At 41.4% G+C, this 55,377-nt stretch overlaps 1 protein-coding gene across 3 annotated transcripts; it reads right to left on the bottom strand.

Moving 5' to 3' along the window:
- Positions 1–29,990: 29,990 nt before the first annotated feature.
- On the bottom strand, positions 29,991–54,515 carry CPA4 (carboxypeptidase A4). 3 transcript variants are annotated; one of them, XR_011648861.1, is made up of 11 exons: positions 54,399–54,515; positions 50,362–50,443; positions 49,816–49,950; positions 48,624–48,722; positions 42,987–43,088; positions 41,644–41,748; positions 40,830–40,940; positions 38,613–40,211; positions 37,041–37,240; positions 35,967–36,051; positions 29,991–31,317 (listed from the first exon to the last, which is right to left on the bottom strand). XR_011648861.1 is itself a non-coding variant. In XM_004463251.4 (11 exons), the coding sequence occupies exons 1-11, from the start codon at positions 54,464–54,466 to the stop codon at positions 31,130–31,132; spliced, it is 1,266 nt and encodes a 421-aa protein (XP_004463308.2). In that variant the 5' UTR covers positions 54,467–54,494; the 3' UTR covers positions 29,991–31,129. The 3 variants fall into 3 exon arrangements, 2 of the variants coding, with proteins under 2 accessions (XP_004463308.2, XP_023445928.2); XM_004463251.4 differs by having other exon boundaries at positions 38,613–38,703; positions 54,399–54,494; XM_023590160.3 differs by lacking the exon at positions 42,987–43,088 and having other exon boundaries at positions 38,613–38,703; positions 54,399–54,494.
- Positions 54,516–55,377: the final 862 nt, after the last annotated feature.

The following is a 55,377-nucleotide window of genomic DNA, read 5'->3' as shown; positions in this document are numbered from 1 at the left end:
AGAGCCCATCCTACTCTAGCAATGCAAGCTGCCTCAGGTGCTATTCCATGGCTGGAGTTAGAAGCTCCATTTCCTATAAACGGTGGAGGAAGAGACAGTTGTCCACCAACCTCAGCTACTGATTAGTGGACTCAGCTGGCTAAAGTATAACCCTAGAAACAACTAGGGTTTGAGCCTGTATAAGTTGGAAAGAGCCCAGTGGCCACCATTTTTACTTTGCCCCTGGCATGACGGGAAGCCTGGCTGACTGAAAATCCAGTGAAGTTAGTGACAGGCTTCTTTCCACCAAGACTGACCTGCAGCCCTAGCCTAGGCTCCAGCCCCACCTCCAGCAGAGAGGAAGCTGGTGGAACCTGCACCAGGCTCTCCAGGCAACTGCAGTTGCTCTCCACTGGCATAGATTGAATAGTCTGTGGGGCTACATCCCCACACCCCAATAGGATAGGAGAGGAGCTAGGTATCCTTGACCTCTCCCAGCAACAGTAGGCATTTTCAGCCCACACAAACTGGTTTGTTGAGTTCCTTCAAGTCCATCTCTACCTCTGTCTTCCCATAGGAGATGAGGGGGCTTGTGTTCCCTCAGCTTCTCAGGGCACCTGCAGGTGCTTTTGGCCTGCACAAACCCGACCTTTGGGCACCCGTGGTTCCACCTCCATCCCTAACAGGACAAGAGACAGACTATTTGCCGAGCCTCTCTGGGTAACTGCAGGTGCTTTTGGCCCACACAGTCTGGATTGGTGGGTACTTGTGGATCCACCCTCACCCCTAATAGGAAAGGAGGGAGCTCTTGTTTCCACAGCCTTTCTGGGCAACAGCAGACACTTTCAGCCTGCATGAACTGGATTGTTGGATGCATATGAATCGACCCACACCCCCAATAGAATGTCTGGTATCTCCACAACCTCTCCAGACAACAGTGGGTACTTTTGGCCTGCAAGGACTGAACTGTTGGGTGCCTGTGGATCCAACCCCATGCCCTAATAGGATAAGAGAGGGCTGGTGTTTCCCCAGGCAATGGTGGGTACTTTTGGCCTACAGGGACTGAACTGTTGGGCATTGGTGATTCCATTCCCATCCCCTAAAGGGCAGAAGGGACAGAACTCCCTCAGCCTCTCAGGACAAATGTGGACATATTCAGCCCACATGGATTAGATTGTTGGGCAGGGATGGGGTCTGGTGCTACATCAGTTTACCGGGGCAACTGTGGTCCTTTTGGACCCACACTGCATAGACTGCTGCCCACAACTATAGCTCCATCCCCACCCAAGGTAGGAGAGGAAGGGGTGTGAAGCTTCACCAGTCTCTCCAGGCAACTACAGACAGTCTTGTTCTGCCCAACGTGGATTATTATATGGCAGCAGCTCTGTCCCTACTCCTGACAGAGGAGAAAGGTGAATGAAGTTCATCAATTCCTGAGGCAATGTGGGCAACTTCAGCCTCCATAGCTTACAGCACCAACTACATCTTCAACTCCTATTACACAACAAGCAAAGGAGAAAAGACAAGAAAACCCTAAACTAAAGGGAGAAACTGCACCCAGAATAAATACTCTAGCAAGTCAGATGTGAAAACCCAAATAAGAAATTACAATCCATACCAAGAACCAAGAAGATATGGCCCAGTTAAAGGAACAAGATAACCCTGCACATGACATAAAGGAGTTGAGACAACTAACCATGTATGTTCAGACAAATCTTAATAAATTCAATGAGATGGCTAAAGAGATGAAGGATATTAAGAAAACACTGGGGGGGGGGCACAAAGAAGAATTTGAAAGCATAAATAGAAAAATAGCAGGCCTTATGGGAATGAAAGGTGCAATAAATGAAATTAAATATACACTGGAGGCATATAACAGATTTGAGGAAGCAGAAGAAAGGATCAGTGAGCTTGAAGACATGGTCTCTGAAAGCAAACATACAGAAGAACAGGTGAAGAAAAGAATGGAAAAAATTGAACAGGGTCTCAGGGAACTAAATGATAGTAAGAGACATGCAAACATATGTGCATGGGTATCCCAGGAGAAGTGAAGGGAAAAGGGGCAGAAGGAGTATTTGAAGAAATAATGGTGGAAAATTTCCCAAGCCTATTGATAGACATAGATGTCCATGTCCAAGAAGCACAACATACTCTTATTCAAATAAATCCAAATAGGTCAACTCTGAGACACATACTAATCAGAATGTCAAATGTCAACAACAAAGAATTCTGAGAGCAGCAAGAGAAAAGCAATGCATAAAACATATCCAATAAGAGTAAGTGCTGATTTCTCATCAGAAGCTATGGAGGCAAGAAGGCACTGGTATGATATATTTAAGATACTGCAAGAGAAAAACTGCTAACAAAGAATTTTATATCTGGCAAGATTATCTTTCAAAAATGAGGGTGAGATTAGAATATTCACAGATAAACAGAAACTGAGAGAGTTTATAACAAAAAGACTGGCTTTGCAGGAAATACTAAAGGGAGTGTTACAGCCTGAAAAGAAAAGACAGGAGAGAGGGGCTTGGAAGAGAGTCTAGAAATGATGACTGTATCAGTAACAGTAACTAAAAGTGTCAAAAGAGTAGTGAAAATAAAATAAAAGATAAAACCCAAAGATCAAAATAGATTAAATAAGAACTGCCTTTACAGTAATGACTTTGAATGTTAATGGATTAAACTCCCCAATCAAAAGAAACAGACTTGCAGAATGGGTAAGAAAATATGAGCCATCTATAGCTGTCTGCAAGAGACTCACATTTGACATAAGGATACCAACAGATTGAAAGTGAAATTGGAAAAGGATATTCCATGCATGAAGTAACCAAAAAAAAGCTGGGATAGCTATACTTATATCAGAGGATGTAGTCTTTAAATGCAAAACTGTTATTAGAGACACAGAAGGACATTACATATTAATAAAAGGGATGATTCACCAGGAAGAAATAATCTTAAATGTATATGCACCTAACCAGGATGCCCTAAGATACATGGGGCAAATGCTAGCAAAACTGAAGGGAGAAATAGACATCTCTACAATTATAGTTGGAGACTTCATTACACCACTCTCAGCATTGGATAGGACATCTGGGCAGAGGATCAATAAAGAAACAAAGAGCTTGAATAATATGATAAATTGACTAAACTTAATAGACATATGCAAAATATTGCCAATAAGCCTAATAGACATATCCAAAACAGCAGGATATACATTCTTCTCAAGTGCTCATGGTTCTTTCTCCAGGATAGACCATATATTGAGTCACAAAACAGATTTCAATAAATTCAACAAAGTTGAAATTATACAAAGTACTTTCTGTGATCATAATGGAATAAAGTTGGAAATCAACAAGCAGCAGAAAAAGGGAAAATTTGCATATACATGGAGATTAAACAACATACTCAAATAAACTTTGGGTCAAAGAAGAAATCTCAAGAGAAATCAATAAATATCTTGAGATGAATGACAATGAGAATACAACACATCAGAACCTATGGGATGCAGCAAAGGCAGTGTTGAAAGGAAAATGTATAGCCCTCAATGCTTGCATTAAAAAGGAAGAAAGGACTAAAATCAATGACCTAACTACACAACTGGAGGAACTAGAGAAAGAACAGCAAACTAATCCCAAAGCAAGAAGAAGGAATGAAATAACAAAGATCAGAGCATTAATAAATGAAATTGAGAACAAAAAAGCAATAGAGAGAATTAAGAAAACCAAAAGTTGGTTATTCAAGAAGATTAACAAAATTGAAAAACCCCTGGCTAGACTGACTAAAAAAAAGAGAGAAGATGCAAATTAGTGAAAATAAAAAATGAAAATGGGAACATTACTACTGTGCCCTCAGAAATAAGAGAGATCATAAGAGGATACTATGAACAACTTCATGACAAAAAACTAGATAATGAAGATGAAATGGAAAAATTCCTAGGAATGTACAAACAACCTACAATGATTCTAGAAGAAATAGAAGACTTCAACAAACCAATCACAAGTAAAGAGATTGAAACAGTCATCAAACAGCTCCTTAAATGAAAAGCCCAGGACTAGATGGTTTCACAGGTGAGTTTTACCAAGCAGGCAAAGAAGATTTAAAGCCAATCTTACTCAAGCTCTTCCAAAAAATTGAACAAGAATTAATGCTACCAAACTCATTTTATGAAGCCAATGTCACCCTAGTACTAAAGCCAGATAAAGATATTATGAAAAAAGAAACTTATAGACCCATTTCTCCCATGAATACAGATGCAAAAATCCTCAGTAAAATACTTGCTCATCGAATCCAGTAACACATTAAAAGAATGATTCATCATGATCAAGTGGGTTTTATACCAGGCATACAAGGGCAGTTCAAAACAAGAAAATCAATCAGCACAATACACCACATTAAGAAGAAAAATCACATGATCTTATTAATTGATGCAGAAAAGGCATTTGACAAAATACAGAATCCTTTCTTGATAAAAATACTACAAAAGATAGGAATTGAAGGAAACTTTCTCAACATGATAAAGGTCATATATGAAAAACCCACAGCTAACATTGTACTCAATGGTGAAAGACTGAAAGCTTTCCCATTGAGATCAAGGACAAGACAAGGATGCCCATGGTCACCCCTGTTGTTCAATATAGTGCTAGAGGTTCTAGCTAGAGCAATCAAGCAAGAAAAAGAAATGAAAGGCATCCAAATCAGAAAGGAAGAAGTAAAACTTGCACTATTTGCAGATGATATGATCCTATATCTAGAAAGTCTCCAAAAATCTACAACAAAGCTGCTAGAGCTAATAAACTATTTCAGTAGAGTTTCAGGATCCAAGATCAATATGCAAAAATCAGTGGTATTTCTATGCAATTGTAATGTGTAATCTGAGGATGGAGTAAGGAAAAAAAAAATTTCATTTACAATAGCAACTATCAATATTTGGGGGTAAACTTAACCAAGGACATAAAGCACTTGTATCCAGAAAACTATAATGCATTGCTAAAAGAAATTTTAAAAGACCTAAATAATTGAAGGAATATTCCATGTTCATGGGTTGGAAGACTAAATATCATTAAGATGTCAATTCTACCCAAATGGGTATGCAAATTCAGTGCAATCCCAATAAAAATTCTACCAGCACTTTTTAAACAGGTGGAAAACACAATTATCAAATTTATCTGGAAGGATAGGAGTCCCTGATAGTCAGAAACATCTTAAAAAGGAAAAGTGAAGTTGGAGGACGAGCTCTCACTGGTAAAAATGCATGATATTGGTATAAAAATAGACACAAAGACCAACGAAACAAAACTGATGGTTCAGAAACAGACCCTCACATCTATAGTCAGCTGGGACAGAACAGTCTATTCAACAAATGGTGCTGGGAGAACTGGATATCCACAGCCAAAAGAAAGAAAGAAGACCCCTATCTCACACCTTATACAAAAATTAAGTCAAAATGGATCAAAGACCTAAATATAAAAGCAAGTTCTATAAAGCTCCTAGAAGAAAATGTAGGGAAACATCTTCAAGACCTGCTGGTAGGTGGTAGATTCTTAAACCTTACACCGAATGCACAAGCAGCAAAAGAAAACATGGATAAATGGGACCTCCTCAAATTTAAACACTTCTGTGATTCAAAGGACTTCATCAAGAAGGTGAAAAGTTAGCCCACTCAATGGGAGAAAATATTTGGAAATCACATATCTGATAAGGGTTTGATTTCCATTCTATATAAAGAGATCATACACCTCAACAATAAAAGAGCAAGCAATCCAATTTAAAAATGGTCAAAAGACTTAAATGGACATTTCTCCAAAGAGGAAATACAAATGAACAAAAAGCACATGAAAAATGTTCCATATAACTAGCTATTAGGGAAATGAAAATCAAAACAACAATGAGATATCATCTAACACCACAAAGAATGGTCATTATTTTTAAAAAAACAGACAATAAGTGTTGGAGAGGACGTGGAGAAATGGGAACACTCCTTCACTGTTGGTGGGATTGTAAAATGGTGCAGCCTCTGTGGAAGACAGTTTGGCCATTCCTTAGGAAGCTAAATATAGAACTGCCATATGATCCAGCAATTCCTCTACTAGGAATATATCCAGAATAACTAAAAACCATGACAAAAACAGACATCTGCACACCAATGTTCATAGCAGCATTATTCACAATTGCCAAAAGATGGAAACAACCCAAGTGTCCATCAATCAATGAATGGATAAACAAAATGTGGTATATACATACGATGGAATCCTATGCTGCAGTAAGAAGAAATGAAGTTGGGACACATATGATAACATGGATGAATCTTGAAGACATTATGCTAAGCGAAGAAAGCCAGACACAAAAGGACAAATATTGCATAGTCTCATTAATATGAACTAAATATGAAGAATAAACACATGGAGTTAAAATCAAGAGTATAAGTTATTAGGAGAAAAGAGAAGGGTTGAGAAGAACTAATGATGCTTAATGTATGTAGAAGTTTTAATTAACTTGACTGTAAAAGTGTGGAAATGGATGGTAACACATTATAGTGAGTAGCAACTGGGGAAGTAAATGTCAATTGAAAGAAAGCTAAAGAATAATCTAGGGACTGAATAACACAGTGAACCCACAGGTGGATGAGAACTGTGGTTGAGGGTACAAATGCAAGAGCATCCTTCTGTGAGCTAGAGCAGACGTACTTCATTATTGCAGGGTGGTGGGAATGTGGAGAAGCATGGAAAAACTACAACTGAGGTAACCTATAGACTGTAGTTAACAGCAATTCTACAATATTCTTGCATCAATGCCAAAGATGTACTGTATTGATAATGAAGGTGTATGAAAAAGTGTGCCAAATGTATGCTATAAACCATGGTTGGTGGTAATAGTCTGATGATATTATCTCATAATCTGTTACAAATGTTCCACCAAGGTGTGGTATGTTGGTGAAGGGGTGCTGTATGGGAATTCTACACATGTGCATGATTGTTTTGTAAGTTCACAACCTCTGTAATAAAAATATACTTTTCAAAAATAAGGTGGTTTGGAAGGGAAATACACCAAATGTAAGCTAGGGACTATGGTTACTAGTAATATTTTGATGATGCTCTTGCATAGTTTGTAACAAATATTTCACAGCAATGCAAAGTGTTGATGGATGGGTGATGTATGAGTCCCCTGTATGATGTTATGTGTGTTTATTTTGTAAATTAATGATCTTTACTATACAGTATACACTCATTGTTTATGCATGTTAATGTATGAATGATATAATTTAATAAAAAATATACTTTTAGAAAAGGTAATGTTTGGGGAGCAGATGTAGCTCAGTGGTTAAATGCCTGCTTCCCATGTATGAGGTCCTGGGCTCAATTTCCAGTACCTCCTTAAAACAAAACAAAAAGATAATGGTTGAGAAAATTTTTAAATAGTGGAAAGAGAGCAATCCCCAGATACAGGAATCCAAGTAGAATAAACAAAAGAAATCTATACCTAGACGCATTATGGTATACCTGAAAGAGTATACCTGAAGAATACATGATTATAAAACTACAGAATATCAAAGACAAGGAGAATATCTTCAAAGCAACCAGAGATGAAAAGAGATCACCTACTAAAGAACAGTAGGCAGGTTACCTTTTTTAAAAATTTAGACTGGTCACCTTTAACAGCAAAATGGAAGACAGAAGACTGTCTGCTTAGAATTTTATTCCCAGTAAAACTTTCAGGCAAATAGAAACAAAGATCTTCACTAAAGGAAAATTTTAAGATATTTTTAAAATGCAGCAACTAAGAGACTAGGCACAGAGCATATAACTTCCAAATAGGTAGAAAGGTTAAGATGGAATGATGAAAAGGGAAAAATAACAAACCAAAACAATGTGAGAAAGAATGGAGAAAATGGAATTCTTTTTAAGTGAGACAAATAGAAAGGATATAAAAAGAAGAAACTTGCCTAAATTTATTTGCAGTTATACTAAATGTAAATGGATTAAACTCCCCAGTAAAGGAGAAAAATTATTGAAATATATATATTTTTAAATCTAGCTATATGTATTCATAAGAGACACATTTAAAACATAATAAGAGAGAAGTGGACTTGGCCCAGTGGTTAGGGCATCCGTCTACCACATGGGAGGTCCATGGTTGAAACCCCGGGCCTCCTTGACCCATGTGGAGCTGGCCCACGCACAGCGCTGATGCATGCAGGGAGTGCCATGCCACGCGGGGGTGTTCCCCGCATAGGGGAGCCCCATGCACAGGGGGTGCACCCAGTAGGGAGAGCCACCCAGCACGAAAGAAAGTGCAGCCTGCCGGGAATAGCGCCGCACACGCGGAGAGCTGACGCGGCAAGATGACACGACAAAAAGAGACACAGATTCCCGTGCCGTTGACAACAGCAGAAAGCAGACAAAAAAAGAACACGCAGCAAATGGACACAGAGAACAGACAACTGGGGCGGGGGAAGAGAAATAAATAAAATAAAAATCTTTTAAAAAAAAACATAATAAGAGAGGAATAGATGTGTCTCAAGCAGATAAGTATCTGCTTTCCATATGGGAGGTTCTGGGTTCAGTGCCCCATGACTCCTAAAAACAAACAAAAACAACAAGCAAACAAATGAAAAAACCAACTCAGGGAAGCCAATGTGGCTCAGTGGCTGAGTAGCTGAATGTCAAGGTCCTGGGTTCAATCTCCAGTCCCAGTACCTCAAACAAACAAACAAACAAACAAACAAAAATAAGAACAAAGAGAAACTTAAGTCAAGGATGGAAAAAAGATATTCCAGGTAAATTCTAACAACAACAACAAAAAGCATCTGTAGCTTTATTAATAAAAGATAAAATAACATAAATTTTTAATGCATAAAGAGTTATTGGAAATAGAGGGTCACTGCATCATACTGTTTTCAATTTCCCAAGAACACTCAAGACCATACTTGTGAGCACCTAATAAAAGTCTTAATTATATAAATCAAAAGTTAATAGAAAGACAAAAGAATCTGACAGGTTCACTACCAGAATGGCATATTTTTACACACTTTTCTCAGGAGGCATTGATCAAGTAAACAAACAGATCACAAAATTAATTATTTAAAAATATCAATCAAGCTTGATCTAATAGACATTTATAGAACATTATACTCAACAATTAAAGAGCACACACTCTTTAAAAAAACCACATGAAACATTTACAAATGTTTACAAAATTGACAAAGTACTAGATTATAAAATTAGTCTCAACTAATTTTCAAGGTTGACACAGACAACTCTGACTACAATGTAAATTCAATCAGAAATCAATAACAATAATATAACTTTTAAAAATTGTATCTATTTAAAAACTTTTAAAAAATACTTCTAAATAATACATAGGGTGAAAGAAGAAATCATAAGGGAAATATAGAACTTAATAATAAATAAAAACACTGTTTCAAAACTTGGGGTATCAGCTAAAGGATTACATATAGAGAACTGTATACCTGTAGTGCCTAGATTAAAAAAGGAGAAAGGCTCAAAAGTGAGAAGTGAAACACCCAATTAATAAGCTAGAAAAAATTGCAAAAGAAAACCAAATAAAGTAGAATAAATGAAAAAATTATAAAAGCAAAAATGGAAAATAAGATACAAGATTGGAACCAACAAAACTCAAAATTAGTTCTTTAAAAAGACTAATAAAATGAAAACTACAGAAAGTACAAATAACCATAACAGGACTTTAGAAAGGACACCAATACATTGTTAAGCACAGTCCCTTGACTTCCAGCTTCTGGCTGCTCCCTGTGGCTTCTCTCTGACTTTTACTCTGTTTACAAAGGACTCCAGTAATCCAGATTAAAGCCCAACCTGGGTCATTTGGGTCACGCCTTAACTGAAGTAACATCCTGAAGACATCTTATTTTGCATGGGTCCAGAATGCAGACCAAGACCAAGAACATATTCAAATTAGAGTGCACAATTCAATCCACATCAATCACTTTGAGCACTTGGATGAAAAGGTCAGATTCTGAGAAACATATAACCTATTAAAATAGACTCAAGAAGAATAAAGAAGTCTTATAACCATTATAAACTTAAATCAGTAGTCAAAAATTTTCTACAAGGGGAAGCAGGCGTGACTCAACCAGTTGGGTGCCCACCTACCACACGAGAAGTCTTGAGTTCTGGTGCTGTTGTCTCCTAAAAGAAGATGAGCTAGATGCTGCCTCCCGCCACAATGAGCTGATGCCTCAAGCCAGCAAATGCTGTAGCCTGCAGGGAGTGGATATGGCTCAGGCCATTGGGCACTTCCCTCCCACATGAGAGGTCTTGGGTTCGGTTCCTGGAGTCTCCTGAAGAAGTCCAGCAAACTGACAATAGAATCATCAGGCGGGGGACGGGGGGCGGGAGAAAAGGGAAGGGGAATGGAGGGATATATAAAGTAAATAGATAAATCTTTTTAAAAAAACTTCTACAAGGAAAATTCCAGGCTCAGATAGCTTCACTTATGAGTTACCATCTTAAACAAACTCTTCAAGAATAAAGACAGGGAATAATTCCCAACTCAATTTATGAAACTGGCATAAACTTGCTATCAAAACTTGATAGTACAAGAAAGAAAAATTACAGACCAATCTCACTCATGTAGACATATGCAAAATTCTAAAGAAAATGGTTTTTTTTTTGGAGTAATGAAATTGTTCTAAAATTTTTTGTAGTGATGAATGCACAACATTTTGATTATACTAAAAGCCATCAATTATACACTTTGGATAGATCGTATGGTATGTGACTATATCTCAACAAAACTGCTAAATAAATAAATAAATAAATAATTGAGTGTGAGAATAGCCAGAAATAGCAGCTATGTACAGCAAAGGAAGAATAAAGAAATTGAGAGGTGAAGAATTTTCTTGTTTATTTGTTTGGTTTTTGTTGTTATTATTATTGAAATAATGAAAATCTCTAAATAGTGATTGAAGCTATGAATGCACAACCATGTGATTATATGAAATATCATTAATTATACATGTTGGGTGAATTGTATGCTTTATTAATATGTATCAATAAATATATTTGTTTAAAAAAAATGCTAGCAAACAGAGTCATCACAACAAAGTTGGGTTTATCCCAAAAAGGTAAGTTTGGTTTAATATTTTTAAAGCAGTTAATTCAATACAAACCACAAATTAAAAGAGAAAAAAAAATCTCAATAGCTGCAAAAAAATAATTCCCAATTATTTTAAACATTATTCATAATAAAATATCTTCTAAGTTCTGAATAGGAGAGCACTTAATTTATCTGCTAAAGAATAGCTTCTAAAAACCTATAGCAAAAGTCAAACAATACTTAAATATTTGCTTTCAAATTAAACATTCACTTTAAGATCAAAACAAAGATGCCCTCATTACTACTTCTATTCAATATTAGTATGGAACGTCCTAACCAATGCAGTAAAACAAAACCAAGGGAGCAGATGTAGCTCAATGGTTGAACATCTGGTTCCCATGTACAAGGACTTGGGTTCAATCCCCAGAACCTCCTAAAAAAAAAGATTATAAAGAGTAGGAAGGAGAAAAAAGCTGCATTAATGCAGCTGCTATAACTCTGAAGAATACCTCAAACAAGCTACAGATAAACTATTAGAATCTGTAAGAGAGTTTAGCAAGGTTGTCACATGCAAAAGTCAATATGTAAAAGTCAGTACCATTTTTGTTCATCAGCAACATCAATTACAAAAATATAATTTTTAAAAAGATACTACATATTATATAAAATATCTAGGTATTCTAACAAATAATGTGCAATACCTTCTTGGAGATAATTATAAAATTATTGAAAAACACTAAAGCTCTAAACAAATCTAAAGACATACTGTGTTCTTGTATAAAAATACTGAATATCATAAAATTATGCTCCACAAAATAGACCTAGAGATTCAGTGTCATTCCAACCAAAAGCCCAACAATTCCACAAAGCTTCACAAGCCAATAAAATGTAGATGAAAAAATAAGGCCCTTAGTAATAACAAAGATCATCCCAAAGAAGAAGAAGGTGGGAGAACTTTCTATACCAGATTTTAAGACATGTTACAAAGTTATAGTAATTAAGACTGTTCGGTATTGGCACAGACAAATAGAACATCAGAACATCAAAAAGAAACAAACCAAAGCATATTTGCAAACTTCATTTTTTGCAGACTTGGCACTGCAGATCGATGCGGAAAGATAAACTATTCAATAAATGTCCCTGAGACAATTGTAGATCTCTATAAGAAAAAACACCAAATACAAAAATCAATTTTAAGTAGATTAAAATAATTAAATATAGGGAAGTGGACTTGGCCCAATGAATAGGGCATCTGCCTACCACATGGGAGGTCTGCAGTTCAAACCCCGGGCCTCATTGACCCGTGTGGAGCTGGCCCATGCGTAGCGCTGATGCGCGCAAGGAGTGCCGTGCCATGCAGGGGTGTCCCCCACATAGGGGAGCCCCACGCGCAAGGAATGCGCCCCGTAAGGAGAGCCACCCAGAGCAAAAGGAAGTGCAACCTGCCCAAGAATGGCACCGCACACATGGAGAGCTGACACAACAAAAAAAAAGAAACACAGATTCCCGGTGCTGCTGATAAGAATAGAAGTGGTCACAGAAGAACACACAGAAAATGGACACAGAGAGCAGACAACTAGGGATGGGGGGAGAGAAATAAATAAAAAATAAAATCTTTAAAAAAAATACTTAAATATAAAAGACAAAACCATAACACACTTAGAAGACAACATAAAGGATATTTTTGACAATGGGGTAGGGAATTTTTCCATATAAGACACAAAAGGCAAAAAATGAAATAATTAAAGGGAAAGATGGATTATTTCAACTACATTAAAATTAAGAACTCTTGCTGTTTTACTATTATTTTTATTATTATTTACTTAATTTTTTAAATTTATCCTCTACCTCCTGCAGATGGTTCTCTTGTCTGTCTGCTCTTTGTTCCCTCGCCTTCTCCAGGAGGCACCAGGAACCGAACCCAGAATCTCCCACATGAGAAGGCCATGCCCAACAGCCTGAGGCTCATCTGCTCTGTGCAGGCTGCAGCATCTGCTGGATTGTGGCATCAGCTTATTGCAGCAGAATACGTTATCTGCTCCTCTTCTTTTATGAGGCACTGGAACCTGAACCCAGGACCTCCATGTGGTAGGCAAGTATCCAACTGGTTAAGCCACATCCACTTTTCAAGAGCTCCTGTTTTTAAGACCCCTAGCAGAGAGTGGAATGAAGGCCTCAAAACTAAGGGCATATATTTGCTGTATATAACATTGGCAAAGAATTTGTAGATCCTGGATATATAAAGAATATCTCTGAATCAATTTTTTTAAAAGACAAAAACTCAGTTTCAAAAATGGACAAAAAACATGCAAGGCCATTTCACAGAGGAGGACTCAAAATAATCTATTAATATGAAAATTAGCAATTAGCAACATGGAAAATGTAAATTAAAACCACAATGAAATTACCAAATTGGCAAAAGTTAGTCAGTCAATACTAAGTGTTGGCAGGGATATGGAGCAATAAAATCTCTTGTCCACTTCCAGCAGAGCTTTAAATTGGTAAAATCACTTCAGAAAACAGTTGATACCTAGTAACTTTGAAAATTTACTGCACACCCCATGTCCTAATAATTCTACGCTGCTACATGCCTTCAAGAAACTCTTGTATATATGTACTAAAAGACAATAAATGGAGGTGCAGTCATATAATTGAATACAATACAGCAGAGAAAAGGAATCCACTACAGCTGCGTGCGTCCACATGGATAAGCCTCAAAGACATAATGTTGAGTGAAAGAAGCCAATTAAAAACATGCAGTGTATGTTTCCATTTATGTCTTATTACAAAGAGATGAAACTACACAACAATACGTGCGTAAGTATAACTATAATGAAACGGATGGAAATCATTAACATAGATTAGTGGTTTCCTCTGGGAAGGGAAGGAAGGGAATTGAGGGCATAGGCAGGCTTCTAAGGTAGCGTTCTATTCTTCCTAAGCTGAAAGGTGGATAAACAATATTAATTTTATGTTTAACAGGCCATGGAAGTTTTTATACACACTTATATGTATGAGATACTCCACAATAAAGCATATTTTAAAGAAAATATGAGAAAGTTAAATTCTTATTTTTCATAGTGGGAACTAGATAGAAAACACCTAAAACTGAAAAATAAAGAAGTAGCAATTTCAGCTCCTTATCTAGTTTTACACAGGTAAATACCAGCTAAAAGAATTCACCATGGTGTTGCTGGAGAGCAAGATATGGCAAGAAGCAGTGAGGGGCAGGACTCTGCTGCTTTTTAAAAAACCTGTAGAACTATTGTTGACTCTTTATACAAAATACTGTATAACTGATTAAAATAAAAGTTATGTTCAAAACGTGGCATTTGGGAGATTGGATGAGTAGAGATAGATAGAGAGGTAGATAGAGAGATACATACATACATACTTACATACATATATATATACATGCATACATAGATGGGAAAAGTGGCATGTGAGCTGAGGTAGGTAAGATGTGTAGGAGTTAATTAGCCAAAGCAGGGTGGAAGGTTGCAGGAGAGATGATTCTTGCCCTGACTCCCTTCCTCATTAAAGGTAATAATTCCCAGTTCTGGTTAGGGACAACCCTGAGGGTGTTCAAAGAGGGCTGAGGTGCTCCAACATTTGTGAACAATTGTTGTTCAACTCCAAAACTCCCACACTGAGTTATGTTTAATCTCCAACCTACTCAGAAAAAGTAACCTTTGGGTAATTTATGAAAATAAATATATCAAATATAATCTTAAAACACTGAAAAACAAGGAGGTCTTCATTCACATTGCAAAGGATTCTTTGGTTAACAACAGGATTTACCACAGTTTCATAAAATAACCAGCTCCCCCATATACTCAGAATGTGGTTTAATTAACAAAACCAGGCTTATCCCACCTTCCAGAATTATGCCAAACAGCTGCTTTCAGAGGAAACTGAATATTGAAAATCCAAAAAGCAACGATCCACCAAAAGCAGAGTTAATGCTGCTCTGGACTCAAGGTTCTAGACACTTCATCATTCAAAATCCCACACTGGGGCCATCCAGAGGGGTAAGTCGTAGTTGGCTGACCGCTCTCCCAAGATAAGCTGATCACGCCTTGTCCCTCCCTCTAACATCACATACCACGTTAATTCTAATTGTTCACAGGCATTTAACATGCAATAAACTCCTTGCAGGCAGGGGCTGTGCCATATTCTTCTATGTGAAGTCTAGGCCACTGCCCAGAAACTATTTGTTGAACAAACAAATCTCCTAAACAAAACCTCACTTCCCTGGCCTATGCCTGTTCTGCATCCTTCAGCTCCCAAATCTTTGTTCTGTCCTGCTCCCCACTTTGAGTTACTGGACGCCACTCTCCTCTCCCACAAGCCAGAGACCTCAACTGGTGGCCACTTTAAAGAAAGTCTCTCCAACACCAGGGTCTTGCCTTCCCCTTCCCCATGACTGGTGTCCCTCCTGGAACAAGCAGTTAATGACCAGCTCTCAGGCCAAACTCTGCCATATGGTCCCCTCCACCACGGCACCCAACTGGGCTTCCTCCCAGCTGAATTACAGTCAAATCCAATGACCTCCAAAATGAGGCATTTATTCCTATTGGAGATAAAGGAAGAAAATATTGAAACTTCTACTGCATATTTGTTTTAATCACATCCTTTTTTATTGCAATCTTTGAGTTTTACAACATCAAAATATGAATACAATAATAGCATTTGTACAGAACTTAAGAATACAAAATTACATATATTGGATGTGAAATGCTAAGACTATTTTTAAAAAATATATTTTTATATTTATTGAGATCTACTTTTTTTTATTATTATTAACACCCCCCCCCTTGCAGCTTGCTTGCTGTCTGCTCTCTGTCCATTCGCTGCACATTCTTCTGTGTCTGTTTGTCTCCCTTTGTTGGGTCATCTTGATGCATCCGCTCCATGGGCCAGCAGGTCTCCTCAGGTGTGTGGGTGGGCCAGCTTGCCATCAGAAGGAGGCCCTGGGATGTGAACCCAGGGCCTCCCATATGGTAGACAGGAGGCCAATGGATTGAGCCACAGTCACTCCTCTGAAATGCTAAGACTTTTTAAATTATAGGGTGCAGGATAAAAAATTCTGAAGAGTGGTGGTCTACTATTCCAGCAGCAATCTATTAGGAAAAGGTTCACACTGTCATGCCTTTGTTTCTATAAGTAACTCTTCTTTCATATAGTGTTAGGTAGCAAAATTTGATTTTTTTTAATTAAAATTTATCTTAATGTTGATAGCTGCTGGAAAATTTCATGTACTTAAAATTAATGTGGTGGTTTTTTTTGGTAAGACCTTTATTGAGCACCATTATGAGTACAGTTCTGCCTTTGGAACCTGCTGTCTGGCTGGAATTTTTAAACTTTGCTGCACCTTTCTCTTATGGCATGTCCATGGGATAAAGAACTTTAAAACTACTATTGGATCCATGTTGACTTCAGGCTTTCTTGACTTTCATAAATTATATACCTTAGTCAACATTGTCTAAACAGCTGTGTTTGTGCATTTCACCCGTGTTCTATATAAAAAAAAAAAAAAATAGTGGAAGATGGGGGAGCAGACGTGGCTCAAGCAGTTAAGCACCTAATTCCCACATGGAGGTCCCAGGTTTGATCCCCAATGCCTTCTAAAAAACAAATAACAAGCAAACAAACAAAAAACCAACTGGGGGGTGTCCGATGTGGCTCAGTGGTTGGGTGCTGGCTTCCCACATACAAGGTCCCAGGCTTAATTCCAGCCCTGGTACCTCAAAAAAAAAAAAAAAAAAAAAGTGGAAAATGAAAAACTGAAATTATTAATGCCAACAATAGCCCCAATGATGGGACTATTGAAATAAACTTAGTACAACTGAAATAAAGATGAAAATAAACAAGCTGGAAGTAATGTTTCCCTTGAAAAATCATTGGATTAATCCAGGTTTCTAGGAATTCAATTGAGCAGGAAAGGAATAAAACTATAAAAGATTTTGCCGATAACTGGGAAGGATCAAAAATTCTACCCTACTTGTAAGCTAAAAAGTTAACTTGCTACAGTTGCACAGATGTTGACAGAAGACACAAAAACCTGGGTCAGAGACAAAGGACTTTATTACTCACAGCAATATCAGAATGTATGCACATTCCACAAGCCCCAATTTCCATAAGGCAACACAAAGCCAGGTGACACCTGCACAGGCATTGCGGCAAATGAAAGGAGAGAATGCTTAAGCTTCAGGAACCCGAACCTTCTATGATTTCTCTTCTTTGAAATTTGGTAAGATGTGTTTCATGGCCCAGAATGTGGTCTATCTTAGTGAGTGTTTCGTATAAGTTTGAGAAGAGTTTGTATTCTGCTGTTGTTGAGTGGAGTATTCTATGAGTGTCAATTAGATTGAGTTGATTAATAGTGCTGTTTGGGTCAACTCTTCCTGATTTTCTACCCACTCCACCTATCATCTAATGAAAGAGGGGTGTCAATGTCTCCAACTATAATAAGTGGCTTTGTCTATGTCTTCTTGCAGTTCTATCGGTTTTTGCCTCATATATTTTGATGCTTGGATGTTGGTTGCATACATGTTAAAGAGTGTTATATCTTCATGGAACACTGACCTTGGAGCACTATTGTTAGGTGATTGTTCAAGTTTCCACTGACTTCTGACTTCCTGTGGCTTTCTCTGACTGCATCTGAATTTCCACTTTTTTTAAGCCTCCTATAAAATGGAGTAAGGCCCATATACTGATTCAATTTGGTCACAGCTTACCTAATAATAATATCTTCAAGAGATCCTTATTACAAATGGGTTCTCACCCAAAAGAATGCCAATTAAGATTTAAAATATGTCTTTCGTTGGGGAATATGATTCACCATATCACATTTGTTCTTTATTTTTCTCCCTCTTTTTCAGTCATCTCTGGTTTTAATTGAGCATTTTATAGGATTCCATTTTATCTTCTCTCTAGCATATCAATTATATTTCTTTGATAAATATTTTTAGTGGTTGCCCTAGTGTTTGCAATATATATTTTAACTAATCAAAATTCACTTTCAAATAACACTAAACTGCCTCACATGTAGTGCAGGTATCTTCCTCCCATCCTTTATGACATTACTGAAATTTATTTCACTTTTCCATATACTATAATCACCCAATACATGATTACTACTGTTCCTTTAAATACTTATCCATTAGATCAATTAAGAAAAGAAAAATATTTTATTTTGCCTTAATTTATTCCTTCTCCAGTGCTCTTCCTTTCTTACCTATATCATTTTTCTATTCCCTGAAGAACTTTTATCATTTCTTGAAGTATACGTCTGCTGGTGATGAATGCCCTCAGTTCTTGTTTATCTGAGAGAGTTTCTATTTCTACTTCACTCTTAAAGGATAATTTCACTAGATACATAATTCTAGGTTGGTAGTTTTTTCTTTAAACACTTTAAATATTTCACGTTACAACCTTGTTTTTTAAAGATTTATTTATTTATTTATTTCTCTCCCCTCCCCCCCCACCCCGGTTGTCTGTTCTCTGTGTCTATTTGCTGCGTCATCTTCTTTGTCTGCTTCTGTTGTTATCAGCGGCACAGGAATCTATGTCTCTTTTTGTTGCGACATCTTGTTGTGTCAGCTCTCCGTGTGTGCAGCACCATTCTTGGGCAGGCTGCACTTTCGTTTGCCCTGGGCAGCTCTCCTTACAGGGCGCACTCCTTGCATGTGGGGGTCCCCTACATGGGGGACACCCCTGCGTGGCACAGCACTCCTTGTGTGCATCAGCACTGCACATGGGCGAGCTCCACATGTGTCAAGGAGGCCCCGGGGTTTGAACTGCGGACCTCCCATGTGGTAGACGGACGCTCTAACCACTGGGCCAAGTCCGCTTCCATGTGTTACAACTTTTTAAATTGTCCCACAGGTCTTGGATGGTCTGTTGTTTGTTTTCTCCACTCTTTTTTCCCTTTTCATTTCTGTTTGTGATGATTCTATTGATGTATCTTCAAGCTCATTGATTCTCTCCTCAGCTATGTTCAGTCTACTGATGAGCTCTTCAAAGGCATTCTTCATTTCTGTTACAGTGGGTTTTTTTTTATTTTTAGCATTTGCCTTTTATTCTTTCTTAGAGTTTCCATCTCTCTGCTTACATTATCCATCTGTTTTTGCATGTTGTCTACTTTTTCCATTAGCACCCTTAAAGTGTTAATCATTGTTATTTTAAATTCCGTTTGATAATTCTAAAATCTATGTCATATCTATGTCATTCCTTTGTCTCCTCAGGCTGTTTTTTTCTTTTCCTTGTCGTTTAGGATGGCTTATAAATTTTTTGTTGAAAACTAGACATTATGTATTGAGAACTAGGAACTGAGGTCAACAGAACTTTAATGTGGGGTTTTATGCTAATCTGGCTAGAAGTTAGACTGTGTTTAAATGTTTGTTGTACCAGGTGCCAGAAGCTTCAAATTCCTCAAGTGTCCTTGTTTTAGTCTTCCTTGTTGTCCTTGGACCTCCCTATATATTCCTTCTCAGGCAGAGTATGAACCCTGTGTTCTTTCAACTATAATCCACTATTATTATATTAGAGCCCTTGAGTTTCAAGCTCCTCCTGTAAAGTGTGTGTATAGGGAAAGCGGATCTTATGATTAAATCTCAGTTTTTTTTAATGTGCCTATGTCCCCCTGCTGTGGTTCTTAGCTTTTTTATTTTCTTTCTCCCTTAGGTAAGACAGGAAGTTTAGAAAGAACTAAAGCCAGGGACATGCCCTTCCCTCAAATCAGATAAGATTCTGATAAAGTCTTTCCCCCAACAAAGTAGGCCTTATTTATGGAGAATACTTTGGAGGTATTTCAAAATGATTACTTTGCCCCTTCCTCCTCTCAGAAACCTGAGTGTTTTTTCTTTGGCTCTTAACCATGAAAATCTGGAGGGGGGAGGGTGTGGCCTAGAGGTAAAACCCACAAAAGTATGAGGCACCCTCTAAGATTGTAGCCCCCACGAGTTTCTTACTTTCACATACTAGGCCACTAGCATCTAGCAATTCATCAAAATTACCATTTAGGCATTCCTACCGGTTTGTGCCTCCAGCAGCCTCTGCTCCAAGAAGCAGATCTTGGCTGTGACTTTTTGGATTTGCATGAGTCTCCAGATTTTTGGGTGGCAGTTTTCCCTGTGACCTTGATTCTTTGATGAATCCAAGAAAAATTGTTGGTTTTCACCTTGTTCAGCTTTTTTCTTGCTGTAAGGGTAGGAATGACAACTTCCAAACCATATGTCAGAGCTGAAACTGAAAGTTCTCAAATCTTTTATAATGGAGTTAGCCAACCTGCCCCTTGTTTCAGAAGAATTATTTTTATTATACAGTAAACAATCCTCTCTTGATCTCTTGCCCCTCTCCAATTATCACCCCATTCCTCTATTCCTCTGTTTAGTAAAACTCCTGGAAATACCGACCTATACAAACCTGCACTTTGCTCTAGACAGAAACATTTCCTCTGTGTTCAAAGGCGACTTGCTGTACTAAGGCCCTTGAAAAAATAATCTGGAATAAAGAGTAATCAGACCTCTGTTCACTGGATGTGCAGAAACACAAAAGATCCATATAGAATTATCTCCCAACAGGTATGTAAAACCTTGGGAAATGCAACTGGAAATTGGGTTTAAAACAATGATTATCAACCCAGCTGTCAATAGCATTATCTGGACAGACTGAAAAAAGAAAGAAAGAAAGATGTCCAGAAATAGTTTTCTAATTTGTCTGGGGTGGGGCCCAAGCATCAGAAGTTTGCAAAAGCACCCCCAGAAGAGCCTAACGTGTAGCCAGGATGGAGATCAGCTATCTAAAAAAAATGATGAGATAAGGTGTAATTAGTAATATATTTTAGCTTAGTGTTTCTCAAACTTTCACTGAGCATATGAACTACCTGGGATTCTTGTTCAATGTAGATTCTGATTCAGTAGCTCTAAAATGGGCCAGTTGTATCCAAGTGCCAGAGAAATAAAAAGTAAAACTCTGATATTGGTAGAGTAAAAGCTCCAGCAGGTATGAACAACCATTTCAAAATGATGAGACAGGTCAACCTTCCATTCCCAAAGGGTCAGGCCTCTCTGAGTTTTCTAATACAGATTTGCTGGCATTAGAGCAGAAAGCCTTTGCTTACTCTAACCTCTGTGTTTCTCACACCCATCAGAAAAAAGAACAATCCCATGATGCGGTCACCCCTCGGGCTGAAGTGTGGTTTGCTGGCCTGGCGGGGGAGCGGCCGCGGTAGGCCTAATTCCGCTGCCCCCATAATAGGGTGGTTGGTCGGGCCCACCGCCACCCCTGAAGGAAGCTCGGCATGGGCGCAGAGTGCCCTCGGGTCTCCCCTTCTCGGCAGCCATGCTTCCGCGGCCGCCCCTCCTCCCGGATGGCGCCACACGATGCCTGTGGGGCGGTACCCTTCTTCTTCTTTCTCCCTGCGCAGGCGCAGGGCGGAGAAATCCAGTCTGCCCTTTTCCCCTCCCCCGACAGCAGCAACAGCCAGGCGTGGGTGGAAAATTCCAGTCTGCCCTTTTCCCCTCCCCCGACAGCAGCAACAGCCAGGCGTGGCTGGAAAAATCCAGTCTGCCCTTTTCCCTCCCCCTCCCCCCCCCCCCCCCGGACAGCAGCAACAGCCAGGCGTGGGTAGGAAACTCAAGTCTGCCCTCTACCCCAGCAACAGCAGCCACCAATCACTAAACCCTGCCACTTCCCCCAGCAACAGCAACAGCCAATCCCTAATCACCACTCCTCCCCCATCCAGTACCGCCCACTGACCTTTCTCTGGCAACCAATCAGAACAGGACGTGGCTTCGACCAATCAGCCTTCCCCATCCCCTATAAAACTGTTGCCTCTCCCTCAATAAAGGGGACCTGCGTGTTTACCTCGTCTCCGCGGTAGTTCTTCTGCCGTGCGCCCTCCAGTCCTGAGAGCCCCCGACAAGGGCCTGGCCTCCCTTGTCCCCAGTTCGTCGCCTGCTTCTCCGGGCGACCCCGTCAGCCGAACCGCGCAACCCCTGTGAGGCCGACCCCTCGTCCCGAGCGGGACCAACCCCTCATCCGCAGCCAGACCCCACCTCTACCGACCGAGCAAACCGTCGCACCATGACAAGTTACTCAGAGCTGAGGCAGGGAGGCTGCCTCAGACAGTTAGCTAAGTGAAAAAAGACACTGGGCTCCTTTGGATCAGATGTGAATTGACACCACTGCAGGTCTTCATTCAATAAATCTTTGTTGTTGTTTTTTTGTTGTTTTTTTTTTTTAAAGATTTGTTTATTTATTTAATTCCCCCCCTCCCCTGGTTGTCTGTTCTTGGTGTCTATTTGCTGCGTCTTGTTTCTTTGTCCGCTTCTGTTGTCGTCAGCTGCACGGGAAGTGTGGGCAGCGCCATTCCTGGGCAGGCTGCTTTTTCTTTTCACGCTGGGCGGCTTTCCTCACGGGCGCACTCCTTGCGCATGGGGCTCCCCCACGCGGGGGACACCCTTGCGTGGCACAGCACTCCTTGCGCGCATCAGCACTGCGCGTGGCCAGCTCCACACTGGTAACGGAGGCCCGGGGTTTGAACCGCGGACCTCCCATATGGTAGACGGACGCCCTAACCACTGGGCCAAAGTCCGTTTCCCAATAAATCTTTGTATTGTACCATTATTGCTTAGGTGCTAGAGATCCCAAAATAAATAAAACCTGGTCTCTGTTCTTGACAGGCTTATAAGCCCCAAACCTGGGTTAATGGTTTTTTAGGGTTTGGCCAATTTATTTAATTGGCAATAGAAAATATCTATTTGCCTCTTGAGAGAAATGGTCATGTTGTCATCCCAGGTTGAGCAAAGCCTATAATTAAAGATTAGGAAGTAGGTGGTTCTATGGATTATAACCAACCCCATGAAAGAGCATAATGACCCTAAAGGATGGAAATAGCCTATTCCAAATATTTCATAATTATAACATTCCCCCAAATTCTCTCTGAATGACTGTCCTAAGCACAGGCCCATGGTAGCAGTGCCTATAGGAACCACATGATGTCCCTCAATCAGTGGTAGTCTTCAGCCAGCAATGGTGGCCATGAAGGGAGACCTGGCTTCTGTTCCTTACCCAAGGTCCCTCCCTTCACTGTGACGCTGAAAACTCAGTGGCCTTCAGGGGCCAGTAAGTAATGCAGGGGTGTGAGACCAGAGGGACTAGAAGAACGACGTGAATTTTAAAGGCAGTCCAATTTAAATATATATATACTTAAACATTCACTGCCCCCTTTGCTTTCTCAGCAATAATCTGTAGAGCTGGGCTTGAGAGTCTGCTCCACCATTTCCATCTGTATAAGTCTGGGCATGTTTCTTCACTTTTTTAAGCCTTCTATTCCTTTTAATAGGGACGATAATGCCCAGCCTTCATTTATCACCAGATGTTTGTGATAACTTAATTATCTAGTATCTATGAAAGTATTTTTAAACTGTAGATCAATACAAAAATGCAAGCAACTTAACCAATATCATGTCTTCCTTATCTCTGAATGTTTAATTTATGCTCTGTCTCTTTTAGAACTTTGAGATATACATTCCTATCTATTTTCCAAAATCCCATTGATAATTTTTGTTGGAAAGAGTACTTTTCCTGCTGCCCTAACTTGTTGAGTGCATGGCTTCTACGATTGTTAAATTGCCTCCCTACAGCAAATTGAGTCAATAAATATTTACTAGCTGCTGAGCTCAGCCTTGTGAAGATACAAAAAAAAAAAAAAAAAAAAAAACCATAAGATTCACTTTCTGCATTAAAGAAGCAAATTGCCCAGCTGCACCACAGTTCCAATATATTCTACGGAAGGGGGAAACTGCTGGTGTTCCCTGGATGCCCCCAATACACCTGGAGCTTTACTTCAAATACAAGAAGCAGCTGGTCTTCATGATTTAAGGTTCAGTACAAATAGTAGAGAGAATTTATTTTACAAGCTGTCTGGTTTGGCGGAATTCCAGAATTCATCAAACAGAAAGATGAGGATGATGAGAGATTCTACCTACTTGGTATTTACATAGTGACATAAAAGAAGTGCAACACCATAGGGTATTCCAGAGCTGGAGCACTGGAGCACACCCTCAACTTCACCAAAAATAGATTTATATCAGGGCCTACTCAGTATTTGTGAAAAACAGAGGGGAATCCCTTGTGTTTGGCAAGGTTGCTCTTGGTCTCATCTGGACTTGTGAAGGTTTAAGGCAATGGTACTTTGTATTAATCCATCCAGTAAAGAGGCATCATGTCTACTTAACATGGGAAAGCCTCCAGAGAAAGAATCCCAATCTTTCAAAACCCAAATAATACTAAAAATGACTTAACTTCTGGATAGTGCTTTTCTGTGTCATTAAGTCTCATTAAGAGTCTAAAGCAGAAGGGGAGGGAGTAGGGTATATTGTAATTCCCTCTGTTTTTGATGTGACATTTATGTAATCTAAAGCTTCTTTAAAAATAAAAAATTAACTAAAAAAAAACTAAGGGGTAAAAAAAAAACCTAAAGCAAATTAAGGGTCACACTTGGGGAAAATACCAATGACGTGATTCATGAATGAATTTCCACCATTTGGTGAGAATTATAATTCTAGCTAACAGGTATTTGGTGTTTCTATTGCCAGGTAAAGTACTGAGTACTTTAATATATCAGTTTATTTAATTCTCTTGATCAGCCATCGTAGATTCAAATTCTTTTCTCTTTTTTTTTAAAGATTTTTATTTTTATTTATTTATTTTTTTTTAAAAAAGATTTATTTATTTATTTAATTTCCCCCCCTCCCCTGGTTGTCTGTTCTTGGTGTCTATTTGCTGCGTCTTGTTTCTTTGTCCGCTTCTGTTGTCGTCAGCGGCACGGGAAGTGTGGGCGGCGCCATTCCTGGGCAGGCTGCTCTTTCTTTTCACGCTGGGCGGCTTTCCTCAGGGGCGCACTCCTTGCACGTGGGGCTCCCCCACGCGGGGGACACCCTTGCGTGGCACGGCACTCCTTGCGCACATCAGCGCTGCACATGGCCAGCTCCACACGGGTCAAGGAGGCCCGGGGTTTGAACCGCGGACCTCCCATGTGGTAGACGGACGCCCTAACCACTGGGCCAAAGTCCGTTTCCCTTTATTTTTTATTTATTTCTCTCCCCTTCCCTCCCCCCTGCCCCCTGTTGTCTGTTCTCTGTGTCCATTCACTGTGTGGTCTTCTGTGTCCACTTGCATTCTTGTCAGCAGCACCATGAATCTGTGTCTCTTTTTGTAGCATCATCTTGCTGCATCAGCTCTCCATGTGTGCAGTGCCATTACTCGGCAGCCTGTACTTTCTTCGCGTGGGACGGCTCTCCTTGCGGGGTGCTCTCCTTGCACATGGGCCTCCCCTATGTGGGGGACACCCCTGTGCAGCACGACACTCCATCCGCGCATCTGCACTGTCCATGCGCCAGCTCACCACACGGGTCAGGAGGCCTTGGATTTGAACCTGGACCTCCCATATGGTAGGCAGATGCTCTATCAGTTGAGCCAAATCCACTTCCCAAATTTTTTTCTCATTTTAAAGATGAGCTTAAGTCATGGCCCAAGGTCATAGAGCTAAGTGGGGGAGTTGAGCCATTGACTGCTCCCCAACATCTGTGATGCAGAAGACAGAAGTAGGTGTGGTCTGCTCACCAGTCCCCAGGCCTCTAGAGCTCAATGAGTGGCTTCTGGTTGTAAGCAAACTGCATGTGGATGACAACTGATCTTATCTACAGCCCATGGACTGTACCCCTCACCTATCAGCTACTTCAGGAAGGTCTTCCTCTGGTCCCAAACAGGACTGGATGTAAGACCTGGAGATAAGCCAGTGAAGCTCCACTCCAGTACAGGAAAAAAAAAAAAAAAAAAAAGAACTCTAACACTTTTACCCATTTTTGAAGGAGTATTCTTTTTCCATCATCATTGGTGTCCTTATTAGTGGGGATGTTCCATGAAGACTGATGTATGAAAGCCTTCCAAACTTACATGTGTTTCAGAAATTTAAGTCATGCCCATGAATATTTATGGCTTGAATTTTTCTCTTTTTAGGAGAGTTTTCACTTAGTGTGGTAGAACGAATTATGTACCCCAACTAAAGGCAGTTCTTGATCTTAATCCCCATCCCTGTGGCTGGGAACCCATTTGTAAACAGGATCCTTGGAAGACGAATTGTCACTTAAGGTGTGGACTCATTTGTGAACAGAATCTTCTAAGATCTATGTAGGTATGGCCCAAATGAATCACGATATGGGCCTTAATCTGTGCTCCCGGAGGCTTTATAAAGAGAAAGCTACAGGATGAAAGAACAATTACAAAAGGAGACCAAGGGCACTGCTATGTAACAGGAGGCAGATCTACAAGCCCAGGAATCCCAAGGATTGAGGCAAGCCAATAGCAGAACACTCCAGACTTTGGGGAGAAAGCACAGCCTTGCTAGCTGTGGATTTTGGATTTCTAGCCTCTGAATTCATAAGCTAATTAAATGCTTGATATTTAGGCCAACCCATTGTGTGTTATTTCCATAACAGAGAACAGAACATATGAAATTATTTGTGTTGGGTAAGAACTATACTGCCCTTGAGGTTTTCCTTCCATAAAATGTGGATAATAATATCTAACTCACATTTTGCATGTGTTTCTGAGGGAGTATACAAAGATTACAAAGAAAAAAGTTGAGAATAATGTATAATGCAAGTCCAAATGCCATCCTTTCTACTGTGCCGAATTGAAAAGTCCCACTGCCACCATCATCTCCTTACATTGGCCTATTTTATTTCCTTTATAACAGTTCTTATCACCTAAATTAACGTGGTTGTTGTGTTTTTTTAATTTAATTGTTTACTTGACTATTTTCTGTCCTCCAACTACAATGACATCCTATGCAGAAAGACTTTGTCTTCTAGTTTGCCACTGCATTGCCAGCATCTAAATCTGTGCCTGGCAAATAGTAGACATTCAAAAATGCTTGTTGAATAGTAAACTCTTTGTGTTAAAATTTTTGTCTTTAGAAACATTTTTAAAAATTGGATTTCAGGTGCATAGAAATAGATTAATCGTAATCCTTGGTTAATGACACATCCGTTGTTGATCTATGCATGGCCCTCTTCTAATTATTTAGCTGCTAGATTGTTTTGTAATCATGTAATAAACAACTGATAAAGCAGAATCTAAAACAAAAGCTAGGGTTATCTAACCATAGGGTTCTGTTTCCCATCTCGTCCCCTGCCTCCCCCCATCTGAGGTTACCATCCGTCAGAAATCCAGGTTCTTCATTTAGGTTATCTTAAGTTCATCTCCCTAGAAGTAGAGACTGAAACCGGCAGAACAGGGGAAAAAGCAAAACATGGATATGGCATCAGTTGGAGACTGGCTTCAGCCTGATTCCATGGGAAGCTCTGGAGCATACACTGCATCACAATGTTGGCCCTGCCTTGAGGCAAAGGACTAATTTGTACCCCTGAGTGAATCAGTCATTGGCTGACATTTTGGGAGGCCAGGTGTGTCCTGCCCTGAGTAAAGCAGCCCCCATTTGGCCAGGGGCAATTCTACAGAGGAGTGGAGCTATGAGCTGTTGGAAGGCAACCCTCAAAGCAGCTGGAATCAGTGTACTTGACTTGATCAGGAAAAGGGGTCTGGGCATGTCTACTCTGTCTTGCTTCCTTCTTTATGTCTTGCCATAATTTGTATGTCTTCCTTAAAGGATACGTATATATGTAATATTTTAAATGAATTTATAAAATATATTTAAATATATTTAAAAGTACATATATATATAATTATATACCATGACTAAGTGAGATTTATTCCAGGAATTCAAGGATGGTTCAACATATGAAAATCAACCAATGTAATACACCACATTAATAGAATCAAAGGAAAAAAAACCCTCATGATTGTATCAATTAATGCAGCTATTTGGAACTTTATGGAAAGCATATCACACTAAATATTGTTTGACTGTTGTATATTTCAGTGGGTGAATATACCGTACTTTTTTTTTTAAGATTTATTTATTTCTCTCCCCTTCCCTTCAGCCCCAGTTGTCTGTTCTCTGTGTCTAGTCACTGCGTGTTCTTCTTTGTCTGCTTCTGTTGTTGTCAGCAGCATGAGAATCTGTGTCTCCTTTTGTTGCATCTTGTTGGGTCAGCTCTCCGTGTGTGTGGCACCATTCTTGGGCAGGCTGAACTTTCTTTCGTGCTGGGCGGCTCTCCTTACAGGGCGCACTCCTTGAGCGTGGGGCTCCCCTAAGCGGGGACACCCGTGTGGCACAGCACTCCTTGCACACATCAGCACTGCACACCGGCCAGCTGCACACGAGTCAAGGAGGCCCAGGGTTTGAACTGTGGACCTCCCATGTGGTAGACAGATGCCCTAACCACTGGGCCAAGTCCGCTTCCCTATACCATACTTTATTCAGCCATTCTCCCACTGATGGACTTTTGAGTCATTTTTAGGTTTTTGCTATTATGAGCAGGGCTGCTATGAACATTCTTGTATATGTTTCCTGTGGTACATGTGTAAGAATTTCTTGAGGTGTGTGACTGGGGTGAAATAGCTGGAGCATAAGGTATGACCTTTAGAAGATAATGTCAAATTGTTTTCCAGTGTGGTTTTACTAATTCACACTTCCAAAAGGAATGTATAAGAGATCCTGTCATCTATATTCCCTCCAACTTTTTGATTTTTGTAAATTGAATGAGTATAAAATATTTCATTGCTGTCTTGATATTTATTTCCTAGATCACTAATCATCAATTCGTATGTTTAGCAGATCTACCTATTTCCTCTGATGTAAAATACCTGCTCACATCTTTTGCCTATTTTTCTATAGGAATGTGTTTTTCTTTTCAATTTGTAGGAGTATTTTATACATCTTTTGGCTGTCGTGTGTATTATGGATTTTGTGAATATCTTCTCCAAGTCTGTAGCTTGTTTTACCACTTTCTTTATGGTGTCTTTTAATGTGCAAAAGCTCTCTATATTATTATAGTCACAGGTACTGGTCTTTTCTTTGTATGCTTATGACTTGCTTAAGGAATCTTCTCCTTAAGGAATCTATAGGACAGGGGTTCTTAACAAGGGGTCCATGAGCTTGAACTGAAATTCAAAAAAACATTATTATTGTGGGGATATATTGGTGTGGCTGTGATATATTATTTAAACAATGCACAGTATAGTGTGGACCTAGTAAGGGGTTCATGCTTTTCACCTGGCAAAGGGGTTTGTGCAACAAAAAAGGTTAAGAATCCCTGCTATAGGACCAGCTCAATCTAGGGGTTAGAGAGTGAGGTTCACAAATGGAATCAGCTCCAAGGCAAGTCACAGACGCAGCCACTGCCATGCCCAAAGAGGCACTGTATAGTCTGAGGCAGCCCTGACTGGCCAGCACAAGTGACCAGCTGGCTGACTGCCAGGTGTGTTCTGGTTGTAGAATTGGAAACATCATGCTATTAGTGCTGAATGCCATTAAAATTCTAATCATAGACTGTAATTAACTTTCCTTGCTCTGACGCCCCGCTCACTAAGCAACCTTCTGATTATAATTTGGCTTCCATGTATCTTGCCTACAGGGAAAGAATGTACTGTTCAGCCAACGTGAGGATTCAATCCACTAAACAGTTACTTGCCCTGATGTAAATTAACAAATTCGTATTCAGATTTTATCATCGGCCTTTTCTGAGCTCTGTAAGCGTGAGTCAGCATGCCTGAGTCCAATCAACATGGACACTAAAAATATCAAGCTTCTGAACTGAAAAACTAGAGCTGGACCCAGGACCAGAGTGAAATCACCAAGGTAACACTGCCCTGGAGGCCCCTTGGCCTGACGGAGAAGGCCCTCCTACATGTCATGCGACACAGAAAGGGATTAAAATTGACTTTTGACATTATAAAGAGTTGTATATTCAAAACCATGTCTTGGTTCTGTTCGAGTAAAAGTGAAGAACAGGAGATTATCATGAGGCTTATATTGAATATTTATTGGCTTATGGGCACACACCAGATGCCGCACAAATCCTAGGTAAAGGGATAAGATCTACAGACATGTTAAAAAACAAAAACAAAAACAAAAAGGCAGCCAGTACATGCTAAGCAGAAATGAAACAAAAAGAGTCTGATGAATTCTTGCTCTGCTTAGATGTTCATGGCCCAGGATACAAAATAGATGAAGGAGACTCTAAAGTAAAAACATGAAACAAACAAAAAAGAAAAAAAAAGCAGAAGGAAGCACAGGGTATGCTACAGCACAAACAGGAATGTGCCAAGACGGTGAGTTTATCCAGGCCAGAGGAGTGATTTAGGACCGGGAGGGTGAGGGCAAGCCTTTGAAGTGAGTTCAAAAGGCAATGGAGGTGAGCCTATTGGGCCTGATGGGGGTTATTTAGCAATCCTGCTCTTCAGAGGTTTCTGGGGGTGAGCAGTGCCTATAAGGACAAATATATCCCTTTCTGGAATCCCAGTGTCACTGAATAATGAAAGAACAAAAATGATAAGTATAGTATCTGGAAGTTCTTTACCACTAATGTGAAGTGATCCTCTATCTTGTATTGGACTCCCCCTGGCCAAAAAAAGGTGGGGTGGGGCAGCATGGGAGAAGGCCTATACCAATGACCTTAAAGGATTTGTTGCTCAGAGAAAAATATGTTCAAGAAAGAGTGAAACAAATTAAAAGAAATTCTGTCATCTTTGAGAATGATCTAGAAAGCAAGCACTGTCTCCCACAGCACCTTCCTTGGCTCACTGGTTGAATGAATGTGGACGAGGCTAGACAACCATGTCAGATGTTGTCTCATTCTAAAAATGAGGTAGAGGTGTATCATCCAGGAGGGAATGATCCTAAATGTGGCCTGCTCAACCAGCGGTGTGGAAGGAGAGGCACGCAAAAGGCTCAGCAAAACAGCAGGACCAAAATATAGCAGCATCAGCAGAAGCACTCCTCACAGGTGCACTGCCAGAACACACAAATTCCAGGGAGTGGGGATGGACAGGGGCTGACCTGTGTTCTTAGCAAAGCCAGAGGCCTCTGAATCACACGTGAAGGCCTCAGTGTGTGTGCATAGATGGGAATAATTAAATGCAGAAGAGTGGAGTTGCTTGTCTAGTAGAGGTGGTCCCGCACATGCTCCATGATGGTCCTTAGTCCCAGCCAGGTCTCCTCTGCAGTAGGGATAATCTGGTTGGCTGGCAGGAGGAAGCCATAGTGCCCAGTATCTCTCAACTCAAACGTGAATACATACTTGATGCCATTGTCATATGCCCAGTCGATGCTGCTCCCACTGGCTGGGTCTGTAAGTTAGAAAAGAAAACACTTTTGACACCCAGTTCCCTTCAGGGTTAGGTAGGAAGGGCTCAGGAGCTCTGTCCGCCTGTTGTTTTTTGGGGATCCAGAGTCCTTTCTGCAAGACATCAGACCTATAACACACACACATACCCTGAGATACATGTTTACCGTTGATCCAAGCCAAGTGCCTCAGGCTGTCCTGTACCATGAGGGCCTGCATTTGTCTTAAAACAAGAAATTTTAAATCAGCATTCCCACCTCCTCTCTATCTCACTTTATAGACTTCTGAAGGTCACCCCAAACCAATCTTTACAGAAACAGAGTGTGGCAGGCAGCCTCCAAGATGGGCCCCAAAGGTCCTTGTCTCCTGGAATTCATTTCCTTGTGTCATCCCCTCCCACAGTGAATAGTGCTGACCTGACCTGTGTAACTAACAGGATACTGCAAAAATAAAGGTGTGTGATTTCCAAGCCAGGTCATAAAAGATACCATGGCTTCTGCCTTGCTCTCTTTTAGATCACTTGCTCTGGGGGAAGCCAGCTATCCTGTTGGAAGGACACTCAAAAAGAGGTCTGATGACTCCAGGAATGAGCCTCCCTGGTGCCGAGGGATTACTACCAATCACTAACTGGTGATGCAACTAGAAAGAGACCTTGAATAAAAGGGTCAACTCAGACCAGCAGAATGTCTCAGCCTACATGTAGGATTATGTGTTAAAAACTGCTTTCTGACGTTGAATAGAAGGAGGAAATGGCAAAGACAAATGAGTTTATATGACTAAGAGTCTTCAAAAAAAAGTCGGGAAGTCATCAAAGGGGTTGCGTTTACGCACACCTCAGCAGGACCCAAGAAAAAGCCAAAGTAGATACAACCCTAGGTACTGGTTCTCCTGAAGGCTACAGAGACCGACAGGGTACAAGATCATGGCAGATGAATTTGGAGTTCTGTGCCAGGTCAGAGGGCCCTACTTTGGAATTTATGCTCCTGAGCACGATGAAGCTAGACTCAGATGTGACCTTTCTACACATGCCTTTTCTGTCACTTTTACTGAACCTGTAGTTGGCACTAGGGATGGTTTATACTCAAGGGACTTGGATCTCTGGACTGCCCACATGCCAGCTGGGCCCTGAGCCTCAGCAGAGTTGCAACTCCTACTCTCTGGTTCATTGGACTTACCCAGGTCAGCTAACAGGGAGGTGAAGATGGTCAACCACCACACCAGGGAATTAAGAGTGCCTACAACTGCAAGCAGGAGAATTGCATCCATCATCCATGTGGAATCTAAGTCCCCTCTTGATATAGAGGTGGAATGGACATCACCATCCCAGGGTCCACAGAATGGAGGAATAAAATATGGATTAGAGTGGGGGAAAAAAAAAAAAAAGAGGTCCAGTTGGCAAACTGTGGCCTCCTGCTCATTATCAACCTGAACTACCTGGGCATGTGGGGAGCTACCTTGGAAGCAGCTCCTCCAGCCCAGTCAAGTCTTTGGATGACTGCAGCCCTGAAAGATATCCTGACAGCAACCTCATGAGAGACCCTGAGCCAAAGCTGCCCAGCTATGCCTCTCCTGAATTCCTGGCCCACAGGAACAATGTAAATGTTCAGGTAATTCTTTATATAGCAATAGAGAGATGATGCAGAGGAAGAATGAAGCACAACCTTTTGGAACTCACCTTTGCCAAAGGCTTGGGGAAGGCAAGAACCCTATTTTTCTGCTTCTTCCCAGTCAAACTCTACTAGAGCAGAAATTGGCTAAAAGTGCAAAGTATAATTGATATTGAATAAAATAATGATGGCAATATCAGCTATCATTCATTGGGCGTCTACCATGAGCCAATCATTTTACTAGAAACTTCACATTTATGATCTCATTTAAACTTTACAAAACCAATGAGGCGAGTATTCTTGCCTTGTTTTACAAAGAAAGAGATCCAGGCTCTGAATGGGTAATTTATCTAAGGAAACAGATGGGAAATGACAGAGCCGGAATTTAAACCCAGGTCCATTGGATGATGGCCGATGCTTTCTTCTGCCTCCTTTAGGAACATTTGGTCTAATACATGTTTGTTAACTGAAAATACAGCTCCTTTTGTTTTCCCATTGTTCCCAAGACGTTTCTCATAGCATTTGTGACTTTTCTATAGATCTTGCCTCCACTGAGATTACATATGTGCTCCCTTTAGGTATGGAAAAGGCTATCCTATATGCTCCAAAATGCCTGTGTGACTTTCAGGACCCTGAGAAAATGTTGAAAAAAAACAGATAAAAGCACCAGAAGTTTCTGGAGGTTATTTATATGGCAAGCTCAAGTATTTCAGAACACACCTAAAATTCAGGAAAGACTGAGCAGTTAAAGTGGTCATAAACTTCACTTTATATGGGTCCCTGCTCAAAGCCTACCTACTCTTTTTTAAAAACACACACACAAGTAGGAACGTGCTATAAACACTGTTCTACACACTGTATTTTTTCAATTAATAATTGAAGATTATTTCCTATTAGCACCTATGGGTCCACCTCATTCATTGAAGGGCTGCATAGTGTTCCATTGTCTGAATGCACTAAAATGTATTTAACCAGCACTCCTCTGATGGACATTGAGATTCTTATCCGTCTTTTGCTAATATAAACAATGTTGCCATGAACATCTTTAATACTCGCCATTTATCCATGAGTCAAATAAGCCCAAAGAACTTGTTTCCAAGCCCTTGGGTAGATCAGAATCAGCATAGAGGAAGGGAAAGAGTTGCTAGGAGCCATTGGCCTGAAAGCAGTACAAGCTATCACTGACTATCTGACAGAGGAAGGAGACATACAAACTCCCAAAAGCTGACACAAGAAGTAAAGAAGCAAAACAGGCTGGAACTATTAAGCATAGAAATCAAACAGTCCCATGAGGCACAGCAGGCTTTCAGGATAAAATAACTGATGTTCAGAAGACAGACCACTTAATCATGAAGCAAGGAGCTTAAATCTCCTCTACATGCTCTATTTAAGAAGGCAGGAAAGTATAAAATCCATTTTAGAATTATTTTAATCTAAAATGGTAATATAAGAAAAGTTCCAGCACTTGAAGGGATAAATATCTACTATTGACATAGCACATACCATGACCCCATGGGGTTTGATGGACTGTTATTATGCAAAAACTGATTACAGTTTTGAAGAGCATGGAGGGCAGACAAAGCCTTTAAGGAAGGCAAAAGATGAGCTCTTGACAGAGGAAGGAAATTTTATGACTCCTGGAAAGCCCTCGGGAGAGCCTTCTTCCTCTTCAGTTGGAGAAATCTGATGAGTATCTCTTAGTTTTGGCAGAGCTTATGCTGGGGAGAAGAATGTGTTTGATGTGGGAGGACAAGACCATTATTTAAACTAGTGTTTGATCTGAAAGCTGGGACCCCGATGACCGCAAAGATCTTCCGGGAGGACCTCTTCAGAGAACTGGTACCAAGTCTCTTCTAGCTCTTTGGTCCCTGACTCACATCTGACTAATTAAACAGAGGGTGGAGGAACTCTCCTGATGTATTCTCTGAAGAGCTTCCACTAAACAACAGTAATAATGATAAACAATGAATAACTAATGGATTGTTGCTGCAATTAGCAACACCAACACCAGTAGCACGCGGCCGCTTCAAGCAGCACGGTGGCCGATGAAACAGACGGGCATTGAGAGTGGACTACAGAGGAAGGCCCAGGCGGGTGGAGGCTCTTCCCAGAAGAGGGAGTCTGAAGGGACCAGCGAGTGCAGAAGGGGAAGCACGTAGGAGGGGAGAGTGACTGACAGTCCCGAAGAGGAATGAAATGTCAATGAGTCTGCAGGGGCTCTGAGAATGGACACACTGCTGGAAAACTATTTACACAGGAGGCACTTCAGGGGGAAAGAAGACCATGAAAGGGATCTGGGCTGTGCTTCCCATGTTAGCATTGAATATTTCCCATTTATAGCCTGAATCTGAGAGAACGATCATATTTTTTCCAGAGGGAACATCTAAACTCAAACTCACAGAATAACAGAACTGGAAGGCTCTCAGCAGCAACACCATGAACTGCTCAGATGAAACATTTCAGTGTGAAGCCAAAACAAAGATACAGCTTCAGAGTGAAGTTTTGGGTAATGAGCCTCAAGACCAGGCTGAGGTTCGATAGAATTTTTTTGTAGATTGGCAGATTTTTTTTGATTGATTGATTGATTGATTGATTGATGTCACCACTTTGGGAGGGCCTCCCACCACAGCTTGTTATGTTCCCACACTTGTTCAAGTCTGAGAGGAAAGTGAATTTCTCCCACCGCTGATACCACCACCATCAGTCTGCCAATCCAAAGCTGGCTTCTCTTTGAAAATGGAATGGGCTTGAGGAAGTTTAGATAAACGAGGTCAGGATCTTGAATGCAAGGTAAACACAGAGACTACAATAGCAAAAGGACCTAGCTCATCACGGGCTCATGAAAAATCGCACGTGGCGGTGGTGATGTCAGGGACAACTGCAACAGCTGCTATAACCCAGGCTTGACATAAATTCAGTCTATTACTAACAACAAAAGCAGTCACACAGCACATGGGAAGTCTAATTTGCAGCTCTCCTCCCACTCCATTTCAAGTTTTCTCTTGAAGTGTTTTCTAAGTAACTAATAAATACAGCAAGTACTTACAGACAGTGGTGCTGATCGGACCCACTCGGTACACAGTGCCTGACAACGAAGCCAGAGCTCTGGCCGCATGCCTCGCCACCTCGTCCTGAGAGGAGGGAACCAGCAGAATGAGAATAAAGGATCCCACAGGCCCTACATTCCTCAGCTGTTCTGCACTACAATGGTTTGGAAGAGTCTCCGCACCCCCCCTGAGTTTCCCTTCTGATCTCTTCTTCTTTCCCATCCAACCAGAACCAAGGCTTGAGAGGGAAAAGGAATGTTTCCTCCAACTTCTCTCCCACTGCATCCCCAGTTCTTTACTTCCAGTTTGGGGAAGCTGGTGGGAGGAGGTAAAGATGGAGGTGGAAGAAGACAGATAAGTACTCTGAGTACACTCGGACTGAAAGAGCTGTATTCAAGCTCTCCAGAGATCTGGACGGCTACATGCCAACCCTTTAGAAATATAGTAAAGCCATCAACATCTTCACCTATCCTGAGGAAGGGGGATGTCATATCTGTGAACATGAAGGAAGACCACAGGGTGGCCACATATGGGTGTGCCCTGCACAGAGCACCTGCCTGAGAGGACCAGGGGGGCCAGAAGCTAGCCCCAGCTAGCCAGACCCCTGGGTGGGGCTGCCTCTGCCCAGAGGTGTATGGGCTAGAGATGGTCCAGGGTAGAGTTGTGCCCTCAAGCAGACCAGCACAGAGACCCAGTACAAGCCAGCTCCTGCTCCAGCTGGTCTACCCCTAAGTGCCACTCCATGTCTTAGGTGACTCACTGTTAAGTGACACAGGACCCAGAGCATCCCCTAGCTGTGTCCTACACTCCTTAAACTCCCCCTTAACCTACACAATGGCAATCACGGTTCTTGTCAAGCAGTGTGCCATTGACATGTTTCTATCAGAAAAACGAGTGAGAAGCAAAGGCAGGTGGTTCTGATGGCACATCCTAAAAGCCAGGGAGAGAAGACTGGGCCCTTACTAAAACAGGCCCAGACTCCTGGGCTTTGCTTATAAGCTGTAGCACAACCCTGGCAGCACCTGAAGCATAAAGCAGGCCCAAGGACGGGCGGAAGGCAGCCCATTACTTACCAGCTCAGCAGCATCTGGGGCCTTGTGGACTGTGTATCCATATGGATACATCAGCAGTTGTGAGTAGCTGTGCAGGTCAATGAAGCATTTGAAATTCCCATGTTCTTGAATGAAATCTACCACCGATTTCACCTCCACTTCTGAATTGGCATGGGGTCCATGGTATACTTCAGAGCATGGGTTGTTACTGGCTCCCTCTCCTGTGGCGGATGGCCCAAGCATAAACATTAATCCATAGAACAAGAAAACAGAGATGCAGGACATACAATTCAGAGGAGAGGGTTGAAGGTATTGGCAGTAGGCAGGCCTGGTCTGTGGTGTGTGTATATTTGCAGGGAGGGCAAGGAAGAGGAAGCTTGAGGTATGAGGTATACTATAGCTGAGGAAGAAAATTGCTAGGACTCCTTCAAATGAATAGAGTTGACCTTGTATCACACCAGTAACAGTTGTTATAAATATTTAATATCATACTTGACAATGGGTTGTAATTAGTAAGTATTCTGGGTAATTAATATGAATACTAATAAGTAATGAAAATGTCTCCATTTATACTGCTGTCAGCTCCTTCTCTTGGTTCAGATTCTAAGGGCCAGTTTTGCCCAAAATAATCTACCGCTGTGGCTAAAACCTCTTGATTATTTGACAGGTATTTAGAAATACTGCCATCTGTGTTGCTTCAAATATAGCTCCCTGAGGTGTCTGGCATGTGCACGTGTGAAACCACCCCAGTCTGGGGAATATTTGGCTTAACTCTGATGTCCTCAGTCCCCACAAATACTAGCATGGTATTTCTATGCATGTAAAAGAAATACACTAAAAACCACTGACACCCTACATTGTTGTAAGATATTTGTTACATATTATGAAAGAACATGATCAGACTATTACCACTAACTATGGTCCATGGCATACACTTGGCATATGTTTTCCCTACACACGGGGATAATTTTTAAATAGCTGGAATTCAAAACGCAGGTCTCCTAATTTTCATTCATTTTCCAGGACATCAAACTGCTGAGGGGAAACATCTAGAGTTAGATCTTCACAACATAATATTGTCTATTAGGGGATGGTAAATGCCATAACAGCACATCCTCTGGCTGTACGGTGGGTTCAATTACCGTCATTCCTCAACCATATCTATCAACAACCCAGTTGGCCTTAACTGTGTGTGGGTAGGAGGCTCAATTTTTCTGAGTCGCCTCCAGGGGCCCCTCCACCCATCGGGCAACTTGCCCAGGAAAAACTGGTTGGCCAGGGATAAGAAAGGCCCCTGGATTTGCACATCTAAGACTGGAGTGGTTAAAAAAATAACAATGTAGATTGTAACTTGATGTAAATAAGTTCTGTCCCACCATTTGCTCAGGAGAGCATAAATTAATCATTCCCATCAAGATACAAAAATAAAACCAAACAACCAAAACTGAGACATAGAGTATAAGGGATTCACCTAAATTCTCTCAGTGAATCAGCAATGGAGCTGGCCTGGAAACTGGGCCCCTCACTGCCCGCTTGGAACATGATAGAGTGGTCTACTCAGGTGGTAGCAGGATTGGAAATTGTGCCACTCACCTCCAAAACTGGCATTCCAATTTCTGTTTGGATCTGTACCAATGCAGTGGCTTCCAGGATTTAGGGACCGTGTCTTCCTCCACAATCGATTCTGAAAAAGCCACCAAGGAAGGAACAAACATCCAGACATAGGTCAGGGCACAGGAGAGGAAAAGGATAGCTTTGGGGGTGATGGTGGAGGGGAGCTCTGCCCAGAGGTCTTCTGGGCTCCATGCTCACTGACAGAGCAGTCCCTTCTTTTCCTCCAGAGACAGGAGGGTTAGCCCTTTCCGGCCCAAATTGGCATCTTCCCCAAACTCCCTGATGAAAGCTCTACAATGCAAGAAACTGGCCAATACCACTGAACCCACTTTTCAATTTTTGGCTTCAGCAAAAGTGGGACAAAAGGACATTTCGTGCCTCAGTCGTCACTGACCCACTAGGACATACATGGCACCTGTCCTATACTTACCAAAAAAAATGAACCTTGAAGCGACCCAAGCCTTTAGATCTGCCCACCCTTGTATAGGAAATGCAAGGGAAAAGGGAACAAATTTAATGGCAGAACAAAGAAGGCATCAGCCAAATTCAGAATGTGAGGCATTCTGTGGGACAAACTACTTGTTTTTTCCAACAAATTAATGGCATTTTTGAATGGTTGGGGTAGGGATGAGGGGCTGTTATGGAATAGTGGGACTTCAGAAACATAACACCCAAATGCAATGTGCAGACCTTGTTTGGATCCTGATTTGAACAAACTGACTCTTAAAAGACATTTTTAAGACAATTGGGGGTATTAGATAATATTTAACAATGTCTGTAATTTTTAATAAGGTTGATTGTAAATGTGTGGAAATGGATGATGGTGATGGTAATGCATTATTGTAAGTATAATTACCAGCGTTGATTTACGGGTGTGATTGTGGTTGAAAAGGGAAGCTTAGGGTCCTATATGTCAATAGAAGGGAAGCTAAAGGATAAACTTGGGACTATATAACATGATGAACCCTGTTGTGGATAATGACTGTGGTTAATAGTACAATATTCTTCTGTGAACTAGAACAAAGGTATATCACTATTGCAAGGTGTTAATAATAGGATGGTAATATAACCAATGCAAATTGTCAACTATAAACAGTAATATTGTAATATTTTTCATCAATACTAACAAATGTACTATATCAAAGCTAAGGGTCAATAATAGGAGGTTATAAGGGAAATGGGGTTTTCCTTCTTGGAGTAATAAAAATGTTCTAGGGAAGCGGACTTGGCGCAGTGGTTAGGGCGTCCGCCTACAACATGGGAGGTCCGCGGTTCAATCCCCGGGCCTCCTTGACCCGTGTGGAGCTGGCCCATGCGCAGTGCTGATGCGCGCAAGGAGTGCTGTGCCAAGCAGGGGTGTCCCCCATGTAGGGGAGCCCCAAGCACAAGGAGTGCGCCCCGTAAGGAGAGCCGCCCAGCGCGAAAGAAAGTGCGGCCTGGCCAGGAATGGCACCGCCCACACAGAGAGCTGACACAACAAGATGACGCAACAAAGAGAAGCACAGATTCCCGTGCTGCTGACAACAACAGAAGCGGACAAAGAAGAACATGCAGCAGATAGACACAGAGAACAGACAACTGGGGCGGGGGAGGGGGAGAAAGGGAGAGATAAAATAAATAAATCTTTAAAAAAAAAAAGTTCTAAAATTGATTGTGGTAATGAGTGCACAACTCTGTGATTATACTGACAGCCACTGATTGTACACTTGGATGGATTGTATAGTGTGTGAATAAAACTTTTTTTAAAAGCAAATATACATTTGTATTTTTTTAAAAAAGAACTTGATATTTTAATGGTGATAGTGGTGTGATGTTTTCAAAAATAATCATCAGCTGGAGAGATATACTAAAGTATGTGAAATATAAAGTATGTGAAATATGATATCTGGAATTTGTTTTAAAATACCTCAGGAAAAAATGTGTGGGAGAGAAACATGAAAAAGAGATTGGTAAAATGTAGATAATTGTTCCAGAAAGATAACGGGGGTTCATTAGACTATTCTCTCTTAAAAAAAAAAAAAATATTCCCTGGTGATTTTCAGCTCTGAGAATGACTGGGAAATGAAATCCCAAGGAAGCTCATGATATGCACATCTGTGGAAATCTTCTCCAAGATCACACAACTATTTAGTGGCAAAGCAAGGAATTCAACAAAAAAGTCTTAACTCCAGGCCCTGCACATTTGATATTACTCACTTTCTTTTGAGTGTACACATATCCATCAGGATTGGCCACAGGCAACAAGAAAATATCCATTTTCTCCAAGATGGATGTGATGGCTGGATCCTTCCCGTAATCAGTTGCAATCTACATCGAGACAAAGCACTGTCAGCTACACCACTGCAGGCTGGGCTGCCAGGTCTGAGCTGTGTATCTTCCCCAGGATGCCTTGCTCCTGAAACAGGATCCACCCTCTGAAGCCTCCCTGCCACCTTCAGAGGCACAGCTCTCGGTGCAGCCTTTTGAGCACTTCAAAACCTGAGTGGAACACAGCTCCCTGAGTGGCAGCTTCTGCCATCAGCCCAGGGGTTCCCAGGTTACTCACTCCTTCTTGGGGGTGGGAGGGAAGGTTGCCTCCCATCGTAATAGTGATTAAGAATTTGATCCCTCGTTAAAGGGGCAGGGCACCATCCCTCCTCTCCAAAGCTGGCTGAAAGCAGGCTTTCCAAAGAGAGATGGAGGCATGGGGCCCCTGACAGCCCGTGCGGCTGGGAGGGGGATGCAGGCAAGGTTCAGGTATTTGGCTGCTAGAAGGCTCTGTTCTCTTCCTGGAGGACGACTGCAGGTCAGTGTTTCAAGCCCACCTCTGCTGGTCATTAGCTTGCTCACTGCCATGAATGCACTTTGCCATTTAGCCACCCTGGACTGACCAAAGGGCTTTGACTTTTTGCGTCTTAAAAGGCCCCTATACACAGCGCCTTTCCCCCTTGTCCTCCGGGCCCAGTGACACAGATACCATGGGGGCATCCCAGTCCCACCAAAATTCTTGGCTAATACCAGGCCACATGACCTTCCTCGCCGTCCAGATCCCCGTGGCGTGTGAGATCCACTCGCGGGCATGGATGCCCATGTTCAGCCAGATGGCTGGCCGCTTCTCGCGTTTTCCAGTGCTGAACTGCGGAGGGAAGAAGAAGCCAGAAAATGACCTGCCTGCCCTCATCTCCTGCTCACCTTTCCTCTCCCCATCTCGATCCTATTCATTTAATCCATTTAAGATAATTCAGAGACCAGATGTTCCTCAGGGTACCATCTATTTATCAGGCTTATCCGTGACCAGGGAGCTTAATTGGATGGCTGGCAGGCCAAGCCACAGCTCCAGGCAGCATGAGACTCTTCAGCATCTGAAGTAAATGTGAAAGGGAAATGAATGCTATTGTGGATTATAATGACAGTGTGATTAGAGATAATATCATTTCTCTTGAAAGACCTAAAACGGTATCCCAGCAGAGAGACACAAGAGTGCATGAACAAGGCTTTTACAGTTGATGCAATAAATGAATTCGGTTTTTAAGTTGGGAAGAAGGGGGTTCACTATGGCTCTTGGCAAATGGTATTAATGAATTCTGACTCCTATCTTTGCCATACTGTTGGGTCAGAGTTCGGTGCTAACGAAACCAGAGGCTCTGTCAGATTGACAAATATTCTAAAGCATACTTATTTTAGGGCAACCAGCTCAGTGGCATGTATCCTCTCACTAGTACTTTACCCACTGCTATAAGCCTGGATTGTTCAGGGCTTATATGATACTAAGGATTTGGCAAATTCTTAGAACCATCAGTTGTTCTGTGGTTCATGTCTCCAAATTCCTTTATTCATTTGGCTAGATTATTTATGTAATACATCCTTTGCCAATATTGACCTGAATCTGTTGGAAATATCTAGAAATTCGACTTGTGCAGCCAAGGATCTAAAATGACATAACAACTCTAAAATTAGCTTCCTAGGTTGCTTTTCCAATAAGCATCTCTAAAAGCAGAATAGAATTTGTAGACTGGTCCCAATTTGTCTTGCAATTTACAGAAGCTGGGAATAGAGGCAAAAGACTGAGGCCCATCTGAAAGTTTTCTGGAATGCTAACCCCAAGTTTTAAGACAATACTTGGGATGGGATGGGATGGGATGGGCTCATTCTAACTCCCCCCGCCCCCCCACACACACACACTAGGTAAAAACAAGGGACTCTCCGAAAGACCAGATCCTAACTGGGTAAGATATCTCCCAACATCATTCTCCTTCCTTAAGACAAGGAGGTCCTAAAAAGTTTCCTCCTTCAGAGGTCTGATGGCTGGTCTTGGACATAAGGGACCAGTAGCCTAAGCTCAATCAGGACCCTGTGAAGCACATGGGACCTCACCTTCAGTACGAACAATGACCGGTTTTCAAATGAATATCCAATTTCCAATCTGCTCACAAAGTCAGGAAAATCGGTGACAATGCTATCCATCTCGTGGTAAATCTGAAGCGTGAAAAAGTGAACCCAAGGGCATTTTAAAAAAATGTGTTCAGTTCTTGGTGGGTATTTATGAATTTTATGATTTCTTCCAGTCCCCTGTCCTTGGGGTTCATGAAATTATTGGGATGGAATGCTTACTCTTGAAGAACTGCCTAAAGAGTCCTTTTCTAGAAAATGACACATTTTATTTGTTCACAAATATTACAGTCCACTAATAAGAGTAGAGAGACTTATGCAGATTTTGCTCCAATAGCTGTAGTTCTTTACACCATACCAAACTGGATCACCATTTAGCCAAGGTTCTTGAAAACAATGCTCCCCAAATGTTTATCACATTCTCTCAGTAAAAGAAATATTTAGCATGTATCATGTGTGTGTGTGTGTGTAGAGAACATTATAAAACAAAAAATAGAAATGAAAATAGATTGAGTTAATAAATATATTCAGAAATATAAATAAAGTTTGCAATAGTTTCTTCCTCCATCCAAAAGGACCACCTTGCATACATACTGCAACACAGGCACCCCATTTTGGATATGATTTCTCCAAAGGTTTTGTGAGAACAAGTGAAGAGATATAAATCATAGCTAAGAATGCTTCCATTTGCTTTCAGCAAAAAAAAAAAAATAGAGCACATCCATATTAGTTGCTTAAGCCTTAAGAAGGAAGTTGCTCAAGAAGGAAATAAACAATGTAATATTTAGTCTTTCAGACTAGAAGGAGAGCCCAGTCCCTTCAAGATGGTGGAGTAAGATGCTTCAGTGTTCCATCCCTCCACAGAAGCTTTGAACTAGTAGCCAGAAACTGGCAGAAACATTTTTCTTAGCACAACAGAAAACAGTTAAAGGACTGCAGTAACAGGGCAAACACTGGATCAAGAAAAAGGCTATTTAAAAGTGATGGACTCTCATGGTACCCTGGCTGGACCCTCCCTTAGCCCTCACCTGTTCATCATAGAGCCAGGCTGTGCTCCCCATGTGGGTCTCTGGTCCCAGTCTGCAAGGAGCAGAGTAACCCTCTTGCACACACTAGGAGCAGGTGTGTCTGGCCAGATCTGTCTGGTGGGACAGACTGAGGAACCTGCTGTCCTAGAGCTCATCCTGTACATAGAAGGCTTTCACCAAGCTCTCTTACAGAATGCCGTGGGAGAGTCACAAAGTCGTACTGCCTGGAGCAAAGGATCGCCAGCTGCAGGACATACTATGCAGAGCCTGGGACTGTGGAAAACAGTGTCCTAGGGATTAGAGGACATTCAGAACTGTGTAAGAGAATTCCAAGGGCCACATGCACATGCCCAACACCAAAGGCTTGTAGAAAGCCTTTGCAGAAAGGTCTCTACACTTTGACCTGGAGCTATTCTCCAAACTGATTATACAGGTAGCCATGGAGAACACTCACACAGGTCAATCTGCAAAGACTGGAAAAGGTGTTTTTCTTCTTCTTCCTTTTTTTCCCTGCTGTAAGCTCCTGTCATTCAAGGAAAGCTCTGTCACAACCCTAGACTAGATACAAGCTTAAGGAGCAGATGCCTCAGATTCTAAATTCCAGAAATACAACACTAAAATATCAGAATGTCCAAGATTCACAAAAGATTGCAAAATATACAAAGAAACAAGAAGTTACGGCCCAGGCAAAGAAGATTAAAGCATTAGAAATCATCAATGAGGAGGATCACACCTGGAACACTCCAAAGACTTTTTAAAAACTGATCCTAAATATGTTTAAAGATCTAAAGGAAAACATGGACAAAGAATAAAGGTAATCAGGAAAATGACAGATGAACACAAATAGAATATCAATAGAGAGATGGAATTATGAAAATGCACCAAACAAATTTAAAATTCCAGAGGATTTCAACAGAAGGTCAGTGCTGGCAAAAGAAAGAATCGGTGGAATTCTTGAAGATAAGACAATTGAAATCATCCAGTCTGAGGAGCAGAATGATGAAAGAATGAAGACAAGTGAACAGAAACTGAGGAACCTGTGGGACACTATCAAGAGTACCAATAAATACAATGTGACTGCCCCAGAAGGTAAAGAAAGAGAAAAAGGGGCAGAGAGAATATTCAAAGAAATAATGGCTATAAATTTTCCAAATTTAATGAAAGACATGAATACATACATCCAAGACGCTCAATGAACTCCAAACAAGATAAACTCAAATAGACCCACACTGCACCATGTTATAATCAAACTGTCAAATGCCAAAGACAAAGAGAGACTTTGAAAGCAGCAACAAAGAAGCAATGTGTCACATACAAGGAAACTTCAATAAGATTAAGTGCCAATTTCTCATCGGAAACCATGGAGGCAAGAAGGCAGTGGGAAGACATATTTAAAATGCCAAAAGGAAAAATTGCTAACCAAGAATTCTGCTGCTGGCAAAACTGTTCTTTCAAAAGTAAGGGGAAAATTAATACATTCCCAGATAAACAAAAGCTAAGGACTTTGTCACCACTAGAACAGCCCTACAAGAGAGGCAAAAAAGGAGTTCTGAGGTTGAAAGGAAGGAACAATAGACAATAGACAAAAGACCAACACTGCCTGAAGAAATAAAGATATCTGGTAAGGGTACTGACATAAATGCCAGTAGTTTTGGTTTGTAACTCCACTTTTTACTTCCTACAGAATCTAAAAGGCAAGTGCGTAAAATGTAATGATAAAACAATGGTTTGGGACTCATAATGCATAAATACATAATTTGTGACAAGAATTACATAAAGGTGAAAGGACAAAGGGATATAAGAACACAGTTTATGTAAGCTATTAGAGTTGTTAAGTTGGTATCAAAGCAAACAAAACTGTTATAGATTTAGGGTGTTAAATTTAAGCCCCATGGTAACAATAAAGAAAATATCAGAGAATATGAGAACTCACAGAGATAGAAATTACAGTATAGGTTACCAGGTGTGGGGCGAAGGGATATTGGGGAATTAATGCAAAATGAGTATAGGGTTTCTGTTTGGAGTGAAGGGAAAATTCTAGTGATAGAAAGTGGTCAGGGTACTGCAACTTTGTAACTGTGATTAATTCCACTGAATGGTATGCTTGGGAGAAGTTGGAATAGGAAGATTTATGTTGTGTATATGTTTATACAATAAAAAAAAGAAAGATAAAGAGATCATGACAGTTAAATGCAATACATGATAATGGATGGGATCTAAGAATGGAGAACTCAAAAGGACATTGTTGGAACATAAGAAAGTATTGGGATGCAGAATGTAAGCTTTATATCAATGTTAAATGTCTTGAATGTGATACCTGCACTTGGGGTAACTGCATGAGTGAATATCCTTGTTCATAGGAAATGTACATGGAAATACTGTGTGTGCAAGAAGTATGATGTACACAACCTACTTTCAGATGTTCAGAAAATTAGATAGATAAATGACAGATGATAATGGGCAAGAAAGGAAGGGAGGGAGAGAGGGAAGGAGGGAAGGAAAGAACGGAGGGAGGAAGGATAAGGGTAGCAAGTTATTGTAATTGGTGGATCAGGGTGTCTGGGGTGGGGGTATGCCAGAGTTCTCTGTAAGGGGTTTTCACTCCTTTTTCAACTAAAAAAATTTTTTAAATTGAAAGAAGTAGCTATATAGAGGAGGAAAACATGCAATCAGTATCGAATAAAATTACACTTAAAGGGTTTATCAGACTTGCAGTCAATACGGCAGACTGAACAGAAGCAAGAAACCACTCCCCCAATACATAAGCAAGCCACAGAAAAAAGAAGGAAAATGTGTCAAATACATAGCCAAGAGAAGGGGAAGGAGAAGGAGGAGAAGAAGAAGAAGAAATGTTAGGTGACAGAAATGAAGTTAAGAATTTACTATCCGAGTAAAGCACAGAAGATAAAGCCTCAGAACCATATATCTGCCTTAGAGGCTGAGGGTTTACAGCAAACCAGGAATAGCAATAAAGGACATAGGAATCAGTGTAGGGCACTGAGAGCGTGGAATTGGCAACTCCAGCCATGAAGAGGGCCTGGAAAATTCCACCTACTGACCCTAGAAAGTAGAGCAAAAGCAGCATGCCTGCCTTGAGCCATGAGAGAAAAGACAGTAAGCCAGAAAAAGTTAGAACACCAAGCTGTGTCCAGATGTGGGATCTAAATTCACACTGCCAGGCTCAGGGAAAAACCGGCTCGAGAAACTAACAAAAATAATGACCACCACAAGAGCCACAACAATCACAATAGGTCTGGAACCTGAAAGCCTGGCAAGGAAGTTCCCACTAGAGACCTAAGAAAGCCTGAGTGGTTGTAGGAAATGAGCCTTGAAAGCTGTTTTTAGAAAGCACTGAATATACTCAAGCCAGGAGGAGATGGTACTCCAGTTCATAGCAAAGCCTCACAGGGAGGAAGAGGAAGCTGTCAACTGGCTTGCAATAGGCACCTACAGCCAGAAAAACCACAGTAAGTACTTGGATGAGAAAGTGAGGCTCCAGGAGCAGGCAGGTGAGGGGATGAGTCCTCCCCAGTCCGGAGCGACATGAGCTCAGCTGGGGAATGTCCCATGTCAAGGAAGCTAACATCATGGGTTTGATCCCTGTGGGGGGCCATTAGCTCTGCTTCTGTCCATGGGCCCAGACTGAACTCCTGACTTTATCCAGCTGTTTTGCAGATGTATGTCACTGGTAACAAGTGGGGTGAAGGAGCAGTGTGGTTGGAAGTGTGCACAATAAACAAAACTACCTACAATCATGGGAAAGAAGTGGAAATAGCTGGTCGGCCTTTGAAATAACCTCTAGTCTAAAAGAAAAACAACTCAAACTACAATGCACATGAAAAGCACACCAGGAACACCGTCTTTGTCTATAAGAACAACACGTATAAAGAATGCCGATTTATATTTGGGATGTGTTCCTGAGCTAGGAGAGTCTGCAGACGAATGAAGAAGAGATGAAGGGGAAAAAGAGAACAGTATTCTGCATGATGCAGTTCTATTCTATAGTCACCCTTGAGTTCTCAAGTTCCAATATCACATTAAATTATTCTGCTCCAAGTTTTTCATTTGAAGGGTTGGCTTACCTTGAAAGTCAGTCATCTATATAAAGTGGTTTCTAACTAAATGCAGAACCACAATGCATTATGGAACAAATATACGTTATAAGTAGTCATGATAAATGAGTGGAAATATTTGGTTGACCTTGGAAATAATCACTTGTCTACTTGCCTGGAATAAGTAACATTTTATTTTGAGTGAATAAAATAGAGGAATTATAGCAGGGCATAAAAAGGTTGAACTACAAGGACTGACAATGATTGCAATTATTTCATGGTTTTCCTTACAGAATTGCTTAAGAAAAGAAGGATGCATATTGGGAAAAATGGCCAGTTTGTGTTGCACTATGCTCTTAGGTGCTGGTGGGAATTAAACAACTCAAGAATTAGAAAGGAATGGAATAAAGTGCACACATTTTTTTGGCTTTACGTAAAGAGGTATCTGTGCTAAAGACTGATACTTCCTGGAAGTAGGGAGAGGGCTTACACAAATCCAGGAGGCAAACAACCTTGACATTGACCACCTCTGAAACACTTACAGCTTCCAGAGAATGGTAGGCTCCATAGTTGAAGTTATCACCGCTCCGTTCTTTCCCTTCATTGTGTCGCATTTCCTTATCTTCAACATCTAAAAGTGCCTAAAACAGGCACAGCAACATTGTGAGAGTAGTCCATTGATAATTAGGTTCATGTTTTTTTCTGCCATATCTTAGAGCATGGGCTGACCAAGATGGCAGCACCCTGAGCACATACATCAGCAGCACAAATGTCAAGGTTTAGAATGGGGTCCAATCTCTTCCACATACCAATAAAATCTTACTTCTTGGCACCCAACTTACATCACCCCATTCCAAACTCACTCCCTGGAAGCAACATATGTGCTATTTGGTTATTCTATACTGTGAATTCTCTAGACATCAGCCCGCATCTGGTATCCAGTGCCTCTGAAATACACGGCTTAGGAAACCATTCGGAAACAAAGAAATTCTTATAACCACTCATACTTTGAAGGTTCCTGGCAGATGTCTGTGACATGTGAGGATGATTAATAAGCTCACAGCTGCTCACGCCATCAGGAAACTCCCGGGCCAAATCACCAATTAGTCCATAACCTACCTCGGTGAAGGGGAGAACATGAGCCAGACTCTGTCCTGCTGTTGTAAGGCTGGTGGCTGGCTGGAACGTTGATGTTCCCTCTGCTAGGGCTGGGGGTGACACTCCCCATTTCCCAAAGGGTGTTTTTTTATTAATGGTTTCCAACACCCTTCCCATCACCACCACTCTAAATTCCTGCCTCCTACCTTCAAATAAGAAAGGAGAGGGGGACTTAGTATTTGTGGGGCACCTGCGATGTACCCAGAACTGTTAGACATTTGATGTACGTTTTATCATGCAGTCTTCTCATGAAGATTATCAACTGGGTATCACTGATACCATTTTACTGATGAAGAAATTGGGGCTCAATTGGCTAATAGCTTGTCTGACATCACACACCCAGTAGCTAGCAAAATCCGGATTTGGATCTAGATCTGCCTGGTTCAATAAACAATGTATGCCTTTTCTATGAGAACATGTTCCTCTAACAAGTTGCTTTGCTTTACATCCATCTACTTCAATTTCTTCATCTATAAAATGGAGAAGGGAAGGACCAGAACTTGAAAATCTCTCATGTCTACTCTGGATCAGCTGCTTGACCCTATGTAAGACTGGTGAGGGGCCTGGCCTACCCACCTGCAGGTCTTTAATTGTCACTGAGTATTCTAAGCCCTGGGTCTTCAGGAAAGATTTAACTGGATGCAGACTGACAGATGGGACCAAGACATCCACAGGATGACCTAAAGTGGAGGGGAGTTTCCAGAAGTTGAGCTGAAGAGAAGAGAAACAAAACCAGGTTAAAGGACAGTTCAGGTAAAAGGCACAATGAGCTCATTCTTCTAAAACCACTGCCAAAAGCCAGGGTGATCCCTGAGGGTCTGGGTTATGCCCAAGGGCAAATTTTGCCCATTTCACAACTGTATCTGGTCATGCCTGCCCAGCAAGCAGCACCTGGCAGAGTCCAAGAACCAGGCCTCCCACCTCCCAGGACCACATTACTGATTTAGTGATCTACAGCACCACTTCTCCCCCATCAACCCTCTCAGCCATGTAAATGGCATGTTGACAATACAGGATTAATCATGGCAAATCTTCAGGAATAATAATAAAAATGTCGGTGGTGCAAGAGTCCTCTTTCACCAAAGTGAGAAGAAACCCAAGAGGCTAAGAAGAACAAGTTACCCGCAAGTTGTCTGAATTCACCAGCTCTCTCAGTCTGCTGATCTCATCTCCATTTCTGACATTAATCTTAAAAACTTGGTCCCTGGTAGAAAAGAAAGAAAAGTATAATGGTGAGCTTTCAACTGGCAAATAAACCAAACCTACTGTCCCACATATAACATAGCCAAATGAGAGTAAATGGCCTAGTATTTGGTTATAATGTGTAGCCATTAAAATAAGACTATGTGGCAAATATGAAGAAGTGTTCATGGTATAACTTTCAGGAAAATATTAAGTGAAAGAGCAGGACACAAAGTTGTATGTATGCCATGATTACAAGTATGGAAAAAGCAGATGCACTGGAAGAAAAACAGACAACGGAAATATACCAAATGCTGACAGTGCTTATGTTCAGGTCGTGGGATTATGGATGGCTTATTTTTTTTCCCAGTATCTGTTTTCTGTAATGTGGTCATATTACTTTATAATGAAAAACATATATATTTTACAGAAAGGAATGTTTCTGAGTTACACGCAAAGTTAACTCAAGACATAAAGAAGCACTTCTTCACTGTCAAGGGCAAGGACTGAAACTGGCAGAACGTCCATGCTGGGAGGAGCAAAAGAAGAATGTAGATCCCTGCTATCCTTGGAGGTTTAGCTATTCTTCTGTTAGAAAAGACAGGAGATGCCGGGTGCTCTCTCAATCCCTTCCAGCTCCAGAATCCTTTACAAATGTGAATTATGATGGAAACGGAATTGGGCCCAGTGTACTGATGCCAAACATGGGATTCGATCTGCCCGATGGAGCCCTCAGCGGGCCCAGAAGGGAGCCGGCCAGTCTTGAGCCCCCTTTGTTGTTTGGCCTGCGCTTGTTTCATATACAGTATTTCACTTCCCAGCAGCGGCAGGGTAGAGGCCCCTGGAGTCCTGTGTGTGGGTGGGAGAAGGCCAAGCCTGAAAAGCTGCCTTTGTGCTCTCAGCCTGCTCAGGGAGTCCAGGGATCCATTAGGCCGTTGCTAGGTGACGGCCCGAATGAATCTGCACTCGACGCTGTCACATGCGTCATCCCTTTGACACAAGTGAATGCGGGAAGAGCTGCTGGAGAGGGCTGTGGGCTGAAGGACCTGTTGACAGAGAAAATGGGTCTGTCCCATGGAGGTAAACGTGCAGCCTCACGTGGCAGCTCAGCAGCATCTTGTCAGAAAACCAGCTAGATTCAGATGGACCCTGGAGATTTAACTTTGTTCTAGGAGGATTTGGGGGCCCTCTGGTGAGGCAAGTCTCAGCTAGCCGCAAGAAGGCCAAGTCCACTGCAGAGGGACTCCCATTTCAGGTGTCAGGTCTGAAGGGAATGCCAGTGCCAAAGGCTCCTTTCCCCCAGACTCGTCCAGTCTCTCCAGGGTCCTGGGAGGTGGGTCACTAATGTACATCCCATGAGAGCTGCCAAGGGTGTCATGGGGAAACCACTGGCTGGGCAGGTCTTAGTCTGAACCTGACAGTCTCGTTAAGGGCTGGACTGCATGCAGCCTTGGGAAGATGGAGGGTCAAACCACCATTTTCCTGACACAGGCAATGGCCTCACAAAAAAGGAACAGATTTTTTTTCCTTCTTTCTTTTTTTTAAATGTTTCATTCAAAAAATGTGAGGTCCCCATATATCCCCCACCCGCAAGGAACAGATTTAAAATGGAAAATTCTTACTCCTGACTAAGTATCAGGGCCAGTCTGACAAGCTCAAGCTCTGTCACAACCTACCCCCAAGCCTTCAGAAAAAGGGGCAGAGAAAAATGAGTGTCCTAGAAAAAGCCTCGGTGTTGGCATCTTATTGGCAAAATCAGGCATTGTAAAATATAGTGCTGACCAGAACAATAACAAAGAAGTGGAGAGAGAAGGAACAGAAAGAGAAAAACGAGGAACCTAAGAATAAGAAGCTCTTTCAAGTGTGAAAATCATGTTACACCTTCACTTAGAGCATGCATTTTACTTTTCCCAAAGTGATGACTCCATCAAAGAATTTCCATACCCCTGGGTGCAGTACACGACCATGGAAAACAGTGAATCTGAGTGGCCTATTAAATCTGCAGCCCATTTCCTCATGCTCTAATCAGTCAAGCTATAGAGGCTAAAGAGACATCTGTAGCATACAGAGAGGATGGAGGAAGGACTGGTGCAGAGTGGAACCCTCCCCATCTGCTGCCTTCCGCCTCCCGCTCCACACCCTCTCAGCTCTGGCCTCACTGAAATCCCAAATTCATCATGTGCCCTTCTGTGCCTTTGCACATGCTGTGCCCTCTGCTTGCAGGCCCATCCCCTTTCCTTACCTGCCTGGCAATCTCCCACCCAGTCTTCACGACCTACCCGACATCATCCATGAAGATTTCCCTAACCAGAGGAGGCAAAGTCAGGTACTGTGTTCAGATGGTGCTAAAGACTAGGAAGACATGCAGAGGGTCTGATATTATTCTTATGAACATAAGCATATCAATACTTGATAGCAAAAGAAAATAAGTTGGGGAGCTACAGGAAGGGTAGGCAGCCTTTTTCTTGCCCTCAGTGTCCTCATCTCTGACTGGAAATGCCTCAACCAGGTTACGAGAGTGTGGATGGTTGAGTACAGTTTAAGCTCTATCTGGAGATTAAGCCGAAGACTTTGAGCTCTTTCTGAGGATGGAAAATTGTGGGCTGAGGATGACACTATTGATTAAAACCAACTGCAATTAGCTCAGGCACACAGTCCCTTCTGTGCAAACTCCCATGGTGAGCACTCTAGGTCCCAGCCCAGCCGTCTCAGGACCAGGTGTCTGCCACATTTTAAGAGAGGTATGCATCCTAAAGAATAGAGATTTTTCAGAATAGCTACAGTGGGCACCTGACAAAGCTCTGTGTCAACCCATGCAGCAGTGAGTGTAGTTAGTACATACCTACTGCTGAGCTGACTGGAAAAATCTCCTTCCCTGGACACCTGCTATGCCTAATCCCTCTGAGCTATTTGGCAGTAGAGACACAGGTGTGAACAGAAGTCATCACCATAAAAATTACTCAATCTCATATAAGCAATTATCTCAATAAAAAACCCCAAAGTCCCTTTAACCGGATGGTATAACAGAGGGTAAGCTAACAGATAGAGATAGATCAGGGAGACATAGGGTTCTGTTTGGAGATTAGCTTGTATTAGAGCAGGAGGGTATGGGTCTTGCATTCGGAGTTCCAGATCCCCTGCTTACCAGCTAAGTGGCCTTGGGCAGGTTCCTTAACCTTTCCAAGGCTGAATTTTTTCATGTTTAAATTGAAGAAAATAACACCCCTGCCTAGCAGGGTTGTTCTGTGATCCAAAAGATAATGTACATGAAAGCTCTTTGCAAATGGCAAAGCATTATGCAGTAATGAGTTACTATAATTCAAGCTTCTAGCAAGGCACTGTGGCATCCTTTCATCTCTCCTACCTCCCAAATGTCCTCTCCTTTGCAAATCTCAGAGCATACTGTGTGGAACATATTGAGCACGTGTGTGCACGTACACATGCACACAATGCACAGGCATGTCCTTGCATGTCACTTTTCAGGGTAGTTAGCAACAAGGCATCAAATCCCCAAGTCCAGGAAGCCAGCAAGAAGGTGCCAGCTCTCCAAAGCCTTCATCATGAACAGAAAGGTAAAACTAAAGAGCCCAGCTGGGACCCAGGTTCCCTCTTAAGCACGGTAGAAATCAGAGACAAATAATCTCCGGTGATTCTTGGTAATTAGTAATGTAGGGGTAAGAAAGTAGAAGATGCCTCCACCATTACAAATGAGAACGGGGAAGAAAAAGATTTGGCAAGAGATAAAGAAGCTGGGAAGGGACCATGGAAATCATCTGGTTCTGATTTCCCAGATAAGGATATTGAGCCTCAGAGAGAAGTAACTTGTCTAACAATGACAGAGCTGGGACAGGAGCCTGAGTCTTCTTTCCTCAATACTCTCCTGCTTATGGTATAATCAGCTGTTCATTTTCTATTTTATTTGGCTCCCATATAATAAGTCCAAATAACCAATAATAATAAGTACAAAAGTAACTCACCCAAAAAACTTTTTTTGGCTGCAGATGCTGGGCCCAATAAGAGCCCCAAAGAACAGTATCCACCTCATGTCCCAAGGGGTGTAATTGGTACAGTGGCTGAGTCAGGCTGTATTTATAAGGAGTCTGAAGCAGACTCATGACCTCAAAAATGCCGATTTAACTCCCAAGCACCCTTGCAACTCTGACAATGACTTAGGCTGGCCCCTATCACTGCCTCTTTCATTCCTTTCGAGTGATAAAAAACAAGCCACTTGATGTACTAGTCAGGGACTTGCTCCACAGGCTGGAAAAGTCTGTGCCGAGGATGCCATCCATATTGCTCATCCCTTGGCATTTAAGTAGTGCTTTCTGAGTAAAGAGGGAAGTCCCCCTGTGCAGGATGGAGTTTATAGGAAAGGCCAGATTATGAATTTGGGACACAATTACTTCTAGAGTAATAAAAAAGTGAAGAGTATCAAACGAAGCAAGCCCAAGCCAGCTTCCAAGATCACATGCTTGTCAAGCCCTCTAAGAATTTCACCAGAGCAGGTTATAATGGGGAGCTTGTGATTCCTTATGAATCTGAGGCATGATTCTTATGACTCCACAAAGAAAGAAGAAATATATGAGGTAAACACTATAGGAAGGAAAAATCACCAGTTTTCCTTTAATTAAGCTAAAGGAAAAGTTTAATGATATCATTAAAAAGACTTTCTTACATATGCTAGACTCTGCGTTTGCTTCCTTTACACCAAGTCAGAGCAGAAGAAATAAAAAATACTCAAGATATCCAGAACTTCTTCAGGGGTTCTTAGATCTTTGATTTTACCCTGGGAAGCCCAATTCCCACAAACGTCCCCCACCCCACAGTCCCCATTGCCTGCGTTCTTTCTACACTTGCCCAAGGGAATAGACACAAGCAAGGGTCATGGTTGGCAGTGGTGGACCTGGGAATGCTATCTCCTCTTGCGCCCTCAGGGCTCATTTGTCTTCCCAACAT

The sequence above is a fragment of the Dasypus novemcinctus genome, chromosome 5 (assembly GCF_030445035.2).
Source record: "Dasypus novemcinctus isolate mDasNov1 chromosome 5, mDasNov1.1.hap2, whole genome shotgun sequence".
In the NCBI taxonomy this organism is placed as follows: domain Eukaryota; kingdom Metazoa; phylum Chordata; class Mammalia; order Cingulata; family Dasypodidae; genus Dasypus; species Dasypus novemcinctus.
The sequence above is the reverse complement of the archived record's forward strand: the minus strand, read 5'-3'. Positions and strand labels throughout refer to the sequence as shown.

Coding starts and splice junctions, on each gene's coding strand:
- CPA4 (XM_004463251.4), bottom strand. CDS start 54,466: ATGAGGTGGATACTGTTCTTTGGGGCTCTTATTGGGCCCAGCATCTGC. Junction 50,444..54,398: donor AGCCAAAAAAAGTTTTTTGG/GTGAGTTACTTT, acceptor CTTTTCTACCAG/GGACCAAGTTTTTAAGATTA. Junction 38,704..40,829: donor ATGTGTACACTCAAAAGAAA/GTGAGTAATATC, acceptor TGGCTTTTTCAG/AATCGATTGTGGAGGAAGAC.